The 70,856-nt window shown below is 41.2% G+C and overlaps 5 protein-coding genes and 1 long non-coding RNA gene across 10 annotated transcripts in view; 3 read left to right on the forward strand and 3 right to left on the reverse strand.

The window, feature by feature from the left end:
• tbxta (T-box transcription factor Ta) overlaps positions 1–2,375 on the forward strand; it is a 4,923-nt gene extending 2,548 nt beyond the window's left edge. Inside the window, exons 6-8 of the mRNA XM_031279277.2 lie at positions 1–30; positions 577–700; positions 1,451–2,375. The exon at positions 1–30 is cut by the window's left edge and continues 141 nt beyond it. Coding sequence (XP_031135137.1) covers positions 1–30; positions 577–700; positions 1,451–1,712 — 416 coding nt within the window. The 3' untranslated portion in view covers positions 1,713–2,375. The remainder of the gene's footprint in view (positions 31–576; positions 701–1,450) is intronic.
• Positions 2,376–14,837: 12,462 nt separating this feature from the next.
• Positions 14,838–23,099, reverse strand: nudc (nudC nuclear distribution protein). The gene is made up of 9 exons (XM_031279062.2): positions 22,896–23,099; positions 22,100–22,177; positions 21,779–21,988; positions 21,602–21,682; positions 21,399–21,512; positions 20,076–20,270; positions 19,037–19,120; positions 18,745–18,863; positions 14,838–15,150 (listed from the first exon to the last, which is right to left on the reverse strand). The coding sequence occupies exons 1-9, from the start codon at positions 22,968–22,970 to the stop codon at positions 15,099–15,101; spliced, it is 1,008 nt and encodes a 335-aa protein (XP_031134922.1). The 5' UTR covers positions 22,971–23,099; the 3' UTR covers positions 14,838–15,098.
• A 1,785-nt stretch (positions 23,100–24,884) lies between these two features.
• On the forward strand, positions 24,885–27,629 carry nr0b2b (nuclear receptor subfamily 0, group B, member 2b). Its single transcript, XM_031279063.2, has 2 exons — positions 24,885–25,733; positions 27,274–27,629. Exons 1-2 carry the CDS (start codon positions 25,190–25,192, stop codon positions 27,513–27,515), a joined length of 786 nt encoding a protein of 261 aa, XP_031134923.1. The 5' UTR covers positions 24,885–25,189; the 3' UTR covers positions 27,516–27,629.
• Positions 27,630–27,778: 149 nt separating this feature from the next.
• LOC116035753 lies at positions 27,779–29,255 on the reverse strand. Its single transcript, XR_004101446.2, has 2 exons — positions 28,771–29,255; positions 27,779–28,187 (listed from the first exon to the last, which is right to left on the reverse strand). It is a non-coding gene; the product is annotated as an uncharacterized LOC116035753 (long non-coding RNA).
• Positions 29,256–30,463: 1,208 nt separating this feature from the next.
• kdf1b (keratinocyte differentiation factor 1b) lies at positions 30,464–41,790 on the reverse strand. 3 transcript variants are annotated; one of them, XM_031279213.2, is made up of 4 exons: positions 41,742–41,790; positions 38,410–39,359; positions 37,319–37,405; positions 30,464–31,498 (listed from the first exon to the last, which is right to left on the reverse strand). In XM_031279213.2, the coding sequence occupies exons 2-4, from the start codon at positions 39,338–39,340 to the stop codon at positions 31,404–31,406; spliced, it is 1,113 nt and encodes a 370-aa protein (XP_031135073.1). In that variant the 5' UTR covers positions 39,341–39,359; positions 41,742–41,790; the 3' UTR covers positions 30,464–31,403. The 3 variants fall into 3 exon arrangements, with proteins under 3 accessions (XP_031135073.1, XP_031135072.1, XP_031135071.1); XM_031279212.2 differs by having other exon boundaries at positions 41,572–41,769; XM_031279211.2 differs by having other exon boundaries at positions 30,465–31,498; positions 41,588–41,786.
• Positions 41,791–44,970: 3,180 nt separating this feature from the next.
• On the forward strand, positions 44,971–64,800 carry zdhhc18b (zinc finger DHHC-type palmitoyltransferase 18b). 3 transcript variants are annotated; one of them, XM_031279099.2, is made up of 10 exons: positions 44,981–45,909; positions 47,032–47,192; positions 49,848–49,997; positions 50,228–50,365; positions 53,364–53,415; positions 53,516–53,618; positions 54,780–54,889; positions 56,717–56,810; positions 59,779–59,843; positions 63,296–63,397. In XM_031279099.2, the coding sequence occupies exons 1-9, from the start codon at positions 45,659–45,661 to the stop codon at positions 59,818–59,820; spliced, it is 1,101 nt and encodes a 366-aa protein (XP_031134959.1). In that variant the 5' UTR covers positions 44,981–45,658; the 3' UTR covers positions 59,821–59,843; positions 63,296–63,397. The 3 variants fall into 3 exon arrangements, 2 of the variants coding, with proteins under 2 accessions (XP_031134958.1, XP_031134959.1); XM_031279098.2 differs by lacking the exon at positions 59,779–59,843 and having other exon boundaries at positions 44,971–45,909; positions 63,296–64,800; XR_004895412.1 differs by lacking the exons at positions 59,779–59,843; positions 63,296–63,397 and adding an exon at positions 57,523–59,594 and having other exon boundaries at positions 44,984–45,909; positions 56,717–57,138.
• Positions 64,801–70,856: the final 6,056 nt, after the last annotated feature.

Here is a 70,856-nt window from a genome sequence, read left to right on the forward strand (position 1 = left end):
GTCACTACCCCCACCGCACCTCCAGCACAAGTAAGACCCCCCACTCGGACCTTATGTAGCCTAAAAATACATACATGTATGAAAATGTATCGCGGAGGGGTGTAAATCCCAAGTTGTATCGCGATACGATATTATATCGATTCTTTGGACGACGATACGATATTTACTGATGATCTCTATCTAAGTTTGTCATGATAGGATTTTGGTTCAATTCAGGGCCCCGCGGCTGATATGAGGCGATATCACATGCCCGTTTAACACAGTTACATTTAAAGCAACCCCCACAAAAAAAAAAAAAAATAAAATACGATTAGACGTCTTTATTACTGAGATCTTCCAGACATTTAAATGAAAAACAAACTATTCTTTTTCATAAAAAGAATAAATATAAAGTGGGAATCTAAAATAAAGGGGAATCTTACGGACGATATGTATCGATATTTTCACCCTGTATCGATCATATTGGATCGTGGAGGATCCAGATCGATGTATCGTTCCACCCCTAGTATCATGCGAGGAATGAAAACGAACGGGAGAATTTGCATTAATTTGTGGTCTGTGCCTCTTTTTTTCCAGACAACTACATGGACAACACTTCAGGGTCTCTGCCCACTCATGACAGCTGGTCTGCTCTTCAGATCCCCAACTCCACAGGAATGGGAACTCTGTCCCACACCACCAACTCCACATCTAACTCCAGGTGAGCTTCCCAACCAGATACAGTTTAAACCAGTGCTATGAAAGCAGTGGCTGCAGAAAGTCTTGCTCTACTTTTGAGTTAGGTTGAATTTCATCAGCATGAGATGTTGCATCTCTTGTGTTTATTAGTTAATGTGTCAATGATGGTGGCCCACTGTCCCCGTGGCAGTGGTTGAATGTAACTAAGTAGACTTAATCAAGTACTGTACTTAAGTACAAATTTGAAGGTACTTGTACTTGACTTGAGTCTTTTCTTTTCATGCCTTTCTACTTCTACTCCGCTACATTTCAAAGGGAAATATTGTACTTTTGTACTCCGCTACATTCATCTGACAGCTTCAGTTACTAGTTAATTTACAAATTAAGATGTTTGCACAGAAAAAAAGTTTTATTATAAATCAAACGACCCAACTATATAACTGTTTGGATCCTTTCCACTTTCTAAAATGTGAGGATTTTTCTGCATTGAGTACTTTTACTTTTAATACTTTAACATTTTCCTGATGATACTTTTAACTAAATAACAATTTCAATGTAGGACTTTGACTTGTAACAGTCTTTTTACAGTGTGATATTATTAGTATATTTACATATCACCTGCACCCCCCCATGCTGTCAGTTAAAGGACATAAAAAGCCCCCCCAAAAAATCTTAAAAATAATAATATAAATAAAATATAATAATAATAATAATAATAATAATAATAATAATAATAATAATAATAACCCCCTGTTGTCCCTCTGGTCCACAGTCAGTACCCCAGCCTGTGGTCAGTCACCGGGAATACCCTGACCCCTTCAGGCTCGGCCTCCGGCTCCATACCCGGAGGCTTGACCTCCCAGTTCCTGAGGGGCTCCTCCTACACGGGCCTGACCTCCTCGCTGCCCGTCTCCTCGCCCTCCTCCATGTACGACCCCAGCCTGGGCGAGGTCGGCGTCGGGGACGGGGCCCAGTTCGAGAGCTCCATCGCCAGGCTGACTGCATCCTGGGCGCCGGTGGCTCAGAGCTACTGAGCTCAAACTGCAATTCTCTGGAGGCTTTAGGAGCGGGACTAAAGACATACAAAAAACGGTCCCGGAAGAAGATGAGATGTCACAAGATCTGCAGGGATCTCCTCTGGCTCCTGTTAGCTTAGATCACTCATTCCAGAGCCTCTAAGTTATCAAAGGTGTAAAGTTAAGCGGTAGTCACACTGAACAGTTGACGTGCAAAGACAGAACGTGCAAAAGACAATCATATCCTTCCATGTTGGACACTTTCCCACATAGAATAATAAGCCTTAGAATAGCTGCATGGTCACAACTCAACGCCTCTGCTCTTAGAATTCCCAACATGCTTATTACACATTTAAAACATGTTATTACACCTTTAGCTCCACACAGCCAAACTCAACTGAGCAATCCTTGCTATTTTTTCTTTTTAGTCTTAAATATATAAGATGAAAAAAAAAAATTGGTTCTGCTAACATAAATGTGTATATGTGTGTAAATAGAATAAATTAACGTCCAGTGTTTTCCATATAAATGTGCCTTTTCTGATTATGCAATAAATGTTCCAAGATCGGACTGAGAGACACAAGTGCCTTCTGCATCCTGGCAGGGTTCTGTCAAGACCCCTTTCCCATGCACAAACAAGTGTACATAACTATCTATTTGTATTTGAACTCACTGTGAGTATTATTTATGTCATTTAATAATAAATTAAAATTGTTTGTTTTCTCAAAAACATGGGCTGCATTTTGTCTGTTTGTCTGTCACTTAGTACCTTTTCAAATGAGTTTATCTCCAGGAATGTATTGATTCACTATTTTATTTTATTAAGATTATTTTTTTGGGGCTTTTCTGCCTTGAATTTGACAGGACAGCTAGGTGAGAAAGGGGAGAGAGAGAGAGAGGGGGGGGGGAAGACGTGCAGGAAATCGTCACAGGTCGGATTCAATCCCTGGACCTCTGCGTCGAGGCATAAACCTCTCAGTATATGTGCGCCTGCTCTACCCACTGATCCAACCCGGCCACTGATTCACTATTTTATGATAAGTTTACACAGAGCTTTTAAAACGCAGAGAGAAAAATAAAGTTTAAAACGCCATGTACATTAACACTGAAGCCCCATAATCTGTGAGGTCAGAGGGCAAACAAGGGCCACTGCGGTTTAATCAACAAGAAAAACAGTAACAACATCTCTTTCTGTTCTCATCTCGAACCCCACAGGTTTAGAGTGGAGGTGTAACTCTCACGTTGCCCTCGGGCATCAAACCTCAATCATCAAACGTTTGGCCCCACATTATGAGCTTTCTTTAAATAACGGCGTCCGCACGGCCACGCTAAGTGAATGTGGCTTCTCTGACATGTAATTGAAATAACGAGGTGATGGAGAAAAGTCCAGTTCAAGAAATCTATCGAGGTTGCTTTTCCATCACCGGCACCCTTTTGTTACAATCTGCGTTGTGGTGCGACATGCGGCTAACACATTCAGATCTGCATGTGAGGAAAGTCAAAGGTACTGAATACGGACCCAGAATGCTAGCACCTGGGACCGAAGAGAGTAAACTAAGTGTGCGCATTTAGCACAGCTGATACTCCAAAGTCAGCTTTGCATTATTGGCAGGAACACAGTGGACGTAAACCAAACTCAGTTCAGTTGACCAACCTTTTTATTTGACTTTAAACACCTTGTTAGGGTGGCAGTAGCTCAGTCAGTTGGGTTGGGAACCGGAGGGTTGCTGGTTCAAGTCCCCATACCAAAGTATGGTGGTGGACTGGTAGCTGGAGAGGTGCCAGTTCACCTCCCGGGCACTGCCAAGGTGCTTTTGAGCAAGGCACCGAACCCCCAACTGCTCGGGGCTCCTTTCCATGGGCAGCCCCCCCACTCTGACATCTCTCCATTAGTGCATGTATAGGTACTGAGCATGTGTGTGTAATTCAGGCCTGTGTGTAATAACAACAAGTGTGAGTGAAAAAACATTGTAACTTCCCCTCGCGGGATTAATATGTAATTGTAATGTAATGTATATTATTATTATTATAATATAGAAAAGTAACGCACACCAAGGTTTGTAGCGAGGTGCTGATCACTGAAACTTGAAAATAAGAAAAAAGGTGTCACACACTCTGGCTCCATATGCATATCTCTATTTATTCTGACGACGTTTTCGGCCCTCAGGCCTTCTGCAAGAGTGTGCAACACTGTATGCCAAATTTTATATTCACAAGCAGAAATTTTCTAATTCATCTCCTAATTTTGTACCTTTTCTCATAGAATTTAAATCTCTACTGAAGTCACTTAGATCGTTGAATAACAAAAAAAAAGTACTAAAATTGTGGACACCGTAGAGCTTTTTTCCCCTGAAACCTCTGACTAATTGTAAATTTATGTTTTCATGTACCTCTTTTTATTTATTTTTTCTATGTAATGATTATCATTTGTATTGCTTCGTATGTTTTTGTATTTTGATCTTCATAAGTCTGTACACTTGATGTTCATGTGTTATTACTGTTTATCTGATTCTATGTATACTGCATCTTGGCAATAAAAAAAAACTTTTTTCTTATTTTCAAACACCTTGTTATCATGTGATTATTAATTCTATATATTATTATGAAGTTAAATGAAGAAAGGATATTTCAAGGACAAATTCACAAGGTTTTAAAATGACTCAAAAAGTAATATACTTTAGTTTATTTATTTAACTTTTGATAATGACTGACTTGAGGCCACAGTTTACACAACTTTGAATGTATTTCTTTTTTCTATTGCCAAAAAATGTATACAGACAAATCTCAGTATTCCATTCAAATTATGCTGATGTTCTATCGGGTGTTCCTGGAGAGTAGAGGTGGGGGAAAAAAGAAGAAAAAAAATCGTATATATTAGGAGTTTTTTGGAAACCCTTTTTAAAATCAATTCATTTCCCTAGATTCAATATTTTTTATTTATTTATTTTTTACCAATGATTCACCTAAATATTTTTTGTTTATACGGTACCGCCGACATTCCGACATTCATTCATCATATACATTTCCAGCAAAACAGACGGAAAGCAGAAAATTCAGAAAATCCATGTTATGAACTTCTTCACAAAATCCTTGACTGACTGACTGACATGTGATGTGCATTCTACGTAGAATGTTAGAAGTTTTTAGGAACATCTCATGATATATTATTCAACTTTTGTTTTTGTTAAAGAAGGAAAAACAAAAATCGCAATACTTCTAGAATCGCAATAAATGAAAATTGCAATACAAATTCGAATCGGCACCCATGTATCGTGAAAGAATGGAATCGAGACAAAAGCATATCGCCCTAGGCCTTGTGGAGACCATCATCAGATATAGAATCATAGCAGGCTGGTTAGCACACACAAGACAGCTATGAGGATAACAGGGAGGAAAGAGTACAAGTACAAGCCCATGCAGAGCCTGTACGAGCAAGCAGTCGGGAAACAAGCAGAACAAACTGACTGCAGACCCTCAACACCCTCTCTCTCTCTCTCTCTCCTGAATATGAACGTCTGCCGTCAGGGAGAAGATTCCGTGTGCCGAGATATAAAACAAACAGACTCAAGTGATCGTTTATCCCAACCTCTATCAAGCAGCTGAACTCCAATACTAAATCTTAGCACAACAGAGCAAATGCAATAAATACACTTTAATTCTAACAGTCACTTTTTAAGATGGCGTAATGTCTGTACAGTCAGATGTGTCCTTCATGTCCTAAGATGTCTTATGTATATCTAACGTTGTTCTCAGGTTGGTTTTATGTTGATTTGATGTAATTTAGAATAGTTACTCTGTGACATGTTTGTGTTGTGAAGTAACAGATTGTAGCACTATGCCCAAGACCAATTTCTCCTCGGGGACAACAAAGTGTATTCTTTCAATTCGATTCGATTCTATTCTAAGGAAAAATACAAGTACACATATAAAAGCTATAAAAAAGTTTAATTTATAAAAACTGTCATAAATATTTATATTTGGAATTACAGAACTAAAAACACATCAAATTAAATAAAAATCATCATTTGCAGTACAAGCTCGATTGACAAGAAAAGAGAAGAAAACAAAAAGGCAAAAACATCTAAAATATACACTGAAAGTATTTTTATGGTTGCTTCAGCTCATACCTGAGGCCAGCGGCTTGGCCGTGCACTCATGATGTCAGTGGTGTGATGTGTGCATGTGTGTGTGTGTGTGTGTGTGTGTGTCAGGCCCACAGAGGTTCGGCCCCTGAGCAGTGATGGAGTGGTCCTCACCCAGGTGCAAATGAAGGCTGGAGGGTCACGGGGGCCTCGGGCAAACAGTAATGAAGCAGCAATGTGACCTGCAGCTGGTGGGGCCGATCAGAGCCGTGCAAAGGTCCCCTCATGAAACGCTGACATTTCTGAAAAGCTCCACTTCACTGCCTCTGCAAATGTAGCAATTTATCTCCGTTAGCTTAAGCAAAATACAGTAGCTGTCTTTGTTTAAACTGTCAAATGAGACGTGGACTACTGTGATCCACTACTTTTGAAGATGAAGGATATTTATTCAGATGAGCAAATTAACATTGAGTGTATTCATTTCTTCTTGGAAGAAGGCAGAAGTCCTTAATAGCAGTGGTCTCTTACTTGCATTATACTTAACTATTAGACTTGTATACAAAATAGTACTGAGGTAAAAGTACAGAACAAAATGTACTAAAGTGTCAAACATGCAAGTACTCATTAAACAGTAAGTGTTCTATTATTATGTTATTATACATTTGTATTATTATTACAGGTGCATTGATGTTTAAGCCGCATTTTAATCTTGTCGTTGGCTGCGGTTGAGGTCAATACTACCTACGTGGGTAGTTTATGTATAAAATAGCATCATAATTCCATCGTATTGAACACGTTTTGCATATATTGTCACGAAAATGTATTGTATGAGGTACCTACCCATAGTCAGCGTATTACCTACAGTAATACTTTGGTGACGACAGTTCATTTCCAGGATAATCACCGGAACATCCGGCGGCGACGTGTGTTGCCGTTGTCTTACTCCGATTTCTTCGGGAAACAACAACAGACTTCGAGCTAGCAAGTTTTGAAGACAATTTGGATCGTGCAACAAGGCAGGCCAGCTTGGTTCTTTCGGGGAATGATTGTAAAGATTTACAAAGAATATCTTTACGCAATTTCCTCTCTAACTGGGTCGTTTTGGGACCGATTGGTGGGTTTGCTGGTTTGCTGTGGACGTACAGTACACACAGAGATACACCGGTAAAAGTAAATGTCGTTTAACCGCGTATCCAGCTAATTTAAATAGCTTACATTACTGTACTGTGTGAACGGTTAACTTTATTTAATATTGTATGTGGCGTGTGGTCTGTTGCGTGGTTGCAAATGTTCCACCAAAACAAGTACCTTCCTGAGACTATTTAGCAGAGCCACCGCTGCTGCGTCCGGAGCTTAGCGCCGCCCAAGACCATTGCGATCGGTATAAAGTAATGGAAACAACCCAGAGCGTTTTTTCCCCCTCCCATCCTGGAATGTATGTGTGATGTAGCCAGACCTTACTCCACAGCGCTGTGGAGATAGGTCTGGCAATGTGAGACGAAGTGAACAGCTAACGTTGTCACATACTCCAGCTGTATTAGTGTTTTGTACTTAAATTCCTCATTGTGCAATATGTATTACAAAATCTCAATAATAAACACAGTTAACTTTGACATTAAAAAATATTGAACTGGTTTGGCTTGTAATATTAAGATTACTTCATTTCAAACATAAAATTTAAACATTCATCAAAATCAAAACACAACCATTAGCAGACTTGATGGGTTCGGAGGGCTTAATTCTGCAGTAACATGTATACAAACACAACAATGTGTCAGTGTTGTCACATGTATAGGCCCATTCAGTGGCTTTCTTAACTGGTTATTTAGTCACAGAGTAAAATGCAATGTATTTGTACAGCTTAACTGTAGTTGTAACATTTAGACAGCAGCATCAAAATGCAACTTTATGTAACAGTTGTTGTGCTTGGTGCAAAGCATTTGCCATATCACCGACCCCATTACATGTATTTTCATACATTTACACATATGTAAAGTATGTATGTACTATCTTGAGTTTCTGCACACCAATCCAACTGATTTGTATTTGACATGTCTTTCTATGCATATCTCATATGTATTCAATACTCTCATATTTGTAATATTTGATTCACTGGACCAATATGGAATACTGGACATTATTTTGATATTAGCCAGTATTTGTAAATCATGCTGGGCTATCACTAGTATGTAATACTGCTGTGTCTACAAGCTCTACCAGATATAGTACAGTGAGTATAGATTTTTTATTATAGCTATTATTCATAGGGTTGGAGTTGGAAAGTGGAATGACTTCAGGAAACAAAAAAAGCCAAAAAGAGTCACTGAGCCCTTGTGTTTCCTCTCCATGGTGTGTATGTGTGTGTGTGTGCGTGTGTGAGTACCTGTTTATGAGCAGTTGTCCAGACTTAGTGGGGAGGATGTTTGCTGATGGTCTTTGCTCAGTCTGGAGCGATAAACAGGTCCTGCTGGGCCCAGAGCCATCTCTGCTCTCTCACTTACACACTGTGTGTGTGTGTGTGTGTGTGTGTGTGTGTGTGTGTGTTAATCTGAGGACCCTGAGCTCACTGAAGCCTTTGTTCTTCGAGATGGCTGATCTGCTCTGTACACCCCAGCCTGCAGCCTGTGTTGGCCTTCACTAATTGACAATTGGAGATGGACTTTGCACACTGGCCCTTCTCTCCACCCCTGGAAGTGTGTGTTCCAAATACGCTTTACAGAGTGTGCCCAGCACCCAGGTGTGGAGGACAGAGGACTCTAAACAACAGATGCAGATGTTGGATTGGCTCACTCTTGCCTTATTGTGACTGTAGTTATTAGTTTTAGCTGTAGAAGAGGGGTAGTGTAGGGTAAAACTCACCGAAACTACGTGTTCCATCTGTTTTAGTGACAGAATTGGAGTTTATTAATTACATAAACGAAAAGTATCAAAGGAAGAAAAACTAAAAATGAAGCAGACACTGACAGGGAGTGAAGTTAGACTTGTGATTTCATCCAATGGGGCAAATCTAAATCTGACAGATGAGGAAGATGCCAGTCTCCTGTCTCATCTTCGTCCTGGTGTCCCCTCACGTATCCCTCCTCCACTTCCAGGAATAAGCCACAGAGCAGCCTTACGGAAGACGACAGAAGGGCGAAGCGGCCTCCGCAAACACCACGATTATGATGGTGAGTCACATTGTGCAAGGCCTTGCGGGTGATTTACGAGGAACCGCTGCCAAAAAACAAGTTGTCAAGTCTGGAACAGCGAGTCAGCGCAGCGGCGGGGAGGTGTGTTTGCAGACCGCCCCAAAACCCCAACCCCGTCCCTCTGATGTCTGTGTGTCTTCGTTAATGAAGAAATTCTGGTACCTTGGTGAGACATTGCTCTCAGCTGAGCAGACTATGCCTCCTCCGTGCCCTCAACCCCTGCACAGTCCACACCCCTGCATACAGCTGCCCCACCCATACACAATCCCATCAGGCCTCTGGCTTCACCTCCCTTGCAGTTAATGGAGCTACAATGTTCCTAACCTATGGCAGAGTTAGACAGAATCCTTGCATTTCACATCTTTTTTGCCACCAAATTTTCAGTACGCTGAACATAGTAACAACTGAAGGTTGACAACATGTTTGTGGTTGTTAATGTGATTATTAGATGTCAGTTGCCATTATGTAGATGCAAATCAGATTTTGAACGGTTCCCGTACTTTCTGTTCCAATGAATTTCACTGTCATGCTGTATGCTACATGATCAAATTTGAAGATGTTTTGCAAATCAACTCATACTAGAGTTCTGCAGTGGCCTAAAACAGAGACCCAGACTGACTGGAAACGACTGGTAATGCCAAATTTGAGACCAAAAATGAACCAAATCTATGTATTTTCTTTATTATGTCCATTATTGACTGTTAACTTGCCAGGCTAACGCAACACATTGGCTCTCTGTCTCACTCTGTCTCTTTTCCCTCTTGGCTTTCCTTGAACACATAACTCACATGGACGGAATCGATTGGCACAGTCAGAGAGAGGAGGGGAGAAACATTTTTAGAAAATTACATTTGAAAATCACCTACTCAAACACAACCTGAGCCCGAAGCGAAACTGAGCCCAAACCTGCCACTTTGTTGGGACCAGAATGTGTTCAGAACAGGTTGGAATCATCAAGTGGGATCATTTTTACAGCTACCACTGTGCTTTAGAGCAATAATTCCCAACAAGGGTTACTTCTGCTGTTGCCAGGGGGTATGTGGAAAGATTGTGGAGCAGCTCAACTAATTAAAAAAAACTGAAATTATTTTATTAAAAGAATATATCAGCTGTAACACCTCAACACTAGATGTTGCAGTTATGTAAGAGTGCTTGAACTCTAGTTAGCAAGCAAGCACAGACATTTAACCCTTGTGTTGACTTCGGGTCACATTGGCCCGTTTTAAATTTTTGTTTTATATCAGAAAATACTGGACGTAGAAATAAGCGCTGAAAATGTGTAGAAGAAAAATGTAAAAATTTAAAACGTTGGAAAAAGCAAAAATAAATTGTGAAAAAGGCGTCACAAATGTCAGAAAAAAGTTCAAGGTTGAAGGGGAGACAACACAAGGGTTAAACAAGTAGTTAACTAAAAGTAATGAATAAATGGTAGAAAGAATAGCTAAAAGTATTGCATAAGCAGCTGAAATGGTTAGCTAAACGTAGGCCTACTGACTAAGCAATTCAAATAGTTAGCTAAAAGTAATGGATAACAGTTCAAACATTTAGCAATTTAAATTACTGACATTTCAACAAATGTGAAAAAAATTAACAATATCTACTTTTATATCATGAAAAGTGACATTTGGAACATACATTGGGAAGAAGGTTGGGAACCACTGCTTCAGATCCCTGTGACGTGTCCTATATGGTAATATACCTCACAACCTAAAAATCAAAAGTCAAACATGGCAACCTGCACGTTGCAATCAGCAAATCAGCCTTTGCAAAAACACTATTGTCCCAATCAGACAGATGTCCGAGGAGTGTTTTTGAACTACATGAGCAATTTCACACATTAGGAAGACTTGCTAGCCAGCATAAGCTAATGTATGTTTCCTTCGGTCACCACAGGGATGGTGACAGCCTCTCACCATCCTGACAGGCCAGTCCAGTTAGCTGTGGACAGTCACACGAGCAGAAAAGACTTGTAAGCAAACTGGTCCTCACTGAAGTAACATTTAGCAGAGGTGCATGATATCCAGTGTGGTCTGAGTGAGAAAGTGTGTCTTTCACTCATTGGTAGCAGCGTGCTGATTATTCCCAGGGTTCAGCCGGCGTGTCAATCACTGCATTCACACATAGTTCCATTTGAAAAGAGTAAATCACTGTGCATTTCTGAATGGCGATTGCAGCAAACTTCACCTGAAATCCTTATATTTTACTTCCAGCCTCAAATTTAAAGTGAAAATACAGCATTAACAGATTTTACACATTAAAGTATGTATACATGTAGGCTATTGGGGAGTACTACTACATACAGTGAGGAAAATAAGTATTTGAACACCCTGCTATTTTGCAAGTTCTCCCACTTAGAAATCATGGAGGGGTCTGAAATTGTCATTGTAGGTGCATGTCCACTGTGAGAGACATAATCTATAAAAAAAAAATCCAGAAATCACAATATATGATTTTTTTAACTATTTATTTGTATGATACAGCTGCAAATAAGTATTTAATTAAAATTAAACAAATCTGGAGGTGTAGAGTTAGAAAGAAGTGAGCTTCCCAGACCTCTGTAGTAGAGCTGAAGATCTTTGCCTAATTTCTATCATTTTACACGGGCTTGGGCCGGGCTCGGGCTTTTCGCTCCGGGTTGTGCGGTGAATGAGCGGTCAGGTGATGCGTTTCGATTAGCGTGAAAATGGATGCTGAGGAGGTGAAACGGAGGCCTGCCTCTGGCAATAACGTTTTGGTTGCACCGGCAAAGAAAGCAAAGTCTGAGGTGTGGAAAACTTTTGACCATGTGCATAATGAGAATAATGAGCCAGTGGGTTATGTGAAATGCAAAAGACGTGACATCCTGTTAAAGTACGACAGCAAAACAACGGGGAATTCGTCGCTGATAATGTTGATCGAAGCTGTTCAACACCTGCCAGTGCCCAGGATCAACCTACAATCACATCGTTTGTTACAGCATCAAAACCCATCCCTGCAAAGGTGAAACAAATGGTGACGGAGAAGTGTGTCAGCTTTTGCTGTAAAGACCGTAAATGGCGAGGGGTTTGAATAATGTTGGGCTGTAGACGGGTTCAGGCTTTTAAAAAGCTGTCAATCAAAATGTTATTGTCGGGCTCGGGCCTTGCCTAACTTTTAAGGCCCGATTACTAGGGCTGGGTACCGAAACCTACCGGTTCTTACTCAACTGGTAGGAATCTGACCGGATTAGAAAGCAAATTTTGGTTCCTCATTTCGGTTCCACTTAATGTGTGGACTGCAATATTTTCCCTCTGTCGCTCCGAAACGGACGTAATCCCCCTTTCTCTGTAGCCTACCGTTAGCTAGCTACCGTAAATGTAGTCTACTTTTAAAATGCCATATTTTCGATCTTTGGTGTTTTTTGCCCCCAACGTCTCCTCCCAGGCAGCGCGGCAATGGTTATGTTTAGGGTTAAGGTTAGGGTTAGCTGCCTGGAAGGCGCCGTTGGAGGCAAAAAAACACCATCAAGCCATATCTTCCCTCTGGGCTCACCAAAACACACGTAAAAGCATATTACGGCTACCACATCTATAAAAGAGACTTTCTTTGATGTCATTTTTCAGTTTTTCAAGAATCGGTTTAGGAATCGGAATCGTTTTAAAAGTACCGGTTCGGCATTGGAATCGTAAAGATCCAAACGATACCCACCCTACCAATTACAGCTCTACTCTGTAGCCCTCTGCTCATCTCTGCTGGAGGCCAGCAGCTCGAGGCTATATTATATCTGAACAACATGTGGAATAAAAAACACAACATCCAACTAATCCAACCTCATAACAACGGAGAGATGGACCCTTTTTTGTTTGTCTGTGTATGCGTGTGCATGTATGGTTCTCTTTAGGCGTGTGTGTGTATATATATCGCTGTCGGGCAAAAACCTTGTATCTCCATATTTTGTCATTTTAATTCTTTTTCATGAATCAATGCTATTGGTCAGCATTTACGTTTCACTGCAAAGGGACTCCCAGGACCAGCTTTACTGTCAACCTAGTCTCGCTTTGCCAGACCTTCCTCCACAGCGCTGCGGAGGAGGGTCTGGCTAGTCCACACCGCATTTCCTGGCATTTCTTTAAACCAATCACAATCGTCATGAGCGGCGCTAAGCACCGGACAGAGCCACTGTGCCGCTGCAAAATAGCCTCATGCAACAGAAAACTCAGATTGGACAGATAGTCTAGCTAGCTGTCTGGATTCACCCTGCAGAGATCTGAGGAGCAGTTAACCATAGTCCTCAGAAATCCACCGGAGTTTTAAATTACAACATAAAGAAAGTGGAAGGTAACAGACATCCGGCCGAAAAAGAGTGAAATCCGGTGAAATTTCCGTCGGCAACGGAGCAATCTCGGAAGTGGAATGTTGTGAATTGACTGTACGATATACTGTATATTATTGGTCCTAACTTGAAGCCAAATATGTTTTCCTATAACACACAATTTATAAAATGTTACACCACTTTTAGTGCATTAGCAAGAACAAAGCTGTATTGACTTTCCATGCATATCTACTTGTCACCGTGGTGCTACCATCAGCAGCCCTTCCTCCCTGCTCTACTTTTTCCTCATTATATTCCTATAGTTTAATCAGTGCATACATGCAGTATGTTCCATTACTGTTATTTTAACATGAAATATTGATTTCATACAAATAAAATGAACTTAAAAATGTTTTTACTCCTAAATTGACTCTTTAGTGCATTTTCAAGTTATTTTAGAAATTGGACAAACACTAGACAAAAAAGAAAAAGACTTCACAGGCCGTCCTGATCTTGACTTATTCACCTAAAGCTGACATAAACTGATTTCTTCAAGTTCCTAATTAAAGTCTTATACTATAAATATGGTGTGCGAAAGTTGGAGAAGTGCGGTAATCATTGTACATAAACTACACATACATATAACATGCAACCTTACAACAGCACTCGATCCACTTTTAGGAAAACACTGCCCCCTTGTGGTTCAGAATTAAAGACATTTTCCAACCTGTGCAAGGTGCATCATACCTTGACTAAACATTTGACTGGTACAAACGTAATATAAATTAACTGCAAATATGTTTACACCAAAAAACGTTTAGAAATCTGTTGCAATTAACCTGCATAGTGACAACTCTTCACCCTTGTGTTGTCTTCACCGTCGCCCATGAACTTGTCGTTCCGGGTCAAAATCGAAAAAATGCGACTTTTTTGATGTTTTCTTTATGCTTTTGGCGCTTTTTTTCTTTATCGTTTCTATCCCTCTTTTCAACACTTATTTTTTAATTCATGGTCAGTAAACCTAATAAAGACATTATTTTTGAGTTTGAAAAAAAAGCAGATATTATGAATTAATCTGACTAACAATACTTAAGATCAGAAGATGTTGAGTGAATCACAGACTAGTTTATGTCAAAGTTTGGTCGGGAAGTAATCATTAATTTTACCTGCTAAGAACATGGATGCATGGATGTATATGTTGTATGGGTTCCATACAACGTACATGCATGCATCCAAGTTATTTTGGGGAAATTTGGTTGTTAAGAAACCCATATTTCTGATATAAAAAAACTTTGAAAACGGGTCAAATTTGACCCGAGGACAACACAAGGGTTAACTAACCATGTTCTCATTGTAGGCCAGTAGCCTTTGGATGGGATCCAAACACAACGCACGGCTGAGTTCAGTGACTCCGAGGGCTGCTAAAATCACTAGCCTTGGCCTTGACTTCAAGGTTGCTAACTTCCAAATTCACAGCCAGTAAAAATACAAAAAGTGAGCAGGAAAAAAGGCAAAACAATTAAACGTCACTGCTTACAATCATTTTCCGTTACATTCTATTTTTCTTCACTACTAGGTTGTAAGCACTCATGCATCACATCACTTTAATTTTAAATTCCTTTATTAAAAAAAACAAAATAATCCAGACATCTTTAAATATTGAGACGACATGCAAAGGGAGAACGTGGGCATTTCAGTCATCAACCTTGTAATAATGATAACTAAAACATAAACCTACGCACTTAAGACATGACAGCAAAACCATGTCCAGTATGGAGAGTAGAGATGAAGCCGACGTTGGTGCCTGACGTCGACTCTGATGTGATGCACATGAATAGTGATGTGGACTCGACAGCAGCGAGTCTCAGCTGAATTTGGCTTTAGAGAAATCCATCTCTGGGTGCTGAGCCATGAACCTGCACAGACGGAAACAACACAACCACATGCAGTCAGTCTTTGATTTCAAACGGCTTTTTAAACACGCAATAATGGCACTCCTCATTGCGTTTAGAGAGATTTTCTAACACATTGATTCTGGTACATATGTTGTTTGTTTTTTTAAGATATTTTTTGGGGCATTTTAGGCCTTTATTTCCACAGGACAGATGAAGACATGAAAGGGGGGAGAGAAGGGGAATGACATTCAGCAAAGGGCCGCAGGTCGGAGTCGAACCCGCGGCCCGCTGCGTCCAGAAGTAAACCTCTCATCTGTCCCTCCAGAAAAACGTGATTATGCGATCACATAATTCAATGCATAATCAGCCAAAGTCCGCATATTTATGCGGGGGCTGCATTTTTTTCAAATACGCCACACTTTCGCCGCATAAATTGCCGATTTCCGCGGAAAATATGCAGGGCTTGCATGATTTCATAATCCCCGCATTTTCGTTGCAAAAAAGTCACATATATCTTACCAGAAAGTTGAAAAATGTTGCGTTTACTTCACACAAGAGCAGCCATTTTCCCCTGTTGCCATGGGAACGTTATGAAGTGATGTAATTACGTGACGTGAACATCATCGAAAAGCTGCAAACCCCGCGATGAAGCCATGATGAAACCACAGTTTTTGCAAGTTCCCGCAATTTCATCGCATAAATATCCCGCATATTCCATCGCATTTTTTAAGAAAACGTGCCGCATAATCAAGGATTTTTGCCCACAACAATCACAAAAAAAACTCATTTTTCTTGAAGGACTGTCTATATATGTGCGCCTGCCCTACCCGGTCACACTGGTACATATGTTACAGCATCATGTTCTCATCCCTCTGTGTCTATTTTCGCCAACTATTTTGATAATCGATTAATCGGTTTGAGTTATTTTAGTTAGGAAAAAAGTCAAACTTCTGATTGCAGCTTGTGTAAATGTGAATATTTTCTAGTTTCTTCTCTGTAAACTGAATATCTTTGAGTTATGGACAAAACAAGACATTTGAGGATGGCCTCTTAGGCTTTGGAAAACACTGATCCACATTTTTCACCATTTTCGGTCATTGTATAGACCAAACAAAGGATCGATTAATCGCGAAAATAATCAACAGACCAATCGATAATGAAAATAATCGTTAGCTGCAGGCCTAGTCTGAGATATGGTATGTTTCTGGATAGTCAGCATGCTCCTGCAGGGCACAGACAGAAAACATTTTCTAACTTTAGCTATTGCACCTCCATCTGGCTGAGGAGTGAATTTAATTTTTTTTTAAATATGCGAACAGGGAAAAGATCCATAATCCCTCTGAGATGACACTAACAGACAACACATTGGATTGGAAAGATACAATGTGAACTTTGTGTCTATAAAAACAACTTTATATCCTGACTACAGTCACCACAGTAATACGGTTTAACCCTTATAAAAAAACTATACGAGATCTTCAGAGGCAGCTTTAACAAGCGCGGAGAGGAAGTGGGGGTCAACATAACAGCAGGTCTCTTCTGGTGTGAACTGAGCCAGCAGTGATAAGACAGCGTCCTTCACATCGGCCTCGCAGCTCTGACGCTGGCCCACGTCCAGCTCTTATCGCAGTTAACTACTGCTGTGTAATATTTGACATTATATTCTACGATGGAAAAATCCTTAAGAGTTCTCCTCTATAATCGGTTTTAGACAATGGACAGTTCAAACCAAAACAAAAAAAGTGATCAAAATCCACGCAGCATAACTAGGATTGGGCATCGAGAACCGATTCCTACCGTAGAATCTTTTCTTTATTGGAATCGTTTGGAGGATTTGGTTTCAAATCCGATCATCGCTTCCCAATTTAACACGCACAAGTTTAGGTAGCGGCCAGGCACTTGTTGTGTTGCAGCCTTGGAGCACAGTAAGCAGCGCTCTAGTGTGGCTTTATTTTACATTGAAAAAGCCCAGTAAAACTGCAACCCACCACTGAATCAAAATAAAACGTTCCTCTTTATTTGTGAAAATAGGCATGTGACCCGTTTCAACTCCACCCCTCAAAGAATCGAGAATCGATAAGAACCGGAATCGAAAAGAAGAATCACAATTGTTTAAATCCAAACGATGCCCGACCCTAAGCAGAACCAGAGATATCGTATTTTTTGTTCCATCCATTCCTCTTCCTTGCCCACCCCGGTGCCTACGTTGCCCACAGTGCAACTCAACCACTGACAGTTCAGTCAGTTGGAAATTCAGGTGTGTTACGCTAGCGTCGGTATAACGTGGCATCACTTGAGGCACTTTATCTTCACACAGTGCCCGCTGGAGATCCAAAAGGCCTTCTACTACTTTGTTTCACATATGAAGCAGTATTCCCCGACACCCGAAACAAACTTTTGTATAAAAATCAGCGGAATTCCCCTTTGAACGCACCACCAAGACTGTCCTGTGGTTGGAACTGTATTACAACCATAAGGCAGCTAGTTGTTGCCCTGCAGACACTCAAAGGTCCAACATCATGCTCATTGTCTGGTTCCTACTTGTATTTTGGGTGTCTCCTAGAACACGTTTACATGCTTTAATGTTCACACACCCCCCCCACACTGTCTGTCTGAATATACCTGACTGAAAAGCTCAGTTTTAGCATAGCATAAAAGTTTTAGAGTAACATATACACAGTTTGTAGTTAAGGCTGCACAATTAATTGCAATTTTTTATCGCAATATTTGTTAAAAGGCAAAATATGTGTCAAACCATTCTAAAATAAAGTATTGTGGTGCTGCAGAGACGTCCCGGCCTACAAATCCTATCCTACAGACTAAAGAAAAAAAAAATATTTGTTTGGTACAGATCCTCGCAAAAAAATAAAATCACACTTCAATCTTTTTTTTTTCTTTTTTTTTTCAATGAAAATGAGAATAATTATATAAAAATGACCATTCCCTCCAATATCGTGAATCATATCACAATATCAGTCAAAATAATCGCAATTACATATTTTCCTAATATCGTGCAGCCCTATTTGTAGTTAATGGGCTACAACGGATAAAACCCACAACACTAGGTTTAAAAGTGCACCAAAACCAACCTGGATCATCTGAAGGACCTGTAGGGTAAGAAGGGGGTTTCTTTCAGGTATTGTACTTGAGTTACCATGCACCACCATTCTATCTATCTATCTATCTATAAAACTATTAAGAAGATAATATGGCAGGTCACAAGGCACTGCTTACTTTTGTTGTTAGACAGTGAAGTGACAGAGTGAAAGTTCACACCTCGTTTTGACTTTGCCTTCTTACTTCTCTCTCCTTGAACCACGGCAGAGGCCGGTAAATTCGAAAGCTGCTTATCTTTTATTACCTGCTGTTACAGCAGACGAGCCTGGCCTTGAGCACAAATAGGTAACGCTGGGGGCAAAACTTGAAAAGCAGCTTTCGAATTTCACTCTTGCTATGAAGTCTTCATACATAATAAAGTTTCTGTGAAACGGACCCTGAATGCAGCGTCTGCTTTGGGAGAGTCGGTCGACATCGCTAAAAGCTGAGGTCAGATCTTTCACGGTTACTGAGCTAAACCGCACCGCCGCGGTCTTGACGCAACGACTGGAAACCTACTTTTTAAGAATGTCTTGTTTCTTCTGCTCTTCAGATGTAGGCAGGCCCATTGATTTCTGCCTTTGGTCATACATCATCTTCTCCACCATACCGCGAGTCTCTCCATCCAGGTCTGACAGCTGCTCAGCAGGAGAACACACACACACACACACACACACACACACACACACACACACACACACACACACACACACACACACACACACAGAGAGAGAGAGAGAGAGTTAGGAGGATGGGGCAGGAAGGTGTTGCTGCAGATGTATGGGGAGGCAGAATACACAATATGCTTTACCTTTGAGTTCTCTGGACTGACTTTCTTGGTGTTAATTTCTGGATCTGTGGTAATAATCCGGCTCCACCACTCCATTTTATTAATCTGAAATTAAAGAATAGCATTAGTGCTTTTATTCACTTTGAAACTGCTGAAGAGATGCAGACCAATGGCTAGAACAAGAGATGTGGACTTGAGACTTCACAGACAAAAAAAAAAAAAAAAAAAAAAAACGACTTTAGACTCGACGTAGAAGTAAATGACTCGAGACGTGACTTGACGCATGATGACCCGCGTGTATTCCTAAGTTTGAATGTTGTTTGAAAGCTGTGAAATATAAAGTAATACAATTTAATGTTGTCACGTGTGCCATCTTACTATCAAGTGTGCTATGCAGCGGCAGCAGAGCAAACTGTGAATCATGATTGGACGACTCAAAAAAGCTCCCCGGGATGGGATTGTCATGATTGGATGACTGGCTGTCAGTCAAACTCCTTGCTATGGCAACACACAACATCAAAGAGAAAAAAAAAAAAAAAAGCTACTTGATTTGGGACTTGACTAGAGACTTGCTTAAAGTGCTCATATTATCAACAAACTGCTCCAAACAGCTCTATTGTAGTCCAGCCTTTACTTCAGAGACAAACGTGCGTCACTTTGTAACACACGTTATAATGCTCGCCTAGCTGCTAGCGTGGCACGCCCTCATACTCTGACTGGCTAGTAGTCCTTACCTAGCTACTGCTCATGTGCGACTCCCAACAAAGATGGAACAGAAGTGAGAGGTCTCACTCTGTAGCTAAAACAGAGAGCTCAACACACAGGGGGAAAAGAGGAGCTGCAGCAATGTGCAGTACGACAATACTATGGTGTTTTCTGAAAATTCAACCATGTAAACCTATTCTGATATAACCTCTAAATACTATCATGAACCGGAAAATGAGCATAATATGAGCACTTTAAGACTCGGACCAAATGACTCGAGACTTACTTGGGACTTGAGCAAAGATGACAACACTGGTTCGAACCTACAGTGACCCACACAAACTTGCGTTCTCACCTTTTCTAAGTGGACTGTAACAACCTTGCCGTCGTCGAGGAGCCAGGAGCTTTCTTCTACCTTCACTTCGTTGCAAAGCTGGCCTTCAATAACCGGAGGGTGTCCCTTCAGGCCCACCTTGATGGAGCGCCGCTGGATGTCGACCACTACGTCTCTCCCTTTGATGCGGAACTTCACGTCAAAAGGCACGACCAGCTGTAGGAGGATGTTCAGATGTAATACTGCTGTTAGATTCTGTTGACGGTAGGGCTGTACCGAATACCGTTTTTTTAAAAGCTTCGGTGCTTTTCAACAGCGAATATTCAAAGCTTCGGGGAAGCGGCAGTGGCGGGGGAAGCCAACATTTCCAACCGCACCTGAAGGTAGCTTTATTTCATGGGAAAAAGAGAGAGAGAGAAAAAAGAGACGAAGCGACTGCTTTACTGTTGCAGGAAACAGTCAACTGTTACACAAACTCCTGGGCAGTTCAGTGCTTGTGTTTCGATTTTTTTTTACTTTCATGGTGCTTAAAACGTTTGTTTTTTGTAGCAGCGAGAGAGACAGTGATGTTCCCCGTCACTGTAACGTCACGGGACTCGCATGCCGCGGAGTGGCGAGTCTGAAAGCCGCCGGTTAACGCCACATGGTTGTCCAGCGCAGGTTGACGTCGGGTTGCTTTTCTCCAAAAGTTGAAGCCGGCTTAACTTTCTGCAGCAGGCATTCAAAACAAAGGCCGGCGTTTTTTTGACTGTCTGACGAGTGACGAATGACTACACCTATAGACTATTTCCAATTTATATTATATTACACTGACTCACCGTTTTAATGTTCCCAGATGTTTGATATCAGGACGATGAGCTGACAAGTTAAACGTTGTCCAATTAGAACGGACCCACCGCGGTGACGTTTTTGGCGCCGCTGTTCGTTTAATAGTCGACTCGGAAGCAAGCAAACGTTTTGACAATAAGCTACGTCAACACAACAGTATGTGGAGTGAAAGGATAATTTAAAAAGGCAACCGCGACTACATTGTGCATCTGTCCTATTTCTGATACCGTGGCGGCAGAAATTTGGCCATGGCGGGTCGCCACTACAAAAATCAACAGAGGAAACAATGTACCTTTATCAACTCACATGACAATGATATGAGATGAAAAGGATGGTATATTTGACAGCAACAGAAAGATGTTTTTTGCAGCACACCTGGGTCTACTTTTACAGCAAAAACAGTCACGAAAGAAGGAGAGGATGATCAAAAAACACCTACTCTGAGAGGCTTGGGGAAACAAGTTGGTGATGCAGAAGCATTCCACAGAAATCAACAATCAGTCAAAAGGCACTCACATCAACTTCAGACAGGGACTGTGTCCACTTGTAGTTTGGCAGGTCAGCTCCGTTTCCTGCGTTGGGCTTCAGTTTATCTTTGTCCTTCTCATCCTCCTCTCCATCCGAGTCGGACTGGGGAAATGGAAATGAAGATGAGCACGTTTGTGGGACGTTTATTGCTCAGCAACACCAAACTGCCTAACTGAAATTTGTCCACTCACCCCCTTCTCTTTTTCTACTTTCTCAGATGACTTTTCTGTGTTTGTTGTAGCAGTCTCCTTTTTCTCCTCATCTTTCTTTTTCTAAAATTTCACACACCACAGATAAATGCATTAATGTTATTCGTACTAGAACAGCAGCAGTGATTCACACGTGACATCGAGGCGCCCAGATTTCACCTTGTCAAGTTCGGACTGAAGTTTCTCCGCTTCTTCGTCAGTCAGCTCCTGAATTCTGGGGCCGTCGTCATTTTTCTTTTTTTTCTCTTCCTCTGCTAGCTTGGCAGCTCTTTTGGCTTTCTCTTTCTTTTCCTTCTCCTGTTTCATCTGCTTCTCTTTGTGGGACTTCAGCGCCAGCTGACTGTGGTGGGTGAGAGCATCTTTGACTAGCTAAAAAAAAACAAAGACGACGAGTTGGACAGAAATGAGTTATGCCGCTGCTGCTACGCCATAGTACAGTACATATTCTTAAATGCAGATGCAGACAGTAATGTCGCTCACCTTCTCTGCAGCACCTGGATCTCCACCGGTGAAGAAATCAGTTTTGCGGCGGAGGAAGCTGAAAAATGTGTTTACTAACTGTTGAGGAAAAATATATATATACAAATATATGAGGCTGTAGCAAATTCCATCCCAGTTTAATTTGGACTTGAGCATAGTTTGCATGGATATATTTATCAGCTTCAAGGCTGATTTGCATATGAACATTCCATTTTTTTCTTCCAATCCTCCATACCCTCCTGTTATTTATTGCTTGATATTTATCCTTCCTTTACACAACTGTCTCAGCCTTCTCATAATTAAATGTTTATTTTATTATTAGAAACCTAGCTATGTGGAAGGAAAACTCTGATTCTTCTAGACATTTCAGCCATTTGACAGTACCCACACAGGGCCCAGAATCCCAGTGCTGCATGCATACAATGTTTAATTGTGTAACGAATATTCATTACATCTTCCAGGGAAATAGCTTCTTTAGAAAATGAGTTTTACAATAACTAAAATGAGATTTGACTGAAATTTCGTGCTGCGTTGTTAGTCACAAGTATGCCGAATTCAACAGAACAGACCATTGATAAAAGACGTAAGGTGATGGTCTGTCCAGTATTAATAATGATAACAATATTAGTTGAAACCTGTAAAATAGTTAAAAACCATCTGCTGTTTCTTAACGTCAATGCTTAAGGCGAGGTGTACGGTCATATTATACATCCATCGTGCCTACTAGCATTACAGGCTACTATTAGCTTCAACATTAGCACGTTAGCGTTAACATGCAAGCGACACACTAACTTACCTCTTGTATCCCTCCTTCGTGTTGTTGCGCCATAACAAGCAACATGCCGTCATATTTTTCTTCATCGTCCCCCATATTGGTGGCTTAAGAGAACGTTGAATTAAATGTTAGCTGTGCGAATGACAAGCAAAAAGTGTGACAGGCCCGTACGTAGTCACACCACTCACTTCCTGGAAACAAACCCCGCCCACGCTAGATTTGACCAATTGGAACAATACATTTTAAATGACAGGCGAGAAATCCAATAAAGTGAGAGCATTTGTTCAGACGAGAAAGAGGCGCCCAGGAAGAATATTCCAGAAACCGAAAAAAAATATGATTTTTATTGTAAATATAATGTTAAACCTCTATAAAACGCAACAAACATTGGTGTAATTGCTTTATAAATGTACTTTTGCCATTGTGAGTCCATAGCCACAATGTAGTGGACAATAATATTAGACTAGAACACTCCGCAAGAAATTTTGACAGTGTGCCTACAACTTGTTGCACATGGTCACACTGTCACTGAGAGAGAGATAGAATACAATTGTTTAACAATAGCAATAGGGAATGGATGGATGGGCTTACAAGACACCACACATGCATACAGGTCAGGACCAGAGTACAGCGTAGTACCACTTACCGTTTCTTTGATTTATTTTTTTATTTTTTTTATTTCACACAGTGTATACTTCCATACTTTGAAAATTGAGAATATGTTTTTGCACTGCTGGAGAAAATTGTACCACCTAAAGTAATGCAAAAAAAATGGTCTAGGTCAACCAAAAGGCTACTAAGAACCAGGGATGATGTGGGGGGAAAATGTCAGAGACCTCAGAGAAAACAAACCCAACCACAAGGAATTACAGTTACATTATATATTCATAATAATATAAAAATAAACATTTATTATTTATAATAAATATATTTTTTAATAGCATTGTCATAATGCCTGGCTCCCCCTGGCAGTCGTCTTCTATCTCTGAAAGTACACAAAAGGAAAGACATCAGTAATGACAATACTAAAGCAGTGAGAATCAATTGTATTTGAATTCAGTCAAGAACTCAAAAAAGCTACATAGTTTTGTATACATTTTTGCATGCACTCATCAAAATAGTAATAATAATATAGAAAGAGAAATGGCTTTCTTCCCCCAAGACATATAATTCCACAACCTAAGGGGGTTCATGGTGTTAGTTGTATGTTCTGTATTTTGTATAATAAGTTATTTTGTTAATACCAGGAAAAGATGCAGGTGCAGATGTCACTTATAACCATAACGATGGCAAACCGCACAATGTCTGGCGCCTTTGCCTGATAAATGGCTTCTCCAAAGTACTTTCCAACTTTGCAATTTCTGAGATCAAATTTTGTACATTCATACTGTGTAGCCTAAATTACAATTATGGATGCTACCAAAGGCAGCTGGGCAGTTTATGCCAGTTTAACGGTTAGGTCAAAGAATAAACCAGCTATCCTTTTTAAGATGTTACAAGTATTATTAACATTGTATGTTAGAAATCATAAAAAGTATTTTCACGGACGATTACTTTAGTGCTACTAGAGACCACAGATATTATTAGTGAGTGATATCCATAGGTTCACAGCTCTGTCTTGGGCCCAGGTAACATACATACTGACTCAACCTTAATTAAGCATGCTTTTTTTTGAGGAGTTTGTTGCCTTCATCTTGAAACACAGAAAGAAACAACTTCTGAAAATGTCAGAAAACATTTAATTATTACAGTTAGGTAAACCTGATAAAGGCAGTCAGATGTGCCAGTGAAATACATGACCTATCAAGTCATTTCTGAAACAGAAAACGGTTTTAGTCCTCATAACCTATAAAAAAAAATCATTGCATCCGTCCATGCAGTTCCAAGGTGTAACTGGGGCACAGGTCAGGTGGCAGCCTGTGCGTTGACCCCGTCAGTCCTTGATAGACTGGTACAGGCTGAGTTAATGACTGAGGTAAACATGATAAATGTCATTCACCCCACCAGCTTCTGCATTTCCCTTCCCTGTGCAGCTGCAGAGTTTAACTAGCCTTATCGCCGCCACGTGGAGGGAACCAAGATCCGTCTGCATGGCAAGTCCAGTGTCCCTGTTCTTTCCTTTAATGCAGGGTCTTTAAAAGGAGGGCCAAGGCTGAGTTTGGACAGTAGATGGCAGGTGACATCCTGGATAAATACTGCGGGGACCGGAGCTTGTGGAGTTCACTGGAGCGACACTGTTCATTATTTCTGGAGCTTACTGGCCTGTTTTTTTTGTCTTTGCTGGAGCATTTTTGCGGATTACTTTTTCCTTCATAATGTTTCCCCTGGAAGAGATTGCAAACAGGACTTGCTCTGGTTACCGGACTCAGCATCCTCACACTATCCTTTATAACATCTTGAGCGGGAGGGAGATTGGCTACCTCAACAACGAACTGAAGGGTAACGCCACAGCACACAACTGCCACTGTGAGCGGAGGAGGACAGTTTGCCTCAAGGACCCAAAGGCCACCGGCCAAGTGGCCTCCGGCGTGCTGGAGAAAACCGTCCGCTTCGTGAGAAGTTTACCATCGTTCAGTCAGCTTCCATCACGAGACCAGTCGTCGTTGTTAAGACACTGCTGGGTTCCTTTATTGGTCCTGGGGCTTGCCCAAGAAAAGATAGTGTTTGAAGTGACCGACGTGCCAAATTCAAGCATCCTCAGACAGATTCTGCTTGGACCAGGACTCACTGGAAAGGAGGCTGATCAACCAACTCTGGCTGGAGTCCACAAGTTAAGATCTTGCTTGCATCAGCTGTGGAATCTGGATCTCAGTCCAAAGGAATATGCTTACCTGAAGGGTGCCTTGTTGTTTAACCCAGGTAAAAACTCATTTTTATTAGTTGTGTTTGGCGCTGGCGCGATAGGGAAAAACAATTAAATATCAGGGCATTTTTTTGACCATATACATCAATGGCGAAATTGTAGGGTTGACTATTGGTGCTTTCACAAAATATTAACACAATAAGAGATTCGATGAACAATCACCAATAATGTGCATACAATTACTAGGTGGGTAAAGGCAAATAATAAAACAGCGTGTAAGTCAGGTAAGTTCAGAAAATGACATCACTTTACTGTAATGCAGCCTTTAAAACCAGGCAAAGACATGCTTGTGTCATATCACGATATTAGGATATCCTTAATTTAAGACGATATCTAGCCTCATTTATCGATGTCGATATAATATTGATATATTGCCCAGTAGGGCTGCACGATATTATGAAAATATGTAATTGCGATTATTTTGACTGATATTGCGATATGATTCACGATATTGGAGGGAATGATCATTTTTGTATCATTATAGATAGATAGATAGATAGATAGATAGATAGATAGATACTTTATTCATCCCGAAGGAAATTTTAGGCATCCAGTAGCAACTATAACACAACAAACACACATACACACATATATCACACATACATAAGAGTAAAAATAAAAATAAAAATCACTCAGAGAATTGCAATGACCATGATAAGGTGCTACGGTAGAGTGTGTGCAACGGTGGTAGTGCAAAAGTGAACAGTGCAGGGATTGAACAGTGCAATAGATTATTATTAAATATTAACTATGACTACGAATTATTAACTGGCTATGAATGAGAACAATATATAACAGGGAATAAATTATAAGATGTAGATGTTATGACCATAGTCCAGATTGTGTAGGAGGGCTAATATAGCCTATAAGACAGTTATTCTCATTTTCATTGAAAAATATATAATAATATAAAAAAAAATGATTGAAGTGTGATTTTTTTTTGCGAGGATCTGTACCAAACAAAGATTTTTTTTTCTTTAGTCTGTAGGATAGGATTTGTAGGTCACAATACTTTATTTTAGAATGGTTTGACACATATTTTGCCTTTAAGATATATTGCGATTTGGACATAGCACTAGTCCAAATTGCGATTTCGATAAAATTGCGATTAATTGTGCAGCCCTATTGCCCATCCCTAGTTGTGTTTCCATAGCCCTTCTCATGACGTTGTGGCAGTAGCTCAGTCCGTAGGGACTTGGGTTGGGAACCAGAGGGTTGCTGGTTCAAGTACAGAGTACAGAGGTACAGAGTGTGGATTGGTAGCTGGAGAGATGCCAGTTCACTTCCTGGGCACTGCCAGGTGCTCTTGAGCAAGGCACCGTACCCACCCCAACTGCTCAGGGCACTGGCAGCCCACTCACTCTGACATCTCTCCATTTCTGCATGAATAGGTCCTGAGCATGTGTGTGTATTTCAGGCCTGTGTGTAGTGATTTCTAACAAACAGAGTGTAAATTGTAATTTCCCCACTGGGGATCATATTTATAAATTAAAATGATTTGAGCTTAAACGGAAACTTCTCTTTCATGTGCTACAGCTGTGCAAGGACTGAGCGCCTCGTTGTGCATTGAAGGCCTCCAACAGGAAGCTCAGAGAGCTCTCAGAGAAGCCGTCCGCCTCCTGCACCCAGAGGACCCCGCTCGCCTCAGCCACGTCCTTCTAGCAGCCTCCAGCGTCCAGGCAGTCAGCCACGGCATGGTCACGGAGCTCTTCTTCAAGCCAGTTATCGGCAACACCAATATGTCACATTTATTAACAGACATGTTGTTTGTGCAATGAGAAACCAAGAACGTGTTGTAATGTAGACTTACTATACAGTGAACGCTTATTTGAAAAGCACACTAAATAAACATTTTAGTATCTTCTTCGGCTTGATGGTTATAATTTTTGTGAAAAAAAAAAAAAAAAAACTCTTGTGAAAGCATAAAAAAATCTGCAACTCTTGTTAAGAAATGATCTTATTATTTGAAGTGTCCTAACTGAGGTGCGTACTTTGTCTCCCTCATGTGGCCATATGGGGCGAATAACAAGCAAACAATGTCTTCCTTTTTGTTTCACTTCATTAACTTTATTGTTTTTACAACGAGACATCAGTTAAACAATGGGTTACTGTCACTATAGTACCATTAGTAACATACTGTACCTTGGTGAGAGGCCCAAGCATTATACTTTGGAATTTAGGAAACCTTCTGAGAAAAATCTTATGTGCGCATGAGAACAAAATGCTAAACTTCAGCAGATCATTCAACCAGTTTAGTAAATTAAGAAGAATGTTAGGACAATTACAGTTTATATGACACAAACGCATGAAATCACTTCATCAATAGTCTAGTTGCATTTTCTGCTTCTTGGTCGAAACCCGAGCAACCAGTTCCACACCATTTCATTACAACCACGCACTGATGCTGCAGCCAAATTTCTGACGCACTAAAAATATACGGTAACACTTTACTTGAAGGTATCTACATAAGAGTGACATGACGCTTTCATGACACATGAACCCTAACCCTAAACCGAATGACACTTACTGACAGAAGCATTATGTCATAAACGTTTATTAACTTGTGTATATAACTTGTTTATAATGTTTATGACACGTTCATGACAGTGTCATGTCACTCTTATGTAGATTAGGGCTGCCACCTCTTAGTCGATTAGTCGACTAATCGGTCGTTTTGGTCTTAGTCGACTAAGATTTCTTTAGTTTAATTAATTAAACTAATTACTCATTTCCAAGAAACTTATGAGCACATTTCTGGTAAACACAAGATTTAAAGTGGTGCTTTTGCAGGAGTAATTGTGGAGAAACTCAGTTTTACAGATGGTTAATTAACTACATTTATATTGTGCTTTTCTAGTCTTAACCACCTCTCAAAGAGCACAGCTCTGTCGATTACATCAACTAATCGATTAATCGACAAAATCATATAAGTGTTAGTCGACTAAGAATTTCTTTAGTCGAGGACAGCCCTAATGTAGATACCTTCAAGTAAAGTGTAATCAAATATACTGTTTATTATCTGTCACAAAATACTTAGAATTAAAAAAAATGGGGCACAAGAGGATAGATCCTGGGAATCTAGAGAATCTAGAGTTAAGCCACAGGTTTTGTGCGGATAAGCTGCCCAAGTGTGTTAACTGCAGCCATTACAATAGGGGCCATAAGCTAATGCTGATAAGAAGACACACACACGGCTAAATAAAATCCACTGAGTCAGCTGGCCAAATTCCCATCAACGCCCAGGAGCAAACACAGCATGCATGCTGCTGGGGTAAGAAAACAGACATTCACTTCATGAGTCAGGTTTGGGGGGGGGGGGGGGGTGTAATGTCACTAATAAGTTACAGTACATGAATACGACCTGAAGTCTAGCTGCAGTCCACACCAGCTTTCATAACATCTTACAATCTGAGACTTGAGTTACAGACAGGACAGCGTCCAGAATGCATCAAACACCAGGTCAATGTAAAGAGCTATTGGCTTCATATTATTACACTAATAATTAAGAGAAAAAGAAAAAAAAAATCACACATCACACTTCACATTGTATGATCATAAACACATTTTAACGTAAAAAAAAAAATCTAAACTCAAGGTCCGCTTACTAACTTTTTCCGTAGCTTTCAGCTTGTTTTTTTCTCATGGGATAACAAACACATTTTATTTACTTACTTTCTTGCCAATACAATACTACTCTCGTATCTGTATGGCAATCTCGGAACCCATCGGCTATCGGTAATGGTAAAAAATAAAACAGATATCTTCATATGAATGCAGATAAATTAAAAAAAAAGCTAATAGAAAGCTAAAGACGATAGCCGATGGGCTCTGAGATTCCATTTCGGCCAATGCATTCTGCCTCTTTTCTTTCCACACGGACTGTTTAACTGCGTGCAGCCAAATCCCGCTCAAACGCAATTGGTCAATACCACAAACGGACTACAAACAAAAACCAGAACGCTTACGATAACAAAATCTTATGCCGTTATCTACATATTCTGCATTCATATGCAGATATCTGTTTATAGAGAGTATCTGTATGGTATAAATACAAAGCTAACGCCCCCAAGCGGTTAGTTTAGCTTAGCATTAAGACTGAAACTGTGGGAAACAGCTAGCCTGACTCAGTGAAAAGGTAACTAAATACTCCTATTAGCACCTTTGAAGCACACTTATTAACATGTTATATAGGATTTCAAATATGTACAGAATTGTAAAAACGACAAATTGTGACCAAGAAATAGTCCGGTACATAACTCCCTGAAAAAAACACAACTTGTCGGTTTTACACTTTTGTTTCTGTGTTAAACAAACAACATATAACGTGTTAATTAGCACGCTTTTGAGGTTTTGCTAGTCAGATCTTGTTACCTTCGGACCTGTCTCACATTGCCAGACCTTCCTCCACAGCACCGCAAAGGAGGGTCTGACTAGTCCACACAGCATTCCGGGATTGGAGAGAAACGTGCTCTGGTTTATTGGCATTTCTTTAAACCAATCACAATCGTCTTGGGCGGTGCTAAGCGCCGGACGGAGCAACGGTGCCGCTGCAAAATAGCCTCGGGAAGGAACTTGTTTTGGTGGAACGTGTGTACGTTCAAAAGTTGTTTTAGTCAACAGAAAACTCAGATTGGACAGATAGTCTAGCTAGCTGTCTGGATTTACCCTGCAGAGATCTGAGGAGCAGTTAACCATAGTCCTCAGAAATCTACCGGAGGTTAGAACGCCAACACAAAGAAAGCGGAAGGTGACGGACATCCGGCCGAAAATGAGGGACATCCGGCGGGATTTCCGGCGGCACCCGAGCAATCCCAGAAGTGGTACATTGTGGATGTAGACTACCTTCGGACTGAACGAGCTAGCTGCTTCCCCATGTTTCCAGTCTTTATGCTAAGCTGTAGCGTGTAACTCTTTTGCAAGAAAGCCAATAAGCAAATTTTCCAAAAATGTCGAACTGTTCCTTTGACATAATTCTTATTTCTAGCGTACTACCAGTCACACATAAAAGAACTCCACCCAATATTACAGGATTATGAGCCATAATATAAAACTGCCTTCCTCTTCCTGACAATTGTGCTTTCATCCTTGCACACTGTTGCCACTACACCTCTTTTATGGCAAATTCTGAAAACTATCAGAACATCATTTCTGATCATTCATCATATGTGAAACATAATCACTGAATTGAAAGCAATGAATACAGTTCAAAATCACACAAATCAGTTTACAATCAAATCTATGATGATGAAATGTGCCCCCTCCAAAAATCCAAATGTCCTTTGCATAACAACAGCAGAGTCAGGTTTCATGAACATAACTCAGTTCTCCTTCAAAAAGGACGAGGGGACGGTTAATCGGGGTACAGTAAGAGCCACAAAGATCTGCTGGCGATATCTGCCTGCAAGGGCAACCCTTCAAACATACACATACTATATACTGTATCAAGCATAGATATCTACACACAGAGTTCCCTGAAGTCCTTCAGACAACGTGAATATTCACATTTTCTTTTTCCACGGCAAGGCCACGGTCTCTACAAAAGAGCTCGGCTCAGCCAGAGACTAATGTGCAAGGAGTGTCGCCTTTTAATGTCCCGTGTTGGGACCTTGTGGACACAGCATGACATGAAATCATTTCAAGCATAGATCGCCAGCGGTGGGCAGAACTCATGTTCTCACAGAGGTGCGAATCAGCGGGACACCTGAAGAATGAGTCTCTCTGTGAGAGGACGAGTAGGCTGCTGGAGAAGCAGAAGTATGACCTGTGGGGAAAAAAAACACAGGGTCATTCCTCAGCATTAATATGCTTCGCACTTCCCTGTTCTCAGAGCACTGCAACTAGAAACCACGTCACCCTCACATCTGGAATATTTTAAGAGGTAAGAGTTCCTCCGATGAATAGTTGATGAAAAAAAAACAGGAGAGCCTTTATAATAATGTCTTCCGGACTTGGGGCAAAAATGTATGCTTGCTCGTCTGGAGTATTTTATTTATTAAGGATGCCCAATAGTTGTTACCGTCGTAACAACTATTCTTCCTGGGGTCCACACAAAATATAAATTAGAGCCCGATCGATAAAGGATTTTTAAGGCCGATATCGTTGCAAATATTTGGTGATTTAAAAATCCGATATTCCGATATATCGGCCGATGTATATTTAAAAAAAAAATCCAGAAACGCGTAACAAAACATAAACAGATTTCCCTAACATTAGTTATTTGTAGTTATTTATGAGTCCTCACTAAAATAATATGATAATGCAGTTTAAAAGTAAACTTGTTTGTTTTATTGTCACAACAGAACAGAGGAACATCAAAATATATTAAAGGTGCTCTAAGCCATGTTGGGTGATGTCACTTCTTGTTGACGTTCGAAGTATTGTCAAACAAAACGGAGGCTAGCTCGGTTGGTGGTGCAGGGGCCTGTTTCACAAAAGTAGAATATATAAATCCAGGATAACTGATAAAGCGAGGCTTGACCTAGTCTAATCTGTTCATCCTGACTTGGTGCGTTGCACGAAGGCCAAGCCAGGCTGAGGAGGAGCGACTAGGTCGAGTCAGGGTGAGGAGGAGCGACTAGGTCGAGTCAGGGTGAGGAGCGACTAGGTCGAGTCAGGGTGAGGAGGAGGAGCGACTAGGTCGAGTCAGGCTGAGGAGGAGGAGCGACTAGGTCAAGCCAGGCTGAGGAGGAGCGACTAGGTCGAGCCAGGCTGAAGTAATTCAGATAGATGCGCGTCCACGGCTTTCCTCAAAAGACCGCGAGGTCGATCACAGATTTACTGATGCCAAAATGGAGAATACGCATTGTTCATACTTTATACAGAGTTAGCAGCAGCTTCTTGTGGAAGTATGATGATGTGAAACACATTATTTGTATAAAAAGAAAAGAAACACAGCCACTGTAATGAAACAGTGAGAGAAAGCGTAGCAGACGATCACGGACATAACATATACATTAACTGACCACTGCTCTGAACTGAAACGGTCATAATCATTCCATTCAAGGATTTGGCTACTAATCATTTGCACAAATTAACAGTTGTACTCTTTGCCTTAAAAGTAAGCAGAAGATAATGTTACTCAGGAAATTTACCATGAAGATCAATTTTCTACAACGCTAGAGTATGATGCGTAAATATCTCTTTCACTGTTCCTCCCTCTCTCTCATGGGCTAAAATATAAATTTCCTAAGTCATATTAACTTCCACTGCTCACTTTTAATGCAAAGTGTACAACTGTTCGTTTTTGCAAATGACAAGGGACTCATTGAATGGTTTCAGTTAAGAGCAGTAGTTTATAAATGTATATTTTTAGACTATCATTCAGTTGGTGCGCTATTATCTGCCACGCTTTTTCTTGCGTTTTTATTATATATATATATATTATATATATATAATATATAATATATATATAATATATATATATATATATATATATATATATATATATATATATAATATATATATATATATAATATATATATATATATATATATATATATATATATATATATATATATATATATAATTATATTATATATATAGAGGACGAGTTTCCTTCTCTACATATTATATGCCTTGCTCCCTTGTGGACATAGAAAATAAAGACACTGAAGAAATTGGACTCTAAAATCTAGAAACTATAAAGATAATTAAGTGATAAATCCCATGCACACTGTAAACATGAATGGAACAGAGTATATTCATCAGTTATTTCCCCCCCAGCAAAACATAAGGTCAAAAACCATTGAGGTGTCCTCTCCCTGTTGTTACATGAATGTACAGTAGCCTACATCACTATATAGTTACTGGTCCAGTGAACTAAGACTATAATTTGGGAGGATTGTACAATTAGGATATGTTCTTCAAATTGTACAATCCTCCCAAATTATAGTCCCAGTTTACTCGACAACACAATTTGTGTGCTAAGAATGCCAAATACCATGCACATGGAAGTGGAACAAACATGATCGTTATTGTTAAAGAATTAAAAAAAATGTATCAACTAAAATAATTCAAGGGGCATTGGTCAACTATAGAAATGTACAGCATTGTATATATTGCCCTAGTAACAGACTTCATTTAAAACACATTTGAAATGTTATCAGCCTTTTCTAATTATCTCAACAACTGTCATAATATATTCATCAAACTTCTAACAACAATATGAACAGCAGTCTGCATACAGCAATATAACAGTAACAATGACTGTCACATGAATAATTATTAAAAGCAATTATGGTCCCAACTTTAAATAATAACAGTACTTAAATGAACAGCAATATGCACCTGTTGTATTTTAATCCAGGCTGATAACAATAGGGTAAAACCACTGCTGGGTGATCAGAAAAGGCTCCAGGATTAAATAAATCCTGGCTGTTAGCCTGGTCAGGAGCAGGCTAGCTGCACAGAATAAATCTCCATGGTGATTTATGTGCCTCCACTTTCGTGAAACCGAGTCAAGGCTTAAATCATCCAGGATAACTGATAAATCCCGGCTTAATCCCTTATCTTGGTTTTGTGAAACAGGCCCCAGGTCGGCGCAGTTTGTTTTTGTTGCCGTTTGTGGAGCCTGGGCTGTCTACAGAGACCGTTTCTTTACAGTGTGTTCAGGGGACAGGCAGCTCGCGGATAGTGAGGAGATGTCTGCTGTATGTGACAAAAAAATGTTGTAGCCTAAAAAACACATGACATCGCTTAAAGCACCTTTAAAGTTCTGATAAATAAAATGTGTAAAAATACAAACTTAAGATATGAAACGTAAAGTCCTTTGAACAAAAACACAATAACAAAAAAAAAGATAATCAAAGAGTGTTGCCAACAGGGACGTTGTGGAGCGCCCTCTGGTGAACAAACTATGCAACGCCGACACTCAGAACACGGTTGAAGGGGGTTTCGTCCGTTTTTTATTTTATTTTTTAAATATTCATTTATCAGCCATTATAAATGCCGATACCGATAGTTTGGAAAATGCCTAATATCGGCCGATAATATCGGCCCGCCGATAATATCGGTCAGGCTCTACTATAAAACAAAACAAGGCATTCAATGTGACAGTAATACTTCCATATTGTCAATACAATAAATAAATACAAACTATATAATTAATAATTCCACATTATCAATAAAATACAGTTGTACTGATGCCTTCACGTTTCCTTCTCAACAAACGTTTGACACAAGTAAACAATGGACCTTTTTCACGGCAGACATGTTGACATGTCATAGCATGAAAAGCACAGGTGTATTCCAAACCATTAATGATGGCTGCATTCCACTTAGGAGAGGTCCTGGTATTGTTCATGCTGACTCACTGAAATAGCTTACTGGGACACTTGATGGAATTGAGCCATCGTTAAGGTTATCAATTTCAGCTGGGCTTTTCCTACTATGACAAGTCAACATGTCTGCTGTGAAAAAGGTCCATGGACACGCTGTACCGGTCGGTGTAAACTAGTGGCAGTACTCGGGCAAACAACACAACATGAATCCACATTCACATCCCCACTATCATACGCAGTTCAAGGTGATTTCCTTTTGACTAACTGCTAATTTAAAGTGCCCATTATTATGAAAAAATCACTTTTTCTGGGATTTGGGGTGTTATGTTGTGTCTCTGGTGCTTCCACACACATACAAACTTTGAAAAAAATCCATCCATGCTGTTTAGAGTGAGATACGGTTTCTGAATGTGTCCTGCCTTTAGTCCCCGGGTGAGCTGTTCAAAATTGGCACGGCTTGTGACGTCACAAGCCGAAACGAGCAGGCTAACCGCAACCATTAGCTCGTTAGCATGCTAACGGTAATGCTAACGCTAGCATGCTACCTCGTTCTCACTAGCAAAGCACTGCTAACACACACAAGTTCACCATAATCTACAAAAGAACTACTTACATGTGCATTTAGAAGTCTTCCAGTTAATCCTGCCTTGTAACTGACTGAAGTTGTAGAAACAGCCTTTCTTACTGGTACTGTGAAGCGTCCCATAAAGGCATGTCTGGTGCCTGTCATGTGTGTGTATTAGCTGGGAGTACCTCGCATTAGGGCTGTGCAGTCGATCGAATTTTAATTGCGATTACGATTTTGGCTCCCATCGATCACAAACACAGAGTAATGGATCATTTTGCACGTTGCGCTTCGCAAGTAAACTCTTATTTTGTCTCGTGTTCTGATTGGAAAAAAAAAACGTATGAAGGGAAATTTGACAGTTTGAGGTGTTTTCGCTATTTATTTGTTCAACTGTTTCACTGTTTTCTTAAGTTCAATAAATGCAACATCTTTCCAAAAGTCAATGAGTAATCATTATGTTAAATAACTGTGATTTCAATATTGACCAAAATAATCGTAATAATCGAGCAGCCCTACCTCACATTATATTATGCATAACAACCACCCAACCCCATTCAACAAGTCAATATGTATTAGCCACGCCAATGCACAGAACCCTTTTTTTTTTTGGTGCTGCACTCCAATCACCGAAAAAAAGTGGGCTGGGATTGCCTCCACACGGCTCTCACAGACCGTTCTCCAACTCACTGCGGCCCTCGGCGTCAGAAACCAGAAACCGTTGCGCAAGGCGCACGGATGTAGGCGTGGCCGGACCCGCTATCAAAACAAAGAACACGTTACAACACACACGGAGGGAGTGTGACCTATTCTCTGCTCGGGACGCCACACTCTATCTTGTCACAGCAAATATTTGTTTACTGCTATATTAATGTTTTGAACGCCTTGGGAAGAACTCAGCCAGAGGGCGGTGGCATTACGCACGGTAGTTCACTGTGTTTACCTTTATTAAATCTCCTGAAAAAAAAAACGACACCAGGCTGCTCCGGCATCACCGTACCGACCTCTACACATATCAGACTGCTCGGTCATAACGCCACTCAGCCAGACATTTCTCCGTTCTCAGTTGTGAAGGACGGCAGTGCGCTGCAGCAGGGGCGGGGGTAGATGGGGGCACGGGGTGGCACCCCCCCTCCGAAATATTATTGCCCCCCCCTAGGTTCATACGGTACAGCTGACGGTGACTACATCATATCCGTTTCCAGCAAAACAGACGGAAAGCAGAAAATGCAGAAAATCCATGTTATGTAGGTCTTTACAAATGAAATAAACGTCAGACTGACTGACTGACTGGCCATGTGATGCGCATTCTTTTTAGAAAACAATTAGTTTTTTTAGAAATGTCTCATGATATCTTGCCTTTAGAAGTGTATCATTCAACTTTTGAATTTTGGTAAAGAAGGAAAAGAACATTGCAACGCTCAACGCTTCTAGAATCGCAATATATGAAAATCGCAATACAAATTAAATCGGCACCCATGTAAAATTGAAATCCGGACAAAAGCATTCATCGTCCCCGCCCAACAAACCGGTGTTGAGCTCTTTCTGATAGAAACAAACTGGTACCAGCCGGATCAGCGAGATGTGAGCAGCCCCTGTTATAACAGACAAGTTGTGTAAACAAAACAAAGCCACCAACCCAACTAGTACTACATCCTGTTTTCATTAAAAACAGAATGAAGTATGAATGTAACAGTATGCCGTGTATGTAATAACCTAATAAAGACAGATTTCTTACTTCCATTGGTCCTCCACATCTCTCTGGCACACTTGTCGGAGGAGGTCAGTTCAGATATTTGGATGTTTGGATTTGATTTGTAGTCATCTGGGGGCGACAGAGAGTAATGGTTATTTGTAATGTAATGGTACCAACTGCTATAATTATTATGAATCATATTTTTGTATAACTGTATCAGTGTCTCTATGTCCCAGTGTCCCTTGCTTGTGGGAAATTGAAATTGTTGGATCTTTGTAAATTATAGAGTGTGGTCTAGACAAGCGGTTCTCAAGCTTATTTCACTAATGTCCCCCCTTTGAACAGTTTTTTTTAAGCCATGTACCCCCTAACCAGCGTGACTAATTTTACATAAAGAGGAACGATACAGCGATGTCAGCGATGTCCATTTAAATGCTGATGGAAAAAGTGGAAAAACTTGGGGGAAAAGATGGTAGAAAGAAGGAAGTAAGGCAAGAACAGGTCGAAAATAATAACGAAAACTTCGAGAAAAAAAAACACAGTAGGAAGAAGGAAGGCAACAATAGGGCGACAAAAGTGACAACAAATTCAAATGAGCGACAAACTTTGAAAAAAAGAGACAAAAACTTTGAAAAAAGCAGAAAAACAACTTAGTAAGGCAAGAACAGGTCGAAAATAGTAACAAAATCTTCGAAGAAAAAAAAGACAGTAGAAAAAAGTAAGGAAGAAAGGCAAGAATAGGTCAAAACAAACGACAGAACCTTCAAAAAGAAGGTGACAAACTTCAAAAGCGGCGACAAAAACTTTGAAAAGAGCGACAAACTTGGAAAAAAAGGACAGTAGAAGTAAACAGCCTTGGAACTGAAAAACATTTTGCAAAAACTGTCACGTACCCCCTGGCGTCCTCCAAAGTACCCCTAAGGGGACACGTACCCCCATTTGAGAAACACTGGTCTAGACCTACTCTATCTCTGAAGTGTCCTGAGATAACTCCTGTTGGGATTTGACACTATAAATAAAATTGAAGTTGAAGTTGAATTGAATTACTTGATGGCAGCAAAGCAATTCTATGACGTTTCAGAGGCAACGCTGATATTTTTTTGGGATTGAGGACGTGAAGAACTATAACTCACTGTTGTTGCTGAACGAAAAGGAATCGCTCTCCCTCATTGTCTCGTTCCCGCTGTCCGACAGCGTCCTCTCCCTCCTGGAGATGTGCGGCCTCCTCTTCGCGCTCTTCCGGGTGCTGATGCGGATGATGCCGCGCACCAGCCGGCACTCGGCCTCTTGCTCGCCCATTTTGTGCTCCTCTGCCAGGGAGTTGATGAGCTGGTTGATGGCCTTGCTCTTTCTCAGAAACACAGAGTCCGAGGTGCACCGGGCCAACTCTTCGATCTGATACTCGGAGTAGAGCTCCAGCAGCTTCTTAGTAATCAGAGAATCCACGTCCTCCTCGCCATCCTCCCAGTCGTCAAACCCCATGGACTCATGCAGGGACGCGTGCCTGGGCTGTGTTTGACCACAGCGCGGAGGCACATACGACGGGGGTTTGGTTTCAACGTCGAAATACTCTCCCGGACTGTCGACTTTGACTCCGGCGATGCGGACGTCCCCTAGCCAGTCCGTGCCGTCCTCTTCTCTGTTGTCTCCTGGGTTCACGGAGCCGAGGCTCACCTTCTCTGGTTCGTCTGGGGAGCTCTCGTTTGGCGCCAGGCACGGAGCGAGGACGGAGCGCTGGCAGACCCTATACAGGCCGCAGGTGAGCACGCTGCACACAAAGGTCCTGCAGCTACCTGGAGGAGCGCAGGGATTGCAGGTTTGTGTCGCAGAGGGAGGCTCAGCTGAGCCAGGGATGAAGCCGATGGTCTCAGACTCCTTGCCGTTAGCATCTTTCAGGTGAGCTTTGTGGACTGTCTTTGGCTCTGGAGTCGGGAGCCTGTCTTCCACTGGGTCCACACAGCGCTCCTCGTAGGACGACCTCTGGCTGCTGCTCCGGCTGGGTCCATATCTGGAGCTGCCGGGCCTGGAGCTTTGTCTCAGACTGCCAGGGCTGCCGACGGACATGACTTACTGCCTCCAAGATCTGGACAAGCGACAAGCAGGGGAGAAAATTAGGTCAAAATTAGGTCAATCGAGGTGTAACTAAATGGTGTTGAAATTAGGTATGCATCGAAACCAGGATTCGGGTTCGGATTCGCCCGAATATTGGGATTTTTGACGGGAAGAATTTAGAATTTTTTTCCACCGAACCGAACCCTACGCTTGCACTGCACGCGCTACGCTGGTCGACGTAATGTAGGTGGAGCGTTCAATGCAGTAGGCTGTGAAGAAGTGAAAAAAAAATGGAACTCGCGAGCAGAAAAGAAGGCAAAGAGCCAAAAGAGGGCGAGGCGACCCGAGCCGAGCCACACGCCCAACCCGCAATGCCGACCTGTCCCGCGGCGGCAAGGACCCCAAACAACACACAACATCGCCGCTGCCAAAACACCTGCGCGTGAAACACCCGAAAGAATACGAGCCGCGCTTGAAGGAATCTACAGACAGCAGCCAAAACGCAGCAACCCCAGATACGGCAAAGGAAGGACAGTCACAGCTAAAAACATGCCAGACAGTGCCTCTCCCGGGCTGTCAGCCGTTCTCTCGGCAAATGAGTAGGGTTGGGTACCGTTTGGATTTTTACGATTCCGATGCCGAACCGGTACTTTTAAAAACGATTCTGATTCCTAAACCGATTCTTGAAAAACTGAAAAAGTGTAATATGTTTACTAGCGATAACGTACAGTGAATGGTTGCTTTTACGTCCGTTTTGGTGAGCCCAGAGGGAAAATATGGCATTTTAAAAGTAGCCTACATTTACGGTAGCTAGCTAACGGTAGACTACAGAGAAAGTGTGATATTTTTACGTCCGTTTCGGAGCGACAGAGGGAAAAAATTTCAGTCGACACATTAAGTGGAACCAAAATGAGGAACCGAAATTTGCGTTCTAATCCTGTCCGATTCCTACCGGTTGCGTAGTAACCGGTTCCATAGTGGAACCGGGTTTCGGTAACCAACCCTACAAATGATTCTCCCTACAGTGGGAGCGGCGCGACCGAACGGCCAGCTGCTGCACGTTAGCTTTCTAATTTCCCCCACCCAACATGCCTTCATCATACACTGGTTAGCGAAAATTTGCCAAACAAAGTTGTCACTCATCATGGCGATAGCGATGTGCTTTGCTACGATGTGAAAAGGGCGTGTGAATTCAACATTAAGTTGTTACATTTAACTATTTTAGAGGCTGTGGACGTTGTTTACTTCATGTGTTTACTGTGGATGAGGATGGGAGTAGGATTCGTTATTCGGTATTTGGTTTCGGCAGAATCTTAATCAGTGGATTCGGTATTTGGCCGAACACCCAAAAATCTGGATTCGGTGCATCCCTAGTTGAAATCGCATCAATAAACAAGATAACAAAGCTAGCGAAACCTGCAATCACTTGAAGCCACCTGAGGGCATCTCTATTCAAGACAACTGAAACGACTATCCCCAGGTGGCAGGTAAAGTAACCCAACTGGTTCTCTGGAGGATGTGTGAGCACACAGTCAAAGACAATTAACAATCAACTATTTTATAAAATGTCACTCAAATTTGCCATTGCAACTGTGCAATGAAGACAAAAAATATTATATGAAAAAGGTAAATAAAATTGTATTCATCCACAAGCGAACTGCTGCATGCAAAGAACCCATCTCCTGTGTTTACACTGTGACGCTGAATCAACACAATCACACCAAATTAAATGTATAACTATAGGAAGTTAATGCCACCCTTGCTTGCTTGATGGCAGTTATTATTGCAGCAAACCTATGTATTGTTTTTGAGATAAGAAAAGCATGCATCTGCCTGTAGGTTGCATCATGAATGCCGAGTTCAAGAAAAAGTCTCAATGAATCTGAAGTTATCTTCGGTTATGTTTGACCGGGTATACATATTCATTGAAAACATAATAAGCTTTAAATTGCCGTATACACAAATGGCGTTCCGTGACATGACGTCATGTGTTGGGACGAATGTTTACAGTAGTAAACATAGTTTAATGTAGTGAAGGATAGTTATATGAGCCATAGCTAATGAACAAAAAAGTGAGAAGTAAATGATATTTTGCTGTTTTTTTCCCCCCCACATGTATTTCCACTAATATTAAGCTACACGTTACCGTTCGACACAGCCACAAACCCTTTAGCGTATACAAATTATTTTCACTTTCATGGCGACTTTCTCATCGCGGCTCTTTCCTCCATTAGAGGACTTACAGTAAACATTACTCACAGTATACACGGTGCGTCCAAAATTTGACTTCCGAATTAATGTTGTCTTCGCCACCTTACATTAAACATTTCTGTTTTTAATCCATTTTGAACGTCCCATAAATCAACTCCGCTGAAGAATGTCCGTTTCAGCAAAGTTTCGACCAGATCCGTACCTGAGTGTCAAGGTAGAGGAAAGCACCAGGTGGCTACAACAAGAGGTTGGACTTCCGGTTATGACTTCAAAAATAAAACGCAAGTTAAATCACCACTGTGATTTTACCTTAGAATTATGTATTTTACGTATTTACAATAGTAATAACACACTGTGAAGGCATTTACATCACGTAGCAATTAGCCGAGAAGGTTGCCAACATATACAACATTTTCATAACATAAACCTCCAAAACCAAAGTCAACATATACCTTTATTTTGAAATTTTGTCCGGTGTTATACCAAGTTCTGACTGCCTTCCGAGAATAGAATAATATGATATGATATGACATACCCATCGCGGGAGCGCGCACGGCAAAAGCGAAAGCTAGGCTACATTTTAATGAGTTCTAAGGCAAAGTAGGCTACTGTTTAAAAAGTACTAGTCTTCTTTGACGTGTTCATCAATGATGACAAATGATAAAAACGTGTATAGTTACTGAACATTTAGAGTCATCAATGCATTATTAGATTCGATAGGCCTATAAGTAACGTTTCCTTGATGGCCTGTGATTGGTCAATATTTCTTAAGGCGAACTCTGGTGTAATTTATCAATATGTTTTAAAGGACAATTCCGGCGCAAATCGAACCTAGGGGTTAATAACAGATGTGTACCCACTCTGTCGTTCTCTGGGACATGTTGTCATGCTAATCGAATGTGTTTGTAGCTTGAAACAAGCTAGCGCGGACCGCTGATTAGCTTACAGCGCTAGTATTCGGGGCACAGGAAAAGTAAAAACAAATCGCTATTTATACCACTAAAAAGGCTCAAAATATCACCAAACTTCAACGGTAGCACAATGAGGGTCCCTAAATGTTAACCGAAGCATTGAGAACGTTGTAAGTGTACAGACAGTTTATTAAAAAGATAGATTATAAAGACAGTCGCGTTCTTGTATACAGGCGGCCGCCGTCTTGGGAGCTACTGTCTTTCTAAACTATCTTTTTATTAAACTGTCTGTACACTTACAATGTTCTCAATGCTTCGGTTAACATTTAGGGACCCTCAGTATGCTACCGTTGAAGTGTGGTGATATTTTGAGCCTTTTTAGTGGTACAAAATAGCGATTTATTCTTACTTTCCCTGTGCCCCGAATACTAGCGTTGTAAGCAGGTTTCCAAATTAGCACCATCTACTAGCCAAATGCTGGTAAAATATGCAAGTGGCTGGTAGATTTGCTACACTCACCAGCCAAAAAAACAATGGTACTCTATTGAGTCGCTGGTGAAATTTGAACATTGAATAGCCATTCGGCTGGTGGACGAAAAAGTTAATTTTGAACCCTGGTTGTAAGCTACTCGGCGGTCAGCGCTAGCTTGCTTCAAGCTACAAACACATTCGATTAGCATGAAATCATGTCCCAGAGAACGACAGAGTGGGTACACATCTGTTATTAACCCCTAGGTTCGATTTGCGCCGGAATTGTCCTTCAAGCATTTCAGGCCTTTTCTAAAGTGTTATTATTAAGGTTTTTAGATTCTGAAAAATTTGTGCCAGGTGCCAAATTCACTCAACTAAAAGTCGATCAAATATGTAGGCTATATGCAAATGTATATGTAACTATACATATTATGTGCTGAAAACACCATTTCCTTGTGTCCAACTGAGTGTTAAGGAGTCCATGTATTATTGGCAGTATAGGCCTATTGATTAGCTGCCCAGTAGTGCGTCCCCCATTATTTCAGTTTAGGTAATTATGTATGAAATTCAAGCTGTCAAGCTGTGTTTTTGTTACCTGCTGAGAACTGCATCCCCTCCTTTATCAGACAAAGGTGAATGTTACATGTATGAAATGATCACTAAGGTAAAGCAGACCAAAATATGTGCTGTTAGAACCATTTAACTCCCAGGTATCTAGAGAGAACGTAGTTGCAGTATTCAACAGAGGTGGGCTTTGCCTTTTATGGTGCATCCTGCATTCTCTTCCTGTCTTTTATTGATTCTGCCATGATGTCACTAATAAATGAACGTCCTCCTGACTCTCTCTGTCACCTACCTGCAGCTGCTTCTCATCAGCTATCAGTCCCAGTATATGGCAGCAGCTCACAGAGTGTTTGACAGATTGTCTATTTTCCTTTTTTGATTATGGTTTTCCTGTATGCCTGCATGGTCTCTTCTCCCTTTCTCAGCAGCATATACAGTTAATGCCTAAATAATGCTTCATATATACATCATACCGTGCTTATAATTGCGCCTACATCCTGCATCACAAAATAATTTAAAGTGTGACATTGAATTTTCTAAGTAGGCATAGGTGTGGCGTAAATGTGACTAGAGTAAATTGCAGCTGCGTCACAGTGAATGCGGCTGCTTTGCTAATTAACCAGTTAGTCATCATTCTGGGAACATGGACTATGGCGTTATTTTAGTGCCAAATGTCCCGCTCTCGACATTTGGCACTAAAATAACGCCATAATGGACCCTCAATTGCAAAGTTTGTGAAAAATATAAAAGTGTAAAAGTGAATTGACAAGCATAATTTGCTTGTAAACTATCGTGCTTCTGATCACGTGAGCATTACATTTGAAAATGAATTTAATGTATAGGCTATAGCAGTCATTAATTAGGCTACTAAAGGAGTCTATTTATTCCTCTGACTAATAGAAAGCTGTGGCATGTCACAAGTTCATTTTTTTTTTAGAATATATCTCCTAGGAGGATCTCTTTATCAGCCTGCATCAAGGGCCGGGGGGAGAAGAAATACACATTGACCCACAAGGGGGAGGCGGGCCCTTCCATAGGTAATTTGCCTGTTTACGTAACTTACGTAGTTAACGTATGTGCCGACCGGCTCTATTATAAGCTGTCTTGGGGGACTTTTCAAGCACTTTTGGTGCTTCGCTTGCTTTGCAGTGTCTGGCTTTAGCTGTGCACGCTCCTGCAAGGTGTATACAGTAATCGGCAAACAGACAACACTCGGCATAACACCCCTCTATAAAGGCTATTGTTGATAACTCCAGTTCTTATGCATCCATGATAACTCCGCAGCTTTCCTCGCTTGATGAACCTACTTCAAGCAAGTCATCCACAGTGACTGTAGGCCTATTTGCTGGACATTGCAATATCCGGGTTAAATTGTCAAATGTTGCATTTGACAGTTTGTAGACATTTGACATTTATGGGAAAAATATAATAATGAAGTGCGAGAAATAATACATTATCATATAATGTCACCGTCGTCGTCATCATCATCATGCCTTAAACGGGATGCTTTATTAGGACATTTATTTTGAAAGAAACCGGATATACACCTTTTCTTGTGTTAAGCTTGACGACAGCTAAGGTTAGTTGACATGCTAACCCTAACCAGTATAACGCTAATCACGAATGTGTCGGGACTCTTTGTAGGGGAGCACTGTTCATCAAAATTACGAAGTTTTAGTGCTCCTCTTAATTTCTGCATAGGACCTCTGGACAGTAGCAACATGCTTGCTATGTGCAAGACGAGCAAGTTAACAAGCTAGCAGTGGTAACGGTATTTTTGGGTTCACTGATGTTTTAATAGTCTGCAGCTGGCTTCTGGCTTCTGGCTTCTGGCTAACGTTAGTTGGAATTGCACACTGAACAAGCTAACGATGACCAGTGGCTCAACGCCTGAATTTGTGCATGACGTTAGACTTTCTGGAGTCGGGATTTAAAGAATAAGTGAAGAGGCATGGAAAGTAAGTTACCAGGGATGTAATTTCGAGCACGGGCTCCTAGGGTTATTTACAACTGGATAACGTTATATTATAGGATACGCTTGTTTGCTCCGTGGAATGACGACATTTGCTTCATTCGGCTGCCTCAAACACGGGCGTCGGTGATGCTGTCGAGCGCTGGCCAAATGCCCCGCTCGTCCAAATTGGGACAGAGCACCCAAACTTCATTATAAACCATGACAAGCTGCGAGTATCAACAAATCGATCCCCAGGCACTTCCGACGCCGACCCCGGCCCCTCCACCTCATCATGGAAACGACCGTGACAAGAGAGAGGAGCCGAAAAGACCGAGGAGAAAGTGGCAAGTTTTCCCCGGAAAGAACCGTTTCTACTGCGATGGACGGATCATGGTGGCCCGGCAGAGTGGGGTCTTGCCCCTCACTCTGGGCCTTATTGTCATCACAAGTGGATTATTCTTTATATTTGAGTGAGTTCGTGTTTCATATTAGGTCAGCGATTCTGTCATATCACCTGTGAGTTCAGTCCTTGTTCTGGGGAATATAGCCAATGGACGTAATTTCCCCTTGGGGATCCATCCATCCATCCATCCACAACAGTAACGTTATATTAACATTTTATTAGATTTAACTCCTGTCTGATGTATTACCCGTAGGTCCACGCCGAACCGTAGAGCAGGTTCTACTGATTCATAAAAAGTATTTTTTTTCATGTTTCACAAGAACAATTTATTTACTATACACAGATCAACAGAAAAAGGTCAGATTTCATAATGTAGTCTGACAAGGTTTGACATTTACAATTGGCCTTACAATGTGTGGATATACACCGGACCGGTAGTACCGGTCAAAAGTTTGGGGTCACATAGAAATTTCCATTCCACTCCATTACAGACAGAATACCAGCTGAGATCAGTTGCATTGTTTTTTTTAATCAGGGCAGCAGTTTTCAGATTACATTATGTGCTTACATAATTACAAAAGGGTTCTCCAATGTTTTTTCAGGTAGCCTTTTAAAATGATATCAGATTAGTAAACAGAATGTGCCTTTGGAACATTGGATGAATGGTTGCTGATAATGGGCAATGTAGATATTGCATTAAAGATCGGCCACTTCTTTCTACAACAGTCCAGAACCCTTTTGTAATTATGTAAGCACATAATGTAATCTGAAAACTGCTGCCCTGATTAAAAAAACAATGCAACTGATCTCAGCTGGTATTCTGTCTGTAATGGAGTGGAATGGAAATTTCTAAGTGACCCCAAACTTTTGGCCGGTAGTGTAATCGGTTCTGGTTGTGTATAAAATAATAAACTGTGCAGCTGTTAATAAGACATATGAACTAGTGCTTGAATATGAAAATTGCATTATTTCTATCATAGTGTAAAGTGTGTTCTGTCTCCATGGATTTCCGATGGTGATTAAAGGCACAGAATGTTAATTAAAACTACATCCCCTGCTGGGTGAAAAAGAAGTAGGCTCAGTTGTACTGTATGAGACAGGGCTTTGTCTATCCATTCGCAGCCTTTGATCTGGTCCGCATGTCTTAGTTATTCATCCTCTCTCTGTCTGTGGCTGCCCCATGTCACAGCTGTCCCTTCCTGGTCAAACACCTGACCAGCTGCATACCTGTTATCGGAGGAGGCCTCTTTGTATTTGTGGTCATCACCTTGCTCCAGACCAGCCTCACTGACCCCGGCATCCTGCCCCGAGCAACGCCAGATGAGGCTGCAGACATTGAGAAACAGATCGGTAAGGGCCAACTCAGTCACAACTGGGGTCAGAACTAGGGTTGCACGATATTGACAAAATGTGATGTTACGACATCGATATTAATTTCGAAAGTTTACAAAAGTTGCGGGAAAACGCATCAAAATACATTCATAACAAATAAGTTTTCTTACAACACAAGGGTTATTTCAACTGACGGTCATATTGGACTGGTCCAACATGAATAAATAAATAAATAAGGACCATGTCTACAGAACAGGACATGTGTTACTGGTTGGACCGTATAAAATATATAAATAAAGAGAACAGGACACAACTTTTCTTTCGCTTCTCCGATTCGTTCCGTTTAGTTGTCTATCTATTTCTTCGCTTGCACTGTCACTCTGTCGAAATATGCACACACGTGGTACGCTCCATAGGGTTTGTCACGTAGTGGACCCGTGCGCTGACGTACACTAACGTGCATATTGTTACGTATAGATACGTGCATCGGTAACTGGCCAATGAAACATGATCATTATAGCGGTTCAGGCAGGCTCTAAATCAAACCCAACTAAGCCACACAGCCAACAGACGGGACGCAGCGCTCCATAAAATAAACAAAATATTGCCATTGAGTCAATATATCGTGCACCCCTAGTCAGAACTATGGTTGTCTCAAGTGCTTTTGACTTTGATATCTCATATATATATATATATATATATATATATATATATATAAACAAACAAAATTGTTAGTTTTTGGTATTCCTGCAAGCTTATAGCCCTGAATTTAGACCACCATTGGCACGAGAACTCTCCATGTGTCCTGTGTATTTCCTAAAAGAAATGCGATCCCTAAACTCAAACTGCCTAATTAAGCTTAGCTCATTTCTTCACAAGTTACCCTCTGCTCAACGGCATCAATTATGTCAAACTTCCAAGGACATCTTATTTTTGTCACTGTCCTAGCTTTTACACGGTTTATTTGGCACCCGAGCACAAGCCCCAGTTGAGGTTGAAGGCATTGTTCTGCTAGCGTCGGCTTTTCTTTTTTTTTTTTCCAACTCTGAAACTGAAACATACGGCAGATTCTAATGAGCAGTCACCAGTTATTGTGTTGCCAGTTCATTTTTAAAGACGGTGAATCCTTTGACACATTAAAGGGCCTAAGTAGAGTTTTTGAAAAGGCCCATTTGCCGTGACTCTGTGTCATGAACGTCGCGTTGGCAGCCATTAGTGGGATCTTTTGTGGAAGAAGTGTGTCCTGTATGAGTTTTGAAGTTTGGAGCTGAAGATTTCCTCACCCTCAATTTTCAGTTTTAAGTCTTGCCAACGGTATCTTTGCTTTTTATATGGCATGCATCCATATAATGACCTTTGTGTCTAAAGTTGGCTTGTGCATGCACCTTGTTACCTCCTACTCATCACCAAAGGTTAGGCAGTGATGATGTAAGATGTTCATATTACCCAACTGTACTGCTGTTGTACCAGCTATTTTTGAACCAGAGACTCTGATATAAGTATTAAATATTTATTTACCTATACCACCCTATCTTAAGGAAATGCTTTGGACATTTAGTTTGACTCAGTATTCTTTTAGTGTCAGGCTGAACGTACTGTAATCACGGAGCCCAATACAATTTCACTTAAAAGGCACAGGATGTGGAAATATGGGAAATCCAAGCGTAAACTAGAGCTGCACAGCAATTTCATACTAATTCTAAACTTTCAGTTATGCAAATACAGTTATGCTTGGCGCTTATGGCTTCGCTCTATATAATGCTCCCTGGACCCGCCAAGCCGCATGCTAAGCTGAAACGGGGAGCACCATGCAGAAACCCCCCCTGGGTATAAACGAGTGAGCCAATAGGAAGACATTGAAAACCATTTTAAACTTGTTAGGACTCTGAACTAGAGCTGAAGATGGGTCCCGTTGGGTCCGGGTCGCGCAGTAAATGAGCGGTCAGGTGATGCGTTTCGATTAGCGCGAAAATGGATGCTGAGGAGGTGAAACGGAGGCCTGCCTCCTGGAGGACTTATTTTATTTTTGTTCCAACTTCCAAGTGGCCTATAGCCTACGTTAGTCATGAATAGATGATTTTAAAAAATGCGTAAATGGCTCATTCTCGACAAAAGGCAAAAGAGCTGTGTGTGTGCGCACATTTGAATAAGGTCGGGCTGTAAACGGGTTCGGGCTTTTAAAAAGCTGTCAATCAAAATGTACTTGTCGGGCTCGGGCCGAGTTCTGTCGGGCTCGGGTCTTGCCGGGCCGAACTTTTAAGGCCCGATTACAGCTCTACTCTGAACTAGAAAGGTGGAGGCTGGGGTGGTGGAGGCAACTAGTAGCTCTAGTGTTGCTTTAAGAGCAATAAAAAGGGGAGTTCGTATATATCTGACTGCTTGAATTTGTCGATGAAAACCATGTGTAGCAGTATATAATAATATTGAGCACGTAACGCATTGTGATGCATCGTTATATCGAATCCATTCGAGTCGTTGACGGGATAATCGTAATCGAATTGAATCGTGAGAACAGTGAAGATTCACACCCCTGGTAGTGTATGTTAAATGGCAGGTGTTTAGGCGCTAATAATGAAAGGCCAGCCCACTAACACTAACACTAGGTCAATTGCTCAGCTACTCTGATTTCTATTTCGTCCCGTTGTTTCTCTTTAACTGTCCTCGCCTCTTCAGACAACACTGGAAATGCCAGCTATCGGCCGCCGCCGCGCACCAAGGAAGTCCTCATCAACCAGCAGGTGGTGAAGCTCAAGTACTGCTTCTCCTGCAAGATGTTCCGGCCTCCGCGCACCTCCCACTGCAGCCTGTGTGACAACTGTGTGGGTGAGCTGTGGACACACGCTGACACGCTGACATTTACACATGATAAATAGAGGCCTCAGTGAACGTCATCCCATGACTCTGGTTCAGGCTGGCCTGACTTTATTGACATATCGGGGTTAGCACTTCCCAAACCGTTGGAAGTATTCCCTCAAACGAAATTGAAATGTCAGTGCTGAACTCTCCTCTGGTGCGTTTTTATTTATTTTTTTTTTTTTTTTTTTCTCTTTCAGAGCGATTCGACCATCACTGCCCCTGGGTGGGGAACTGTGTGGGAAAACGCAACTACCGTTTCTTCTACACCTTCATCGTGTCGCTCTCCTTCCTGACGGCGTTCATCTTCGGCTGTGTGACCACACATCTAGCACTGAGTACGTGTTTTTGCTCTGGTTCGCATGTTTAGAGAAAAAACACACCTGGCTCAAACAGCACCTGCATAACTGTAAGTATTTGTTTTGGGTTGCTCGGACTACCGGCCGGGCGGGTTTTACCACATCAGATCAGGTGAGGTGTCTAATAAGCAAACTAGAAGGGCACCCTGAGACTACATAGCCTGGTCCTACCAGACTCTCGTACATTTCATTTGTACAGAGAGTCTGGCCTCTCTCCATTGACAAGTGTTAACTTCCTTGAAGTACTCTGTTGAAGTTTAAAACTATTGGATCTGCCCAGAGCCACTCTGGATCTGTCATAACCAATCGCTAACGTTTGGTCGTGACGTACGTCATGCGCATGTGCTAAGAGGGGAGACCGACAACAACTATCGGCTTATATTTAGCATCACTAGCGTTAGCCTTAGCCAACTCCTTCACCACTAACGGAGCCAGCTGGGAAATCAAACTTTTCCCGAACCCCGTGGGGAGGAGGGCCACAACATCATGGCCACCAACAAAACTCAGCAAAGATTGTTCTTGCTCAGGCTTTAACTTCTGGATATTCGGCAGCGTTGCTGCCACAACGGACCGAATGGCTTTGCTCGCATCGTTCTAGCGCACGACCTCAACGTCAATATTTGACCGGAGAAAACCCAAGAATATACCGCAAACCCAGACAGAGTACTGAAGGGAAATGAAAATTGAGCGGAAGTAGGTAGGAGGGCGGAGCCAGGCTAGAGAACGCATGCCCTATCTCACAATGTTAATGCAGTGTTAAGTTTCCCAGTCGGGAGCTAATTTTTCCGACACCGCATGAATCGGGGTTCCCGCGGGGTTTTAAAAAGTCTTAAAGTCTAAAATTCTGAACTTTAAATGTAAGGCCTTAAAATGTCTTAAAGCGTAACTCTCACCAAAATGCAACCTAGGGTCTTTTTGTGACTGTACAGAAGTCAAACTTTCGTTTAAAAACATATTTAGGACGGAAGCGCCACTTTTAAGATTTACCGTATTTTGGTTTTTCGGGCAAATGGCCTTTTGAATGGGAGTGCTAGGGGCACTTTTATGCTAGCCTCAAAATATCTATTTTTAAAACTCTAAGAAGGCTCGACACAACATGAAACTTGCTCCAAGTATCACCAGGGGCTCTACACCTTAACAAAAGCATTGAGAACATTGTTTGTGTACCCAGAGTTTACTAAAAAAGGTTTTGAACAACTCACCGTAGCTCTTGTTGTTTCCGGCCGCAGCCATTTTATCAGTCAAAAACAATCGTTTTCCGAATGCAACATAACAGGGAGGAGAGTAAAGATGGAAAGCTCCTAAAGTTTAGTTCCATATAAATGCACCGATTATTTCTTGTTTTGTCATTATTGAAAAACAACATTGACCTCGTAGTTGGAAAAAGGAGCCTCATATGGAGTCCGTTCATTCGCATTCGGATATCGACTCGTTTTGACTGCCGAGGTGGTAGCGGCCGGAAACAACAAGAGCTACGGTGAGTTGTTCAAAACCTTTCTTTTTAGTGAACTCTGAACACAAACAATGTTCTCAATGCTGAGTTCATGTGTAGAGCCCCTGGTGATACTTGGAGCAATGTTTCATGTTGTGTCGAGCCTTCTTAGTGTTTTAAAAATAGCGATTTTGAGGCTAGCATAAAAGTGCCCCTAGCACTCCCATTCAAAAGGCCATTTGACCGAAAAACGAAAATACGGTAAATCTTAAAAGTGGTGCTAAATATGCTTTTAAACGAAAGTTTGACTCGGGTACATTCACAAAAAGACCCTAGGTTGCATTTTGGCGAGACGCTTTAAAAACGGCCACATTTTCATCCGAGGTCTTAAATTTCATTTAGTCAGGTCTAAAAAAGGCTTTACCCTCATTCATTTCCAGAAACGTTGTCCGCAGAAAGAAAAAGTATGGAGTCGTAGCCTACAAAGCGGAGCTCCAGAGTCTTTGCTCAGTAACAAAACCAGCAGAACGCTGCCCCCAGAACGTTGGTTCGGTGTGTTGTAGTTCTTTCTGGGGGATATTGGTGTTGGTACGTACGCGGTGATAAAACTACAAATCCCGTGACAAATGCAATACCTGCTCGCGAAATATGCCTGCGCCTCCTCCAGAGTTTGTTCAAGTTCGGCTAGGCCTACGTGTGGAAAATGGGAAAGTGTACTTTTAACGAGACATGGCTAGATCACAGCGATTTCCGCTGTTGGTTATAAGCGGTACCCAGCTCCAGGTACGAGGCTCGCTGCAAACTTTGTAAAAAACACTCTGGGTGTGAAGGCGCTGGAGTCACAGAAAAAATGTTTTTTTCAGAATTTTTTTGATTTTAATATTTTTTTTTGGTAATGCGTCGTGTAGGTCTTTAAATTTCACTTAAAATGTCCTAAAAAGGTCTTTTAAATTTGACTTACTAAAACCTGCAGGAACCCTGATGAATGCAGTACAAACATTCAGCACAAACGCACATCTCGCAATGTTAACACAAGTTAAAAATGATTTGTGTATCCGCTCTGTGATTCGGATCCGCTCCAAAATTGAATGGGATCTTCCTTGGCCCAGGCATGCTTCACCATTCCACCAAGTTTCAATAAAATCGGGCAAGAAGTTTTTCCTTAATCCTGCTGACAGACAAACCTACAAACCGAGCCAATAACATAACCTCCTTGACAGAGGTAAATATACATAAGGTTTTTTTGTTTTCAGTTTTTATGTGACCGTATTAAGTGTCTGGCAATCTGAAATTTTTTTGGTATCACTGCATGAAGGAAATAAACTCTGCAGCTGTTGGTTTTGGAACTGCACGCTTCTTTTTCTCTTTAATTTAATTCAATTCAATTTTATTGATAGTGTCAATTCATAACAGAAGTTTTCTCAGGCCGCTTTACAGATCGAGTAGGTCTAGACCCCACTCTATAATTTACAGATAGACCCGACAATTCATGGCCTTGGAAACACTTTGGGCATTGCGTCCATGTTGTTCTTTCCTCTCTTTCAGGGGCTCAAGGTGGAAAAGGCCTGGTGTTTGCTCTGCAAGAGAGTCCAGGCAGATATCCTTTTAATCACAAACGTGTTTAAGATTTCTGTCCGTTTTTAATTGATTTCTCCCTCCTCCAATATGCCGATGCTCTCCTTGACTAAACCTTCCACTGCAGTGGAGCTGGTGATATGTTTCTTCTCAGTCTGGTCCATCTTGGGCCTCTCAGGCTTCCATACATACCTGGTTGCTTCCAACCTCACCACTAATGAAGATGTGAGTACTGCCTCGAGTTGACTTTGTTATACTGCAATAGAGCCCGACCGATATATCGGCGGGCAGATATTATCGGCCGATATTAAGCATTTTCCAAACTATCGGTATCGCCATTTATAATGGCCGATTAAATGAATATTTAAAAAAGAAAATAAAAACGGACGAAACCCCCTTCAACCATGTTTTGAGTGTTGGCGTTGGTTATTTTAGTGAGTACTCAAATAAGTACAAATAACTAATGTTAGGGAAATCTGTTTGTTTTGTTACGCGTTTCTGGAATTTAAAAATAATATATATCGGCCGATATATCGGTATATCGGATTTTTAAATTGCCAAATATTTGTATCGATAGCGGCCTTAAAAGTCCTTTATCGGTCAGGCTCTATACTGCAATTACAGAGTAGCTGTGAAAGTGATTTTTCTTGGTGTCTTGTGGTACAGTAAGACAGATTGTTATATTAATATGACACTAATATCACATTTGAATAGAATTTCAAGAAATGCACATGAAAAATGTGTAAAATAATACGTACGAATTGCTTATTGCAGAGGGAAGCGTCTCTTTGCAAACATTATACAAAGACTTTGTAACATTTTTAGGAGTTATTGAATACTTCCAAATCAGATCACCTTGAAGAGATTCTCAACCGAAAATCAAATTATCCCTCCTGTTGTCCTCGGGTCAAAGTTGACCCATTTTCAAAAAGTTTCTAGATCAGAAATGTGGGTTTCTTTCAACCAAATTGTCAAAAGAAATAACGTGGATGGTTCCGTACAACGCTCTTCACAAGTAAATTAAATGATCAGCACACTACTTTCATTGAATTTGGGTGTTTTAGTCAATTTTATAGCGTTTGAAATAAAAAAAAGATAAAAGAACGTCAGAAAAAGCGCCGAAAAAAATCGGCAAAAACATCAGAAAAAGTGACAAAAAACTTGGAAAAAAGTGACTAAAATGTCAAAACATTTCCAAAACATCGGGAAAAGCGAGAAAAGTGTCAAAAAAAAACATTGAAAAAAAGTTTACATTTTTACACAGAAAAGCAAAGTTGCACGGTCAACGGGAAGACAACACAAGGGTTGAATGTATGTTGAATAAACAAAGAAACCAACTGTGAAATGTTGCACAGTTACTATGTTTGACACCTCTCTCTGTTCCAGATTAAAGGCTCCTGGTCAGGGAAGAGTGGAGAAGGTGTCACCAACCCATACAGTCATAAAAACATCTTCATCAACTGTTGCTCTGTGCTCTGTGCACCCATGCCACCCAGGTCAGTCCGAAATCTCACACTCGCTTTGAATTACTGAAGGAATTCCACACACACGTGTCTCATCTAGACACGGGCTCCAGTTGGGTAACGCTTTAGAATACCCATCACCAATAAATGGTAAATTGATAGTTAATTACACGCTCGTCTGTAGTTATTTTACTGTTTACAAACAATGAAACAATGATAAATGTTTACTAATTATTAGTAATGCTATAATTTATTTTAACAGCTTATTGATGCACACATAATAACATTGTATTATATTAAAAATGTGTTAATGATGACCAAATGATTTGTAAACCCTATGAAAAATCGTTTGTAAACTGTCAAAAAACATGATTTATATGTAGGGTTGGGGATCGTTTGGGTTTTTTCCGATACCTGTGCTAAATCGATACTTTTAAAACGGTGCCGGTGCCTAACCGGTGCCTGAACCGAAATATATAGAATATATTTATAATGTATATCATATAAAATGATTTATTTTCTTTATTCATTGAAGCCTCTATGTTTACAGGCTTGTGGTGATGCGCAATGTGCTATAGGTGCCAAAAAAAATCTGTTTGGTACTGTCAACTAGTTTTGTTTTGTCATGGTTCATGTGTGCAATAAACATTACACTTTGTGAGAAAAAAAATCGTGGCCGAGAATCGGGATAGCAATTCTTAGCTAAAAAATCGTGTTTCATATTTTTCCCTGACTCATGCAGGCCTACTTGATGCTTTATAAACCACTTATTAATCATTAAGTAATTATAAGCATTAGTTACAACTTTATAATAGCGTCCAAATAATGCTTACAGGTGGTTTACAAAACAATGTTCAACCACTGACAAGTAATTACTATGTCTAAATTTATGAACACATGATTTTATATTACACTAAGCTAATGATAAAAATACAAATTCTAACATTACTAATATTTAGTGAACATTATACATCCTCTCACTGCTTAACAGTAAAAGAACTGATAACTAAATTGTAATTAACTATCAACTTACCATCCATTAATGATGATAATAACATTGGCTGCATTTAGGGCTGCAACTAACGATTATTTTCATAGTCGATTAATCTGTCGATTATTTTCTCGATTAATCGATTAGTTGTTTGATCTATAAAAATGTCAAAACATGGTGAAAAATGTGGATCAGTGTTTCCCTCAAGCCTAAGATGACATCCTCACGTCTTGTTTTGTCCAAAACTCAAAGATATTCAGTTTACTGTCACAAAGGAGAGAAGAAACTAGAACAATATTCACATTTGACAAGCTGGAATCAGAGAAATCTTATTTTTTTTTAATAAAAAAATGACAAACGATTAATCGATTATCAAAATAGTTGGCGATTAATTTAATAGTTGACAACTAATCGATTAATCGATTCATCGTTGCACCTCTAGCTGCATTTAGTTTTATTGATGTATCAGATGTGCATTTTAATATCATGTTTCTGTTTAGCGTGACAAAAAAATCAGACTGCCTTGCATGTTGGATCGTGTCCTGATGTTTATGTTTAGATGCTTTATCATCAGCTGATCTGTCAGCCATTTGTTATGACTAATAGATTATGATTTGTTGAAAATGTATACTTGTATAAAATGTTCAAATATCATCATTACGCCCCAACCGGCTCTATGATAGTGATTCAAATGCATGTTTCTCAGTTGCATGTGTTATGGGATGCAAGGAGAAGTTTGACTTGTAGTTCGGCTGTTTCTGTGCTCAGAATGGAGACTCATTAGATGTTTATAAAAAAAAAAAAAAAAAAAAAAAAGATCAACACGCACACCTTATGACATGTATCTTCTTTATTTCTGTCTTTTTCAGCTTGATCGACAGACGGGGTTTCCTGCCCACAGATGAATCTGTCCAGACAGCCGGCGCGGGCATCGGGCTGGCCGCTAAAAGCGAGATAAACGTGGTAGGAGGGTCTTCCCAGCCGGCTTCTGGCTTGCAGGAATCCCCTTCCCCTGTGCCTGTACCCCCTCACTCCCACCAAAACTCTTCCTCTGTCTGACCGAAGCCTTGTTGCTGGCTGTAGCTCCAACCCAGCATCTGTCTGCTGCCTGCTGCCGACTGGGTTAATCCCTACATGTACTGTATTTACACTGCAGTCAGAGCTTCAGCATTTATTACTTTTCCCTCAGTGCAAACTAGATTTAAAAGCACTTTTCAAAATAGGTTGAAAACGTGGCGTACACTATCATCATTTTAAATTAGTTTGAATCAAATAGAAAAGCAGGTTAAAGGTGCTCTAAGCGATGTCGTGTTTTTTTTGGGCTACAACATTTTTTGTCACATACAGCAAACATCTCCTCACTATCCGCTAGCTGCCTGTCCCCTGAACACACTGTTAAAAACAGTCTCTGTAGACAGCCCAGGCTCTACAAACGGCAACAAAAACAAACTGGCCAACCTGCACCACCAAACATAACAGAGTTTCAGCCAATAACCGACAAGAAGGATTTGGGGGTGGGGGTTGGGGGGTTAGTGCGCGGAAGCACGGAAGGGAGGGGGAGGGGACGGGATGAGGAGGAGGGAGGGGCGAGCTAACCTCCGTTTTGTTTGAAAATACTTCGAACGTCAACAAGAAGTGCCGTCACCCAACATGGCTTAGAGCACCTTTTTTAAAGGAATACGTGAAACTTTTTGTGAAATTGGCTTTTGTTACTCTCTCCAGAGAGTAAGATCAGTTTCAATCTCACGTCTGTGCGTTAAAGCTAGCCTATGAACTTTTGCTGAACAGCGGCCACCGGGCCCACCAGCGGTACTTTTCCGTAATGGTAAATGCTAAAACGGTGCAGCAGTAGCACAAATGGGGACCAGTGAAACTGGCTCAGTAATGTCAGTTATGCAGCAATAGCCCTTTTAGGCTTGCTAACAGTAGCCACCGCAAGCTACTGGTCTTTCCAGACTAAGTCAGGCTGTAGTGTGTTTTTATTTCCAACAATTTCAACTTGTTATTTGTGAGAGGGAGCTATGATTTCTTTTTTGAGTACAGAGTTGGAGTCAGGACTGTGTTTAGCATAGGCTAGCATATCTCTGGCCAAAGTGAATCAGTTAACCCACAGCAGCCCTGAAGCTCACAGATGAACACATTTTGTCTTGTTTGTGATTTTATGGTGAGTTATTGAGCTGGAACTTTTCCTTTAGAGGTGTATCCAGGCCTGGTTTCCCATTTGGACGGGCCCAGGCTAGCTAGTCTCTCCCCCTGTGTTCAAGTCGTTGTGCTAAGGTAAGCTAACCGGCTGCTGGCAGTAGCTTCATATTTATAGTGCGTTCCATTTACCTCAGAACTGATGAATAATGTGTATTTATTATTGCATTGCCACATTTTCAAGTGAGTTGTAAGGACCTCACAAAAGTCGAAAGCCGAAGCTGGGAACGACGTCACACCCGAGTTGAATGCGCTCCATCTACAAGTCAGATTTTCATTCTTTTCGTTAGCTCTAGCCAGGTTAGCCATCGTTAGCAATGTCAGTTTATAACTACGCATAACAACATGTCCACAGATAGAATATGGACAGTACTGCGTGTACGACTGATTTAGTGAGACACTAATGACCCAGAAGTGCTTATAACTGTATGTTACTACAGCTTTCACAACTGCTGATGCACGGGGCAGCCATGTTGGATTTTTAGCTCAGGGTACTCGGTGGTTGGCTGAGTTCCAAGAAATCCGAGGTCGGGGGGGGGGGGGGGGTGTTTCCGACTTTGACTTTGGAAAATCCGACTCCCAAGTACAAATGGAACGCACTATTAGAGTACAGACATGAGAGGGGTACCAATCCTTTCATCTCACAGTATTTCTGTAGTCTGAGGTTAGACACCTGCTTTGTGCAGTTCCTGCTTCCTAACAGCTGAGTCATGTTTACCTCGTGGAAATGAACAAATCAGGTTTACGGACATTTTTCTTTTGAAATATAAGCAGCAGGGATGCTATTAACTATATATTTTATGCTATCTAATGTTTTTTTTTTTTTTTAAATGACAATCTCCACCTCAGTATACCTCAGCTCATGTGCACTGTGTCGACTCAGGGTGTTCTATGAGGAAGGAGGAGAGCAGGAGTTGTAAGAAGTGAATGAAGTGAACTGTTTTCAGCTCGTCGTCCTCCCTGGTTTTCTCCGACTGCACGCGATATAAAGGGATGCCTGGAGAGTTTTTGTTTACAAGACGTGAACTGCGGTTCAGATTAGAGTTGCGGTCAGAGCCACGGTACTCAGATATCAAGTGGGAGAGTAGCTGCTGTTTGGCACTGCTTTTTGGTTTACACCGAAATAACAAACACAGCCATAACATTTTTTTGTGTGTGTTTGTGTGTGTACGGATACTCAAAGCCAGTTAAAGCTGTAGTGTTTCTAGCCTGAAATGTATTTTGTTGTTGGGTTTGGCGAAAAAAATAAGTCTTTTTGAATTCAGTTGATGCACTGTTGAAGCTGTGAGGAAAGTTCCTTGTTTTTATTCTGTGTTGGTTCCCTTTTCCTCCTGTCTCATGTGAACAGTCGTATTTGTCTGCATATAAAGTGCCAAATGATTTGTGACATATCAAATCAATCAACATAGTTTCCCTTCATGCCTTTTATTACATGTTTTTTTTTGATTTGTCCATCCTGTTTTTTTTTTTGTATACATATTTCTATTTTGTCAGTATCTGAAATGTAAAATAATAATAAAAACATGCATTTTTGTCCATGCAATTCATCATCTGTGTGTACTCATTTTTCATTGTACAGTTTGTCCACCCTCCCAAATGTACATATTGGAGTGTTAAAGTATTTTCCAAGGGAAGAAAAGCACCAAAACTATCAGTACGCCCCTGTGTGTCTCTTCACCCGGTCCTAATTTGCTGTTCTGTCTCTGTGCCTGTGTCCTTCCACCAACACTAGGAGGTGAAATGTCTGGACTTTGCAGTGTCCTGCACTGGCTGATAAGCTACTGTTAGTGCCGCTTGGTAAGCCTGTTTAGAGAAGGGGAAAGAGCGAGTGCAGTCTTCCGTGCCCACTGCTGTGTCTGCATGTCCTCTCGGCTGGCTGCTGTACTCGTGCATGGCTTTATTCATGCTACTGCCATGTTGAATACATTCCACAGTGCGTAATTGAACACAATACAGTGTGTACTGTATGTCAAATGTATTCACAATATACAGTGGAGCTGCAATGATTTATCGAAAAATCGATTAGATATCAACTATTAAAGGTCCTATGACATGCTGCTTTTTGGATGCTTTTATATAGGCCTTAGTGGTCCCCTAATACTGTCTCTGATGTCTCTTTTATATAGACCTTAGTGGTCCCCTAATACTGTATCTGAAGTCTCTTTTATATAGACCTTAGTGGTCCCCTAATACTGTATCTGAAGTCTCTTTTATATAGACCTTAGTGGTCCCCTAATACTGTATCTGAAGTCTCTTTTATATAGACCTCAGTGGTCCCCTAATACTGTATCTGAAGTCTCTTTTATATAGACCTTAGTGGTCCCCTAATACTGTATCTGAAGTCTCTTTTATATAGAACTTAGTGGTCCCCTAATACTGTATCTGAAGTCTCTTTTATATAGACCTTAGTGGTCCCCTAATACTGTATCTGAAGTCTCTTTTATATAGACCTTAGTGGTCCCCTAATACTGTATCTGAAGTCTCTTTTATATAGGCCTTAGTGGTCCCCTAATACTGTATCTGAAGTCTCTTTTATATAGGCCTTAGTGGTCCTCTAATACTGTATCTGAAGTCTCTTTTATATAGACCTTAGTGGTCCTCTAATACTGTATCTGAAGTCTCTTTCCCGAAATTCAGCCTTGGTGCAGAATTACAGCCACTAGAGCCAGTCCCACAATGAGCTTTCCTTAGGATGTGCCATTTCAGTGTCTGTAGCTTTAAATGCTATTGAGGAAGGGGCAAGGTGGAGGGTGGGGGTGTGGCCTTGACCAACTACCATGCTTCGCTTGTTTTCAAGCCATGATGTCTCTCTCTTTCTCATGGGCGGGCAAAGCAGAGAAAGGGGAGGTAACCTTTTCCCCTTATGACGTCATAAAGGGAAGATTCCAGATTGGCCCATCTGAGCTTTCATTTTCTCAAAGGCGGAGCAGGATACCCAGGGCTCGGTTTACACCTATCACCATTTCTAGCCACTCCCTAGTGGCTAGAAATGGCAGACCATAGGCAGGCTGGGGGAACTCTTATCAATGTTAAAAACCCTCATAAAGTGAAATCTTCATGCCACGGGACCTTTAAGTTAATCACCAACTATTATAAAAATCGATTAATCAGTTTGAGTCATTTTTTTAATGAAAAAAGTCAAAACTCTCTGATACCAGCTCCTTAAATGTGAATATGTTCTAGTTTCTTCTCTCTGACAGTAAACTGAATATCTTTGAGTTGTGGACAAAACAAGACATTTGAGGACGTCATCTTGGGCTTTGGAAAACACTGACACACATTTTTCAGCATTTTATGGACCAAACAATCAATTAATCGAGAAAATAATCAACAGATTAAATAGATAATAGTTAATAGAAATAATTGTCAGTTGCAGCCCTAATATACAGTCATGTAGATGGCTGAAACAATTCCACTATACTGTATCTTTAGAATGTGACCTTTTTACTGCCAGAATTCAGTTTTATGATATACGTATTTATAATAGCATTTAGGCCGTGATGGGAGAGGTAAACTGTATATACTGTCATTTTAGCCATAGAATTACTGATAACCTATTAAGACAATGGCATTAATTGTGGGGAATAAACCAATAGCTACTTAATATTATCTGATGGATACATATTTTTAAGTCTAGGGCGAGCAGCTCCATATAGGGAAAGACAAATTACAAAGTGTTGTTGACATGTGTCCTTATCTTTGGGGACATGCTGACAGCATGGAGCTGGAGTTAAAGCTGAAATGTTGCAGAGCTTTTTAAACAGGGAATAGTGAACTGCCAGTTTATGAGCCTTGATTAACAGTTAATGTTTTAAATTTGAATAAAAAATGAACCTCAAGGCTCCTGAAGTTCATCTATTATTCACGCTCTGAGTGTCTCGCAGCTTTCAAGGCTGAGGACATTTTAAACTAGCCTGGGAAAACCCTGACGAACTTCCGGCAAATTTGGGATTTGCTCTGCAAGTCAGTCTGGCCAAGAGCCCATTCAAGCCCATTTCCAATTTTTCCAAATCGAGGCACCAATCACAACCGTTGAGGCGGGCTTTACACGATGACGATAGCGCAGCGACGGCGAGCAGCTTTTTGTTTACATTCAACATGACGGCCACCGAAGCGCAGCAACCCGTTGATGCCGCTGTCGCTGCTACGTCACCCGGATCGTTGGTCTGATTGGTCGAAGGACTATCCAATTGCGCCCAGAGGCATTTGAGCGGTGTCCGTTGGTGACACCCCTTTGGAAATGGGCTGCGAATGAAGCTTGCCCAGACTCGCTCTCAGTTACAACTGAGAAGGGTCTGGTGTCAGTCAGGCTAATTTTAAACTGAAATCAGGCGACAAGCTGTGTTTAAAGCTGCACTAATCAATATGCTTACGTTAACATTACAAATGTCTACGGGTCCCCTCGGCTCTATGCAGCGCTTTGGTGCCTTTCAGCTAACTATTTTTGTTTTTATGGACTGCAACTTTACTGTTCACTCTCATCACAGCTTTGTTTTCAGCAGCAGCAGACAGATGTTCTCAGTGAAAAAGCTCTGGCAAACCCACGTACATAAAGTTTTATCTACATAGAATTACAAAAATGACGGCATTCTTTTCTCTCTCCCGCTCTCGCTCATGTGCTGTGAGCCGTGCCTACGTCACTGGCTTTGAGTCAGCCAGTCAAGATGGAGCGTTCAAGGTAGTGGCACACTGATAAAAGAAAATGCAGTAGATCAGCTGCTGAAAGACCGGCTTCATGTCTTCCATTGATATTGCAAGTGATAAATAGTCATTATAAGGCATTGAAGTGTGTAGTACAAGCTCTGTAATATGGGACATACAATATATGCAGATTAAAGAGCAGTGTTATTATTTCAAATTTGAGTTGATTTAAAATGTTAATTTTCTAAAAAAGTATATTACATTTTCACATAAAATCAACATTTATTTTTGGCCCATTGTCTTTCATCCAGATACATGTTTGGCCCTTTATATAAAAGAATTTGGGCACATCTGATCAAGCTGGACACACTCAGATGTTCTGCGTGCAGATCTATGGAATGAACCATCTGCAGTCTCCTGCTTTCGGACCACTCGTGTGGCCTCTTTACACTCCCAATATGCCTGTCATTCATCTCGCACAGCTGTTGCTGCGTTCACTGATGTGATTTAATACCCTGCTGTTCCCCCTTTTAACTTCACTGGCTCGTCTCATCACTTCTTATCTTTTTCCTCACCCCCCCCTTCTTCTTTCCCGTGCACACGTGCAGGGAACTAAAGGTCTGCTGGAGTCGGCCGCTCTCCCTGCGCTACTGTCCACCTCGTGTCCTCAGATGAAACCTCAGACAGCTTATACCTGCCCAGACAGCAGCCCCGCGGTGAACTCTGACCCCTCCCCGCAGCTCTCCACGAGCTGCGGGGCCCGCCATACCGCCAGCTCCCAGGGCGATACCTCTCCACCACGTCACACCAAGACTCGGTCAAAGAAACGCAAACTAGCGGCTCTGAATATTCCCAACCCTTCCTTTGATGTTCCTGTTTCCCCCACCTCTCCGGACGCTGGGCCAAGCTCCAAAGCCAGGGGCAGCTTCACTCCTTTGCACTGACTGAAATGACAGCTTTCGAAAGTGAAAAACACACTTTGTGTGAAGCTTGCATGCTGTGACGCAGTCAGACACACATGGTATGAATTCAAAAATCGTTATTAAGTGTCGGTTCCCTGAAATCTCCAGGTCTAGTCATTGTGTTTTAGGATGACGATCACAAAGATATGCATTTGTGTTTGTAGTGGAAATAGGAGCACTAGAGCAGATTGGATCTATTCTGGCTGTAAAGTGTGCAACTTTGGTGTAGAATGACACGCACACAAAAAGATTTGTAAGATCGAGGAACTGGTGTACTGATAGAGCCATATGCCTTCCTGATGACTCTCATGTCAAACATGAATTTTACCAGCATGTCCGATCCTGCAAATATTGTAAAATAATGGCTTTGATGTACCAGGTGGAAAAACTGTAGGAGCTTGAAAAGCTTCGTATGGTCTTTAAGGGATTGTCCACCCCAAATATAGAATTCACACATGTTCTTCCTCTAACATTTTGCGGGTGTAGTTTAGTAGTGTGAACTTGAGCTAGTTACTCCTTAAGTTGAACAGCAGAGAGACAGTTTGTACTGATGATGTCATCTTGAGACATATAGTCTAGGCAGTGTCAATTGAACTCTGACAGCAGCCATGGAGCGTTTTCAAGGATATGAGTTCATTTTGCCATTCATAGCTAAAAGCTCTGCATTCAAATCAAACTCCTTTGGATGTACAGATGGGTGACAAATTAAAGCTATCTTGCCCTGGGCCCCTTCAGCAGGTTGATCTGGCCCTGGGCAGAGAACACTGCTACCCATAGACTGTATATAAAGATGGATGATGCGTCTCCACTTCCTCCCACTGTGCAAAAGTGAAGCCATAACTCGGGGATACGGGCCATCTTGTAATTTTGGAGCCAGAGTCTGGCCAGTAGTGATCGGGCGGTGGAGCCGCTGTATCAAAGTCCTGCCCATTCTATCATACCACCATACTATCCATTGTTTTGAAAGAACAGCTAAGCAATAATCACATGTTGGCTATCTCGGCCAATCATTTTGTTGCTTTTGCTATTTTTCTATAGATACGTTAAGCTTAAACAGAGGGGGCAAAAATACATTAAGCCCCATTAAAGGTCCCATATTGTGTTCATTTCTAGGTTCGTACTTGTATTTTGGGTTTCTGCTAGAACATGTTTACATGCTTTAATTTTTTCCTCACAGTGTCTGTCTGAATATACATGTATTCACCCTCTGTCTGAAAGGCTCCGATTTAGCGTCTGTCTCTTTAAGCCCCCCCCCTCCCGAAAAAGCCCAGTATGCTCTGATTGGTCAGCGTTTCCGGGTCTTCCGCATCAACACTCTAGGTGTCTCTGCACCATCATTGCAGCCGGGGAATGACTGTAACGGTGCTGTAGTTGCACTTTCTACTTTTATATAGTATAGGTGTGACATCACAACCATACAGACAATCACAGTCCGGTCTCTTTGGATTGAGGGTTATGATACTTTCACTGTATTTATATAACACCTCAACCTGCATTATAATAAAAAAAGACATGGAAATCTCACTTTTTACAATATGGGACATTTAATACCCCTTTGGTTCTAGTAACTGTGAAGTCAAAAGCACTGCAAAGATTCACGTGATTTTCAAGCCCCGGCTTTTGTTCTTTCTCCACACATTTATTCAGGTTTTCCTTTGTCACCCATCTAAAATATCTCAAACAAAGGTATACAGGTCTATTGACTTCAGTAAGTTATTCAGCATGAATACATGAAATACGGTCATGAGATGCCGTTATCTTTCTTTGCTTAAAGGTCTTGACTTTACTATCCAAAATGTTAAACTTGCACATGTGAATTCTCATTTTGTGTGGATTTTCCCTTTAATTTAGCACATTCAGCACCGTGTGTATCGGTTGTATCGGTTTGTACTGTTGTTCAGATTTCCGTGCTGTATAAATGGCAGCGAATGCAACTGCATGATAATGACTAGAGACATATTTTATTTTCGTTTATTGAATTCAAACGTCACTTTATACACCGTAGAGGTCGTTTGCCACTTTTTGTAGGAAAGCTGTGATTTAGATTTCCTGAAAACAATCGTGTTCATTGCCTCCTGCTTGAGTTATCATTAATATCACACAATAATTCAATCTTCCACTTCCTGCTCCCACTTTGTATCTGCCACAGCAATACCTGGGGCACGTTCAATCACAAAACGGTGTGCACCGTTGTGCTACGGTTTTGCTACGGTTTCCTGGTTGAACGTCATGTTTCCTCGAAACGGCCTGCAGCGGCTTTGAGATATGTTTTCTCTCGTTTGGTGGGTGTGTCTCTCATTTATTGGCTGTATCACAGGTGATACCCAATCAGCAGAGACGTGTCTGTAGACTTGTGGTAATAATAAGGCAGAGCGCTTGCGCACATAACAGGGTGTTTTAACGCACCCCCGTTTCAGTTTATAAAAACGTGTTGCCCCGTTTTGTGAACATGGCCCTGTTCTCTACTCCTTCAAATTGTTGGGAACACTTTACTTGAAGGTATCTACATAAGGGAGACATGACACTGTCATGAACACGACACTGTCATGACACAGTCATAACACATGAACCCTAACCCTAACCCTAACCCTAGCCCTAACCCTAACCCTAGCCCTAACCCTAACTTGTCATGACAAAAAACGAATGACACTTAAGCTTGTTTTACAGTTCTGCAGAGGCTCCACGCAGAGCTTTCGCCGTAGACTACGTACGTGGCCTGATGTTTATACTTGTGCGCTGCTGTGTGCGTCGAGCCGGCATGTGTGTGTGTGTGTGTGTGTGTGTGTGTGGTAGAGGGAGAAGTGAGAGAGTGATGGCGATTAGCTCCGGTGCGAGTACCGACTCTAGAGTCATAGTGACAGAAAAAAAGTGTGTTTTCTGACCGCGGTGTGAAATCTGGAGCAGGAAAAGTTAAACCTCTCCTTGATTTCATGTTGTTTATGGAGAAGGAGAACCAGGAAATGAGTCAGGGGAAATGCAACGCTACCAAGCCACGGCCGAGCAACGTGCGTCGCCACGACGTGTAGTTACATTTTTCGAGAGGAGGGTCCTCCGCCGTAGCCGAGGGTCCTCCGCCGTCGAATCGACGCACAACAATAAAAAGGCCTTTACTAAAAGAAGCGTTATGTCATAAACGTTTATGACTTGTTCATAATGTTTATGACACGTTCATGACAGTGTCATGTCACTCTTATGTAGATACCTTCAAGTAAAGTGTAACCAGATTGTTTTACTTTGTGCGCTTTGACAAATCTAAGACTGCTGTTGATTTGTTCTCAGGTGGAAATCTGCAGGTGGTAGGTACTCAATATGCAAGTTCTTGGTGACATACTGTATGTCATGTTGATCCACATTGAAACCACAAAAATCCAATCGTCTGTAGTTCACCTAAACAGAGTAGAGCAACATCCCTTCCTGTGCACTATGTCGCTGTTGTCAAAAGTCACCCGAGCACCTTCTGGAAGTCGGTGAGAGTAAATGCAAGTATTGTATTCCTGAGGAGAAATAACATTGCACTGTATTTGTATGGATTTAACACAATGCTCCTGTCAAAGTGAAGGAAAGGTAAAATAAAGTTCAGAGAAATAAATAGGCTGTTTCTTTTTATGCTGCTGAATTGCTGCAGTCGACCACTAGATGACAGTGATGGCCTATAAACATGGAGCTGCAGTCAGATAATGATCTCCCAGCCAGCCAGTGTTCTGTACTGTATAATGTGTATCGAGCTGCAAGCACTTCTAGCACTTTCCCCTTTCTAACTGAGCCTCTTCTCTCATTACTTTGCTTCACTTTGTCTTCCTCTCCTGCGTTGTCATTAAGCCTACTTCATGTTAAATTAGAGAATTCAGTAGTTGTGTGAGTTGCTTTCTATTGTTAAAGCCCCTGAAAAACCTTTTTTCCTATAAAATTGGACAGTCATGGGTAAATAAGCAAGAAAGACATCCTTACAGATGTTTTTAATTAAGAGTAATACTCAAACACCCAGCTAATCATCCTTATCAGAACTGTGTGGGGGTGGTTTGATCCGATTCGATTGACTATGGCGTCTCCCTGGCAACATAAGGAAACCCAACAACAATCAGTTAATGTAACACAGTGATAAATCATCTATGATTAAAAAAAAGTCCTACAAGCAAAACATAAAATATTAATATAGGGGCGTAGCAGAAAATTCTGGGCCATGTAGAAAGGCATTCTCTATGGGCCCCTCCCCGCATCCACAGCTATTCATTTTAGCATCTTTTTGGCAACGTGGTATCAGGACTTCGTGTAAACATTCACGCCGACTTTCTTAAGCCAAGTGGCGTGTTATCTGTACGCATTTTGAGCTATCTGCGTGTATGTCTACGCTGTATACAGCGGATGTAAACATACACAACAACGTGTAATCCCCACTCCCCTGGGTGAAAGTCCTGTGTTTAAATACTGCCCCAGATTAAAAGGGTTGAACCAGCTAATGTTCTATGACCTTTTGGCATTTCAATATTGCCAATGTGGTGTGTTGTATTTATAACTGTTGAGGTAAACTTAAACTTGTGTCTACAGTGTCACTGTCCCTCTTCTGAAAGCACAGGGTTTTTTTCTGTTTGTTTTTCTTTTATTGCATGGCACGCCTCCCTGTCATCACTCATTACTCAAGGTATACTGTATGGGTTTATGGCATTATGTTACTCATTGTATAACATGTAAAGATGGTGTGCATTCCACACCATCTTTCCATGATGCATCTTAACTACAGGTATGCAGAAAGAATGATGAACAGGAAAAATAAATGACCTTGCTGTCCTTGCCTGGTGGGTTTATTGCTGGAAAAAATGTGGTGTTTCTGGCCTGCAAACTGCAAACTGCAAAAAAGAAAAGATCCTCTGATAGATCGACTGTATTCTCCCTGACCAGCACCACACTGCCCAATATGAAAACCTACAAATATCTTGGAACGATTATTGACATCAAACTGACTTTTGAGGGAAACTGTGACGCTGTGTATAAAAAGGGAAACCAGTGATTATTTTGCCTGAGAAAACTGTCCTTCCTCCACATTGACAGAGCCTTGATGACTCTATTTTATCATGCTTTTTATTGAATCCGTTTTGTCTTTTTGCCTGGTGTTATGATTTGGGAACCTGTCTCTTAACCTTCCTGTTGTCCTCGGGTCAAATTTGACCCGATTTCAAAGTTGTTACATCAGAAATATGGTTTTCTTTCAAGCAAATTTCCCCCAAAATAACATGGATGGTTCATAGAATGCTCTTCGCAGGTAAAATGAATGATCAGTTCATTACTTTCACTGAATTTTGTTTTATTCAATTTTATAGCATTTGAAAAAACAATGAAATGGTTTCTAAACAGTATCCTGACTAAACTTTGACAGTCTGTGATCATCCATTCAATCATAACTATTGATTGACAACTTCAGCTTTGTTTAAACTCAAAAATGAGGTATAATTTCATATAAATGAGGTTTATTGACCATTTTACTATTGTAAAATTAGTAGTAATACGTTGATGTTAGTGGTGAATCTGGTGATAGTGGGAAAAAAGCACAGAAAAAAGCGACGGAAATCTCAAAAAAATGAAAGAAACCTTTAAAAAAAAGCTTCTAAAAAAGGGTTAACCTGGGAGGACATCAAGTTGCATGGTCGTGGGAAGACAACACAAGGGTTAAAAATAGGAACCGTCTGAACCAAATTGTGAAATGGTCCAGTAAGCTGATGGGAAAGCCACAGCTCAACCCAGAATCCCTGCATTCCAAACAGTTACAGAGGATAGCTGGATCTATTTTGAAAGACCACTCCCACCCTTTACATAGTGAATTTTAGCTCCTTTGCAGGTACAAAGTAGAGCTGTAATCGGGCCTTAAAATTTCGGCCCGACAAGGCCCGAGCCCGACAGAATTCGGCCCGAGCCCGACAGAATTCGGCCCGAGCCCGACAAGTACATTTTGATTGACAGATTTTTAAAAGCCCGAACCCGTTTACAGCCCGACTGTACAAAAGGCCGTCTATCAGCAGTGATTAGAGTGCATGTCGGAAAATAGCGCGGACACGCTCTTCACGCCGCGAGCGGGCACACGCACCACTCGGCGGAAAAGGGAGAGAAAGAAAAAAGAGACTGCGCCGCACGCACACAGCTCTTTTGTCTTCCGTCAACAATGAGTAATTTATACATTTTTTAACATAATTTATTCATGACTAACGGAGGCTATAGGCCACATGGAAGTTGGAACAAAGAAATAAAATAAGCCCTCCAGAAGCCAGCCTCTGTTTCACCTCCTCAGCATCCATTTTCACGCTAATCGAAACGCTTCACCTGACCGCTCGTTTACTGCGCAACTCGGAGCGCAAGCCCGAGCCCGGCCCGAGCCCGTGTAACATGATAGAAATGAAGACCGAACCCGACCGAACCCGTCGGGTCCCGTCGGGTCCCGTCGGGTCCCGTCGGGTCCCGTCGGGTTCAGGCAAAGATCTTCAGCTCTAGTACAAAGTACCAGCCTGTAAAACTAAGCGATACAGAAACAGCTTTGTCCCAGTGGCTATCAGTATATTCAATAAGTAATAGCAATACAGGTCTGCTGCCTTATTTTTTTTACTTTTTATTGGTCTGTTGATTTATTTATTTATTGTATTTTATTATTAGTACTGAGCAATGTTGTCTCTTTGTCACGTTACATCCTATTGTGTGCTGCTGATTGTGTGTGTGTGTGTATGTGTGTGTGTGTGTGTGTGTGTGTGTGTGTGTGTAAAAGGAGGCTGACCCACTCAACACTCACTGTAAACCACTGCCTCTACCATTGGGTATAAATAAAGTTACCTTGACTTTGACCTTGAATGGCTAGTTTTACATCTGGCCAAGTGACAACAGTTAAGAATCAGCCATTTGGCTGACACAGGCACCTATACTGTTGATCAAATACCATGTTGATCAATGTGCTTTGTCCCTGGCAATACATAAAGAAATGCCATCTGACATCTAAAGGACCTCTGGTAATGTCTGTGTTTGAATCTGGCAAGAATTCTAAATGATTTAGTGATTAAAGGTGCTGCAGGTAGGATTGTGAAGATCCAGGACAAAAAATTTGAACATCAACTTCTCAGTCCCTCCCCCTTTTCTGCTAAAGCCCAAAACGTTCTCCTAAGCCCCTCCCCCCACAAGGGAGAATGAATGCGTGTGCATGAGCAGTGATTGACACGCAGTTAGCACCCCCTCT

Source organism: Sander lucioperca, chromosome 16 (genome assembly GCF_008315115.2).
Source record: "Sander lucioperca isolate FBNREF2018 chromosome 16, SLUC_FBN_1.2, whole genome shotgun sequence".
NCBI classification, from domain to species: Eukaryota; Metazoa; Chordata; class Actinopteri; order Perciformes; family Percidae; genus Sander; species Sander lucioperca.

What these genes read in the sequence shown, in the direction of transcription:
- kdf1b (XM_031279213.2), bottom strand. Translation starts at nt 39,340, where the DNA reads ATGTCCGTCGGCAGCCCTGGCAGTCTGAGACAAAGCTCCAGGCCCGGC. An exon ending in CTTTTCGTTCAGCAACAACA is followed by an intron (nt 37,406 to 38,409) that starts GTGAGTTATAGT and finishes TGTCGCCCCCAG; the next exon opens with ATGACTACAAATCAAATCCA. An exon ending in GATGTGGAGGACCAATGGAA is followed by an intron (nt 31,499 to 37,318) that starts GTAAGAAATCTG and finishes TTTTCCCCACAG; the next exon opens with GTCATACTTCTGCTTCTCCA.
- nudc (XM_031279062.2), bottom strand. Translation starts at nt 22,970, where the DNA reads ATGGGGGACGATGAAGAAAAATATGACGGCATGTTGCTTGTTATGGCG. An exon ending in ACGAAGGAGGGATACAAGAG is followed by an intron (nt 22,178 to 22,895) that starts GTAAGTTAGTGT and finishes TTTCCTCAACAG; the next exon opens with TTAGTAAACACATTTTTCAG. An exon ending in TCAGTCCAGAGAACTCAAAG is followed by an intron (nt 18,864 to 19,036) that starts GTAAAGCATATT and finishes CCTGCTGAGCAG; the next exon opens with CTGTCAGACCTGGATGGAGA.
- nr0b2b (XM_031279063.2), top strand. Translation starts at nt 25,190, where the DNA reads ATGTTTCCCCTGGAAGAGATTGCAAACAGGACTTGCTCTGGTTACCGG. An exon ending in TGCCTTGTTGTTTAACCCAG is followed by an intron (nt 25,734 to 27,273) that starts GTAAAAACTCAT and finishes CATGTGCTACAG; the next exon opens with CTGTGCAAGGACTGAGCGCC.
- zdhhc18b (XM_031279098.2), top strand. Translation starts at nt 45,659, where the DNA reads ATGACAAGCTGCGAGTATCAACAAATCGATCCCCAGGCACTTCCGACG. An exon ending in CTGCAAGAGAGTCCAGGCAG is followed by an intron (nt 53,416 to 53,515) that starts ATATCCTTTTAA and finishes TAAACCTTCCAC; the next exon opens with TGCAGTGGAGCTGGTGATAT. An exon ending in TGTGCACCCATGCCACCCAG is followed by an intron (nt 54,890 to 56,716) that starts GTCAGTCCGAAA and finishes TGTCTTTTTCAG; the next exon opens with CTTGATCGACAGACGGGGTT.